This window comes from Lathyrus oleraceus, chromosome 2 (genome assembly GCF_024323335.1).
Source record: "Lathyrus oleraceus cultivar Zhongwan6 chromosome 2, CAAS_Psat_ZW6_1.0, whole genome shotgun sequence".
Taxonomy (NCBI): Eukaryota; Viridiplantae; Streptophyta; class Magnoliopsida; order Fabales; family Fabaceae; genus Lathyrus; species Lathyrus oleraceus.
The window spans coordinates 2,566,271-2,638,359 of NC_066580.1; the positions used below are offsets into that span (position 1 = coordinate 2,566,271).

Below are 72,089 nucleotides of genomic sequence, written 5' to 3' on the forward strand. Positions count from 1 at the left end.
CATATTACTTGGTTTCTCTTCTGACGTTCGCTATTGTTCATTTTTGGTTTCATTTTTCTTGGTTCATACATTTATTGAGTATTCTCAACAATAATTATTGTGTTGCAATGCTAGCAATGGAGACTAGGCATTATGGGTTAAAAGTTTCACAGAGTTATTAGCCCTTTTGAAAGATATGCTTCCTGAGGATAATGTTCTTCCCAATCGAACATATGAGACCAAAAAGATGTTGTGCTCTATTGGCATGAGCTATGATAAGATACATGCATGTCCAAACGATTGCGTTTTGTTTCGAAATGAGTATGCATCGTTAAATGAGTGTCCTAAATGCGGTGTCTCGCGATATAAGAACAAGTTGTCTCCAGCAAAAGTCTTGTGGTATTTTCCTGTTATTCCGAGATTTAGACGCATGTTTCGAGTGATGTAGCAACATTTGGAGTCGGTGTTGTTCAGGTTCGACCGAAAGGAAACTAAATTTGTAACGTTCCAAATTTATCAGACCATAATCTGAACAATATTTACATGTCATTTAGGTTCTTGCTACGATTTTAACTTTGTGGTTAGCTGACAAATCTGGTCGCCGGCTTTTACTTATTGTGAGTCTGAGCTTTTTCGATAATTTTTGCATTCACATTACTATTTGTTTAGAGGGTAATAAGAGATTAATCAAAATCTCCTATTGCAGGTTTCTTCATCTGCAATGGCTTTGAGTCTTTTGGTTGTTTCAATATCATTCTACTTGAAGGTAATAATAATTTTTTTGTTTGTTATATTTTTTGAACATTTTTTTTGTTTATTTTTATATATACATAATACATTAACTAGATATTACACATGCATTCATGCATAAATGTTCAGAAATTTGTAACACAGATTCACAAGATTATATATCAGTAAATTCTTCTTTATATTTTTGGTTTTTTATATGGATAATATATTTTATGTTGAATTTGCTCTCAGGAATATATATCACCAAATTCTGATTTATATGCGACATTGAGCCTCGTATCGGTGGCTGGAGTTGTGGTGTGTAAATACAACTTTATTACACAAATGATGGTTTCTATTGTTTGTTTCCCTAAATTCATTATTATAAACTTCCAATTTCTTTCAGGTCATGGTTATTGCATTCTCTCTGGGATTAGGAGCAATACCATGGATTATAATGTCTGAGGTACAATTTTCTTCAATAATAATATGCATGACAACCCTATATGAATAAACCTTTGTTGTAATATAATGTGATAGTTGATGTGTTGAATATATTTTACATAATAGATTCTTCCGATTAACATCAAAGGCCTAGCTGGAAGTTTTGCAACACTTGCCAATTGGTTCTTTTCCTGGTTGGTTACATTAACAGCAAATTTGCTCTTGGATTGGAGTTCGGGAGGTTTGTGTGCATTGCCTATGTTAATTTTCTATAAATATCTATTGTTTCTAACCAGAAGCTTCCTATGTTTTTATCAGGAACCTTCACAATATATACCGCAGTGTGTGTTTTCACAGCAAGATTTGTTGCCATTTGGGTCCCCGAGACAAAGGGAAAAACTCTTGAAGAAATACAACAGTTTTTCAGATGAAGTTTCCTTTCGAGTAGCACTTCAGCTAGTGTTCACTCATGTATTCACATTCATATTTTTTTTCTGAATCAACTCAATTCATTTTTGTGCTCTTTGGTCTTGTTAAATATGAAAAATACCAAAACAGTGTGATTTTCTAATCTAGCAGCATACTTGCATTTTTGTTGTAATTGATTGATTATAAACAAATAAATGAAAGAGAGTGGTTATTATACATTTCAATTAGAGTAGCAGTGGTTTCGGTTCATGACATTTCAAATAGCAAGAGGATCATATAAACAATAAGCATATATCAGTATTTGTATTTTAATATTATAAAAGCATAAAAAGAACCTTTAGTTGCTCTTGTGAATTATAACAAGCAGCTGTATGCCATTTTCTTCTGGTTACCTCTTGTGGCTGCAACATAACCTAAAATGAGAATATGGTCACAGAGACATGTGATGCATGTAAATGTTAAATAACCACCCACTTTAGAGGGTGCTTTCCAAAATAAGCGCCCTCTAAACCCTTTAAATTTCCACTTTAGAGGGCGCTTTCCAGTAAAAGCTCCCTCTAAACCCTTAAAGGTTTCCACTTTAGAGGGCGCTTTCCAGTAAAAGCGCCCTCTAAACCCTTAAAAGTTTCCACTTTAGAGGGCGCTTTCTTTAAAAAAGCGTCCTCTAAAGTGGCCCTTAAAGGGCTTAAAGAGCCACTTTAGAGAGCGCTTTCACCAGGAAAAAAAGCGCTGTCTTTACCTATGCCAGCGCCAGATTAGAGAGCGCTTTAAAGCGCTGTTATAGGCCAAAAAAAAGCGCCCTCTTTTCCCTTATTTGGCGTAGTGATGAATGTAAAATAAACTCTTTGTGGGGAGATATTTCCAGAAAGGAAAAGAAATCAGAGGGACTGAAGATCCGCAGGAGTATAATGCATTTCGTAAGGAAAACTCACTAGGGAGACAGAGATTCTGAGGGGGTAAAAAAGGTTATGCGTAGGCCAGGCTACGACTTAAAACTGCTGGGAGACTAGAGGAATTCCATAAAAAATGGAAAGACTCAGCCGGGGAAACAAAAACATCTGCAGGGGAAACGAGTAGATCAGGATAAAACTGACGTACTCGAATTGTGCAGAAAAAGCGAGTTCACTAAAGAAATACGCACTCAACTCAACTGGGGAAGAAATAAACTTCAACCCAAGAGGAGCAGAAATCTATTATCTACCACCTGTTACTGGGTAAGGAGATAATAAAGATTTGACAGAGAGGACATCCGTCATCTATTAGGATGAACATATCAAGGATGAGTCACTGGGAATCTCCAGGCGGGTGTATTCATTACCATTACTGGGTAGAAATAGCCTTGTTGGGGAAAGCTGCAGAAATGGGATTTACAACTACCGGTTACTGGGTAGAAGACCAAAGATGAGAATATTCGTCATCGATTAGGATGAACATATCAAGGATAGACTCAAAGGAAAGAAAATCTGTCATCGGTTAAGATAAACATATCAAGGATAAACTTGCCTGGGGATGTCAAGGAGGATATCTGTCATCGGTTAGGATGAACATATCAAGGATAAACCAACTGAACAAAAAGTAGGAATTACATCTATCGAATGTTGAATAAAGTACCATCAAAGAGAAAATTTGTCACCGATTAGGATGAACATATCAAGGATAGACTCTGTGAGGAAGAGATAGGAATTACATCTATCAGTTACTGTATAGAATACCATCAAAGAGAATATACGTCACCGGTTAGGATGAACATATCAAGGATATACTCTGCAAGGGGAACGAAAAGCAGGATTTACAACTACCGGTTACTGGGCAGAAGATCGTAAAGAGAAGAAAACCAGTCATCGGTTATGTTAATACCTCAGGATTGGCATTAATTTTAGAAAACAAATAATGTAATCACCTCTGTTGTTTTAATATGTTGGGTTGAAGAAATTCAACATCTGGACCAACATGTCATGTACGATGTCACGACGTCAGGTCTGTGACATCGCACATGTGTAGGAAACTGAATTAATAAATTCAGTATATGTCATGGGATCAGCAAGGATATCTGGTGAATATCCTAACTCCCTTGTGAAGGCCTTGAAGACTAATTCAGAATATATATAGGCTCTAAATATGGAGATATATATGGAGAGAGATTAGGAACTTGAAGACCTTGTTTGTAGCAGAATTTTTCTGCTGAAGTTGCAACAGCAAAGAACAAGTCTGCTGCAACTTTCTGAAGGCCCAAATCCAGTTGGGTGATTAGGTTATAAATAGCTGATTGTAATCTAGTTTTTGTAAGCCTCTTAGAATGAATTTTTAGGGGTGTGTGTAAGGTAAACCTCCCAATCTGTGGGAAGGTTACCATGTGTTTCTCAGTGGTAAACCTGAGAGTGTTTGTTACTCAAAGCCTGTAGGCAAGAGTAATTATGTTCTTGAATGAAGCTGTGAAGCAAGTTCAAGGTGTTTGCACATTACATTGTATTTGTAGTGATAGGAATGGAAACTGGAGGTTTCTATCTAGGAGTTCCTAGGTATAGATTGCATTGGGTAGGGATTAAGTGATGAGTTGTAAATGGGGGAGTTTAACTCTGAATTGATACTACTAATAGTGGATCTTCTTCCTGGCTTGGTAGCCCCCAGATGTAGGTCATGTTGGACTGAACTGGGTTAACAATTTCCTGTGTTTGTTTTCTTCTGTATGATATAATCATGTCTGCCAAACTGAGCATGTAATTCAGTCTGTTCAGCAAGATAAAAGCAGACCTGATACATAGCCTTCTGTTGGAATGTCAAGCAGAATGTTTTGACATTCATCAACAACAGCACATACTGTATAATAAGCTGAGGATCTCAGTTCAGTATGTTGTGAAGTCTGGATTTCAAAATCATCACAGACCTGGCCAAAAGATCATTGTGAAACTGTCAAACTGGGTGTCTTGACAGTTCGTCCAGTAAGCTGATACTGAAGTAAAGACTGGTTGGTCTTTTACAGTACAGCTAATTTAGCACAGTCTGTTTTCAGGAACCAAACAGACTTAGCATATGGTTCTGGACTTGGATGTCAAACGGAATGTTGTGACATTCACTCCTGACAGTATAGGCTAAATTGTTGGATGGTAAGTTTTTCTGTTTCAGGATTTTTCTCAGGCTATTCTTAAGGAATCCACCTGCTGATCTAAAATCTAGGAAACTAACAACTAAGCTACAATTAATGAACCTGGCAAATAATCTATTTATTAGCTCCTTAATAAGTGGAGATTAGTTTAACTTGTTACTACCTTTAATTTAGGAAATACAAGTACATGACCAACAAACTGGAACAATGTAACAGATGATGTTCAAAACAGGATTGAGACATCGTGCTGATATCTGTGTAGGAAAACAACAGAAGAGAAGGTTATGGTGCATATAACTAAGTGTTCCTCCTTCCTAGGATGACATAGAAGGAGAGGTCGTGACACTGTGAAAAGGTTCTCATTAGTACAGAGTGTAATAACTGTCTTGCTGTAATAAGTACAATGTTAGATCAGATGTCATGACTTGGAGTAGAACATCTGAATACTGACTACGCCAGAATTTCAGGTTAAGATGAACATATCAAGGATTAACTCTCTGGGGAGCGAAATAGGGATTACAACTACCTTTTTACTGGGTAGAATACCAAAGATGAGAGTATCTGTCATCGGTTAGGATGAACATATCAAGGATAAACTCAAAACAGGGGAAGGAAATATCCGTCATCGGTTAGGATGAACATATCAAGGATATACTTCCTAGGGAAACATGAAAATGAACCCGCTGTGGAGAAAAGGGTTGCTTTTTGCCGGGTATTTGGCAAGAAGTAACAAACTGCAAACTAAGAAGAACATTACCAGTTACTGGGTAATAAACTCTTAGGGGACCCAAAGCATCTATCTAGGTAAGGTCTAGAAAGAAACGGTCAACCAAGACTCAACCCAATGAGGATATAACTCAAGGGGAGTGGTTCCATCCAGAGAATCAACTAGGGAGGAAGCTAAAATAATCATCATCCACGAGGAAATAACTCAGTGGGGAAAAGAGAAAGGTTAAAGTCTTTCTGCTTAAGGGGCTGACACTCTACAATTGAGGGAGGACAAACAACCAGCTCATATGGGGATAAAGTACCACCATAACAGCGAATTAAAATTACAGGAATGAATCAACAAATGCGATGATGCAATAATGAAATTATATGAGTGTATATATGTATATGTATACGTATATATGATGATTATGCTGACAAAACGATCGCAAAGGATACAAAGGTGTCGCAGATTTGAATCATTGATACAATTCTCGGTCAATCCACAAAAGAGGGAGACAGCTGTTGGAGAAAGGACAGAGATCAACATCCCAAAAGGCTCAAACCTAGCTGGGGAAAGAGGAGATCTGCTGAGCAAAATCGTTATCGCGCCTGCGGGGAATTTTAGGTCAACACCATGTCGAATGGGAGACAACCATGCAGGGGATAAACACAAATAGTTGCTCAGAAACTAGGAGGAAACTCTGACTGGGAGAGAATCTGATGGCGATTGGTGGGGAAACTGAAGTTCTACCGTAACCACGCGAACTGCTGAGGAAACCTGTTCTCATTCCGCTAGAGACCATAATCGGCTGGGGAATGAACACTAAACTTTGCAAAGGACTAATCAATCAACTCAGCTGGCTACTTACTGGGGATATGGTGAACAAGATTGACAAACACCGAATGCTGAATAATGTTGTTGGGGATGAAAGATAAATGCACCTACTGCTTGGGGAGAACCAAAAATGCTCCACACTTAGGGCTTACTGCTTTCGAACCATTGTCGATATGAAATCGATTGCTTAAAATTCATGCTTTTATATGTTTAAGGAAAATGATTTTGATTTAAAAATTTTAATTTCATAAATGATCATAATAAAATTTAAATCTATTGGCTGAAGTAAATAAGAGTAGAAACAATTGGATAAAAGTTCAACTTTATTTAATAGAATGGTAGTCTGTAAATGACAAGACTCCATAGATCTTTACAAAGTTGAAAATGGTAATTTACATGGCAAAAGGGTACATTGAATACAATGATCACTAATCCTTCCACCAACTCTTGATATCCACTGTGCTCTTGACTGCTGCTGGGCATCACGAATCGACATCGACCGTTATGCTCAAAATGTCTTCAATCACTGAAGATCGGCAGGGTGCAGTTACTTGCCATAATCCCTAATTTTTGCATAAATTGCCCCAAGGTGGGGTACTCAATTTATAGGGATAATTCTTTTCTATTTTATGTCTCTAACTTTTGCCTGGATCGCCCTTTCGGGTTTTCAATCCATCGAGACGCTCTTTTTTGCCTAAGCCGCCCTTTCAGGTTTTCAACTTAGCGAGTTGTTCTTTTCTTTTTTTAGGCGAAGTATTTCTTGACTGCATCTGCGTTCACAGGACGAGTGAACTCTTCACCATCCATAGTTGTAAGAATCAAGCATCGCCCGAAAAGGCTCTCTTAACAACATATGGGCCTTCATAATTAGGAGTCCATTTGCCCCTAGAATCTGGTTTGAAAGATAGGATCTTCTTGAGCACAAGGTCACCTTCTCTAAACACACGAGGTCTGACCTTCTTATCAAAAGCTTTCTTCATTCTCTGCTGGTATAACTGTCCATGACACATGGCAGTCAACCTCTTTTCTTCAATCAAATTTAACTGATCATACCTGCTCTGACACTATTCAGCCTCAGTCAACTTGGCTTCCATGAGCACATGCAGTGAAGGGATCTCAACCTCTACGGGGAGCACAACTTCCATACCATATACAAGAGAGAAAGGGGTTGCCCCTTTTGAAGTGCGAATGGATGTACGATACCCGTGCAAAGCAAATGGAAGCATCTCATGCCAATTCTTATACGTTACAACCATCTTCTGAATAATCTTCTTGATGTTCTTGTTTGCAGCTTCAACAACCTCATTCATCTTGGGTCTGTAGGGAGAAGAATTATGATGCGCAATCTTGAAATCTTTGCAAAGAGCTTCTACCATATTATTATTCAAGTTCGATCCACTATCAGTAATGTTCTTACTTGGCACACCATAACAACATATAATCTGGTTCTTGATAAACCTTACAACAACTTGCTTGGTTACATTTTCATATGATGCCGCGTCAACCCATTTCGTGAAGTAATCAATTGCCATTAAAATGAAACGATGTTCGTTCGAAGATTTGGGCTCAATCATGCCAATCATATCGATTCCCCACATGGAGAAGGGCCATGGAGAGGAAATGACATTCAATAGTGTCGGAGGAACATGAATCTTATCTGCATAAACTTGACACTTGTGGCATTTCTTCACAAACTTGCAATAGTCATATTCCATTATCAGCCAATAGTAACTTGTTTGCAACATCTTCTTTTCCATTGCATGTCCATTGGAATGAGTACCAAAGGAACCTTCATGAACTTCAACCATCAATAGGTCTGCTTCGTGTCTATCCATGCATCTAAGCAGAACCATATTGAAGTTTCTCTTATACAGCACATCACCATTCAGGTAGAAGTTGCCGGCTAATCTTCTCAAAGTCTTCTTATCTTTCAAAGATTCCCCAGACGGGTATATCTGACTTTGGAGGAAACACTTGATGTCATAATACCACAACTTCTCGTCTTTGATCTCTTCAACAGCAAACACATGAGTTGGCATATCAAGACGGATCACAGTTAGATTAGGAACCTCATTCTAATACTTTACTACTACCATTTATGCCAACATTGCAAGAGCATCTGCCATCCGATTTTCGTCTCGAGGGATATGATGAAACTCAACCTTCGTAAAGAAAGTTGAAATCCTCCTCGCATAATCTCTATATGGTATCAAACTAGGTTGATTCGTCTCCCATTCACCTTTGATCTGATTCACAACCAAAGCTGAATCTCCAAAGACATCTAAATGCTTGATTTTGAGATCAACGGCCTCTTCGAGCCCCATAATGCAAGCTTCATATTCTGCCATATTATTTGTACACTTGAAAGTCAATCTAGCTGTAAACGGAAAATGTGTTCCTTGAGGAGTAATGATTACTACCCCAATGCCATTGCCATACTGATTAACAGCTCCATCAAATACCATGCCCCAACGGGAACCAGGTTCTGGCCCTTCTGCAAGCAAAGGTTCATCACAATCTTTCATTTTCAAGTATAAGATCTCTTCATCAGGAAAATCATACTGCACTGACTGGTAGTCTTCAATCGGTTAGTGACCCAAATGGTTAGCCAAGATACTACCTTTGATCGCTTTCTGAAATTGGTATTCAATATCATACTCTGATAACAACATCTGCCAATGGGAAATCCTCCTAGTTAAACCAGGCTTCTCAAATATATACTCGATTGGATCCATTTTAGATATCAACCAAGTGGTATGATTCAACATATACTGAAGCAAACGCTTAGCAGCCCAAGCCAATGCGCAACAAGTCTTCTCTAGCATAGAATACTGAGTCTCACAGTTGGTGAATTTCTTTGATACTGTCAAAAGCTTTTTGGAAATCTTTGGTCCAATCACAAGACTGCTCTTTCTGAAGAAGCTTGAATATAGGTGCGCATGTGGCAGTCATGTGTGAAATGAATCTTGAGATATAATTCAAGCGACCGAGAAAACCCCTGACTTGCTTCTCAGTTTTGGGCGCAGGCATCTCTTGTATTACTTTGACCTTGGAAGGATCAACTTCAATACCCTTCTGGCTGACAATAAAGCCCAACAACTTACCAGAATGAACACCAAAAGTACATTTATTGGGATTCAAGCGGAATTTGTACTTCCTCAAACGCTGGAATAACTTCAACAAATGCTCAACATGTTCCTCTTCATCAATAGATTTAGCAATCATATCATCAACATAGACTTCAATCTCTTTATGCATCATATCATGAAAAAGAGTAGTCATTGCTCTTTGGTAAGTTGCACCAGCATTCTTCAAACCGAAAGGCATCACTCTATAATAGAATCTTCCCCGAGGTGTAATGAATATGGTCTTCTCCATATCCTTGGGTTCCACCTTGATCTGATTATATCTGGAAAATCCGTCCATAAACGAAAAGACTTTGAATTTAGATGTATTATCTACCAACATATCAATGTGTGGCAGAGGGAAATCATCTTTCGTACTGGCTTTATTCAAATCTCTATAATCAACACACATGCGGACTTTTCCATCCTTCTTCGGAATAGGCACAATATTGGCCACCCACTGCGGATACTCGGTCACAAGGAAACCAGCATCAATATGCTTTTTCACTTCTTCTTTGATCTTTACTGTCATATCAGGATGCGTTCTTCTCAACTTCTACTTGACTGGCGGGCATTCTGGCTTCAATGGCAATCTATGCTCCACTATCTCAGAATCCAAACCAGGCATGTCTTGATAAGACTAGGCAAACACATCTGAATACTCTCGGAGAAGATCAATCAACCCCTTCTTAACATCTGGACACAGTCGAGACCCAATCTTGACTTCCTTCACATCATCCTCGGAACCCAAGTTGACTAACTCAATTTGCTCTTCGAATGACTGAATGGCTTTTCCTTCATGCTCAAGAAGATGAGACAATTCATCACTCACTTCTTCATCACTTTCCTCCTCAGCCTCAAACACAGGGAATTCAAATTTTGGAGAAGGAGAAGGATCATTGTACTCAATGGGGTTAGAAACCAACCTGCATAACAATTTGATATTTTGATTTTAGAGAAGTGAATTTGTGACCAAATATTATGCAGATGGACAATTATATTGTTTATTTATGTTTTTTGTGATTACCATTTTCAGAATAAAGAAAAAAGTAAAAACAAAACATCATAGATGTGGATGAATAGAATTATACTTTATTAATGATCAATTTTGAAATACCCAAACAATGTTCACTTCTCCCTTAGGCATGGGAGAAGGATTTCTTTAAAAACAAAAAAAAAGCAATTACTTAGATCGATGCAAAATAACAAGAATATCAACGACAGTCCAATTGTTGCAAGTCTTTCCATGCGTCACAAAATTGGTGCAGTCTTCCTCTTCCTCATCCTCTAGCACAGCAGCTAAGTGTTGTTCATTGCCATGAATGAACCCTCCGCTATGGAAGCTGAGTTGCATATCCTCTGATCTAACAGCTGACGGACCTTGCTGAAAACCCAGACCGGTTCTATTCTTGTTATCGGAGACCTCTACCATTCGTCCCCACTGATCAACAATCCATTCTGCAACAATCTTCCTTGCATCTTTCAACGAGGACATAAGTGCCCCAACTCTCTTCTCAGCAGCAATAGGCAAGGCTTGGAACGGAGTTCCAACCTCATCCTCAGCTTCAACATAAGAGAAAGATGACAAGTGGCTAACTAACAGTGTCTTTTCTCCGCCAACAATGACTAACTTCCCATTCTTGACAAACTTGAGCTTCTGATGCAATGTGGAGGTAACAGCTCCCGCCTCGTGGATCAATGGCCTTCCCAACAGACAACTGTAGGCCGAGTGGATATCCATTACTTGAAAAGTAATCTGGAAGTCACTCAGACCTATCTTCACTGGGAGGTCCACTTCATCAATCACCGTCTTGCGCGAACCATCAAAAGCTTTGACGATTACACCATTATATCTCATAGGCGCTCCTTGGTATGACAGCTTTGACAATGCTGACTTCAGCAGCACATTCAACGAGGATCCAATGTCAACTAGTACATTGGATAAAGCGTCATCTTTGCAGTTCATGAAGATATGCAAAGCCAAGTTATGATTCCTACCCTCCTCAGGGAGTTCCTCATCACAAAAACTGAGATTATTACAGGAAGTGATGTTAGCTACAATATGATCAATCTGATCCACCGTAACATCATGTTCCACGAAAGCTTGCTCTAGAACTCTTTGCAGTGCTTCTCTGTGCGCTTCCGAATTCATTAGCAGAGACAATACTGGAATTTTTTGAGGGGGTTTGGAGCAGCTGCTCCACCATATTGAACTCACTTCTCTTTATCAACCGAAGTACCTCATCATCATCGTTAGTCTTCAAATTGCTGGACTCACCAGACTGACGCTTTGGAGTACTAACTAGATCTACTGCAGGCACTTCCACTTTCTTACCAACTGAATAATCTTCTACATCTTTTGAGAACACCGGCCCAAACACTCGACCACTGCGGGTCACCTTAGTGACATCAGCAATGCTTACGACAGAACTGGTTGTAGGTAATGGGACCTCTTGACCATCTTTCAATGTAGTTGCACTGTACTAATAAGGAACAACTTTATCGGATGCGTACGGGACTGGACCTGCCAACCGTATGACTAACGGTGATACCGATCTCTTACTGATACTGTTACTACTGCTGCTATCAAATGAAATCACCACTCTCTCTGGTGTCTTGAATACTGGCACTATCACATTAACATCATCATCTATGTGACATGATTGAACAATCTGTATCAAGCCTTCATCCATCAACCACTGGATGTCCCTCTTCACAATCATACAACCTCTAGGATTAATACTGCAGATAGCACAACCATCATGGTCATGCTCACAATTGCTCACCAAGCAAATATCCTTGTGCATCGTCACCAAGGACCTTCTAATGAAGCGTACATCGAATACCTTGAACTCCCCTGGACAACCGTCCATCATATTAACAGATGAATTTCCATGGGCAGGTAGTGGGTTAGCTTTCACATTGGGTGCACGGTCCTCAAAGGATACCATTCTATTCTTTACCAGCTTCTGAACTTCATATTTGAGAGGATAACAGTTCTCTAGGTCGTGGTCAGGAGCTCCTTGATGGAAAGCACAATGGAGTTCCGATTTGTACCACTAGGGAAATGGTTCGGGGATTTGCGGAGGATTTCTTGATTGTAGCAGGTTCTTGAGAACCAATGATGGATATAGTTTTGCATATGTCATCGGAATAGGGTCAAAAGAGACCTTCTTCCTCTCAAAATTCTGTTGCTGATGATTGTTGGTATTGTTGTTGTTGTAGGTGTTTGTTCGTTGTTGTGGTTGTTGTTATTGACGTTGTTGTTGAATTGGTGCTGATTGGTTTGCTGAAAACATAGGAATTATGGAAGATACTTGATGATGATGTTCACGGGGTGGTTGACTTCTTCTTATCTGAGGCTTCCTCTGCCTCCCACTTGAAACTGCATTGGCTTCACTGTCCTTCTTCTTACCAAAATTGTCGTCGTATCTCTTGTTGGACGATACCTCCTCTCTAGACAACCGTCCTTCTCGGACACCTTCTTCTAGCCTCATCCCCGTGTTTACCATTTCGGTAAAATCACCGGGGGCACTGGCAATCATCCTCTCATAATAAAATGAGCTAAGGGTCTTCAGAAATTTTTTGTTCATCTCCTTCTCCTCTAAAGGAGGGGTAATCTGAGCAGCAAGCTCCCTCCATCTCTAAGCATACTCCTTAAATGTCTCCTTGTCTTTTTTTGAGACTGTGATCTCAACTGATCCCTATCGGGAGCCATATTAACATTATACTTATACTGCTTCATAAATGCTTCGCCCAAATCGTTGAAAGTGCGGATGCTCGCACTATCCAACCCCATGTACCACCTCAGAGCAGCACCGGTCAGACTGTCTTGAAAGTAATGGATCAACAGCTGATCATTGTCTGTTTGCGTAGACATCTTGCAGGCATACATCACCAAATGATTGAGTGGACATGTGTTCCCTTTGTATTTTTCAAAGTTAGGCACTTTGAACTTCACTGGAATCTTCACATTCGACACTAGACACAACTCAGCAACACTCTTCCCAAATAGGTCATTTCCTCTCAAAGTTTTCAACTCCTTGCGCAGCTCAAGAAATTGATCTTTTATTTCATCTATCTTCTCATACACATCCGGGCCCTCACACGGCTCAGAATGACAAATGGTGTCTTCCACACGGGGCAAGGTATGCACGATAGGCAGTGGCACAGACATGACCAGGTTAGATGCCGGCATGGAAGCAAATGTAGGTGCAAAGCCTTCAGGCACGAAGTTCGGCGGAAATCCCCACGGGAATCCGGCAGGCATGTTGGATGCGAAATGAGCAGCAGTTGCAGGAACAGTAGATGTAGCCACCTCTGAGATGACAGTCCTCTGAGGAGGAGGAGTTGCGGGCATTGGAGAAGACTGGCTCTATGCAACTAGAACTGACTCCATCATGGCAGTCAGGCGGGCGATCTCCTCTTTCAAGTCTCTATTCTCTTGCTCAAGATGTTCCATAATTCTGGAATGATTGGCGCGAGTATTGTATCGATGAGTCAGCTTGGCTGAAGCACAGAAGAAACACCAATGGGATATCTGGCGAAAGAGAAATCTGCTTATACAAATGATGCATGAAAATGTAATGCTTGATTATTTATTTTCAAGGAACTTACTATGTTATTTGCATATATATATATATATATATATATATATATATATATATATATATATATATATATATATATATATATATATATATATATATATATATATATATATATATATATATATATATATAATTGCAACAACTTGATATGACCATAAAATCTCTTTTATTTATATAATTGGAAGGATTATACTGAGTACAATTTCAGAAACCAAATTAAAAATACAAGAGAAAAGGAGACTAGCCATCCTAAGGATCCCTAACAACACCGTCAGAAGATATGGTTGTAGGCGCATACTTCCTTCGAATGCGTCGGATCTCGGTCTCAAAAGAAGCCTTCATCTGAGTCTTCTCGAGGACAAGCTGATCAACAATCTTCTTCCAAGCAACGGAAGACTGAGGCATACTAGAGGAAGATGAAACCTCCGGCTCTCTCTGTCTCTTTGTCACTCGGTCTTAAAGTTGCTCAATAAGTGCATTTTTGTCCTTAGACTCAAGCTGCAACTCCTCATGCTTTTTGCTCAAAGCATGGAAACGCTCTTCCCATATATCCTTCTCTCGCTTCATCTTGGCGAGTACGTCTTCCAACTCCTCTACATCTTGATTAGGGAGAGTTAATGGCTCAACCACAACCATAGACATAGGTCTTTCACAAGGATAAGGCATCTTTAATTCCATAGCTCTCTTCTTCAACCAAAGAGTGTAAGCTTCCAAAGGTACACAATTGCACGGACCAAACTCGGATCTTCCTTTCCTATGCACATTATGCCAAGCATGCATAATCTTCTGCTTCAAATGTTGGGGATCTTTACCTTCTTGATAGAAAAGACCTTCTAATAAAGTATTATTAGGTTTGTCTCTCAAGGGGAACCCAAGTTGACGACGTGCCAAAGCAGGGTTGTAGTTGATTCCTCCTTGTGTACCAATGAGAGGCACATTAGAGAATTCACCACAACTATCAATAATCTCCAAAATGCTCAAAGAAGGATCATACCAAACTATATCATCATTAGTGAGAAACATAAGTCTCTGAGACCACCGTAGACATTGTTTGTTCTCCACAAAAGTAGGCGTCTGAGGCAAGTGCGAAATAAACCACTTGTACAGAAGAGGGATGCAACAGACAATCATTCCACCACCCTTAGAATTCCTTAGATGCAAAGAGAAGTACATATCACCTAACAGAGTAGGCACAGGGTTCCCAATCAAGAAAATTCTAATGGCGTTAACATCAACGAAATCGTCAATGTTAGGGAACAAAGCTAAACCATAGATGAGCAACACAAAGATAGCTTCAAAAGCATCCAGACTACCGGCTTGAGCAAAGGAAATAGCTTCCTTGATGAGGAAATCAGATGGCAATCCAAACAATCCTCCTTTCTTCACCCAATGAGCCTCTATTTCAGACTTCTTCAAGTGAAGAGCTTCAGCAATAAGATGAGATATGGGAATCTCTTCCAATCCACTAAAAGGCACTTTGTTAGAAACAGGTATTCCCAAGAGATGGGCATACTCTTCCAACATAGGCACTACTGATAATCGGGAAAAGTGAAGAAACGGTAGAGATGATCATAGAACTGTACTAATACACTCAAAAGTCCTTCAACTACATCAGCAGACAAGATGGAGAGAAACTTCCCATGGCGTTGTTTAAAATCCAAGGGATCTAATACAAAAGATGCTAGCTTCCTTAACTCTTTCAAGTCGGGACATCTGAAACTGTACTTCTTAGTGTTCCTTCGTCCATAATCCATGGTCTGAAAATATTTGCAAATAATACCTCAGCTCCATGAACATTTCGTGTGATGAATGTTATGATGCACATGAATGCATGAATGCAACAATCACAAATAAGGGACCACACACAAGGCAAACAAACAAAGGTAAAGGGATGAATCAAGTCATTGTCAAGATCAATCATCCATTTTGGTGGATTATGGCTTTCACCTTATCAACACCCAAGTTCCATTGATATTGACAAGACTTGATTGGATCGACCAAGAATCAATGGTTTGTTGTGAGTCACGAGCATGGAGTCTGGGTAAGAACCATCCCAAAGGAGTGAACTAAGGATAAAAACCTGTAGATCATGTTCTAAAAAGTTTCTAGAGTCTTAATTCCATCTATCGGATATTACAGGTTAGGATGACTGACTCATCAACCCATAATATTCTCAAGAGAAACTCGTCTGAGTATAGTATCGCGTAACAACTGTGATCAAGTCTACACTTGGACAGTCTCCGCACTACGTCCTAAATAGGCCAAGAGGGGTTAAATGTTCTACGGTCCCCAGCTTCTCGGACCCCAAATCAGAGATAATAATGCCTAACCACAAATACTTGTGTGACATTTCCAAATCCAAAAGGGTCTCCACTGAGTAGATGGATCTCAAGCCAACTTGTTAAGGACTACTCCACACAAGTCGAACATGACTATACCATCCTCCTATCTTAATTGCACTCAAGTTCGGGTTAGAACTTATCTCACCATTCAGAGATCACCAAGCACAACAAGCAGATTATATCACACAAACAAATATACATACATCAAATACACAATTATATACACACAAAAAAGTAGGCTAAACCCACTGGAGACTACTCCCCAGCAGAGTCGCCACTTAATTTCTGTAGCGGTAAATTCATGATCATCAAGCTATGGATAAGCAAGATATCAAATAACAAGAGTCGCCACCGCGCTTTTATTGTTTCCAAGGGAAAAGGGAAAAGTACGAACAAAACCCAAAAATAAGAATTTTTCAAATCAAAACTAATAAAATGCCAGAGATTACAAGTAAGGGGGTTGGTTACACAGAGGGAAGGTTTTAGCACCCAAAGTGTCCTAGGTACTCCTAGGGAGCCCTTTCTTGTGTGCATATGTGTTTTTGTACAAATGATGTTAGCAAGCAAATAGAATGGGGGGATGAGAAAAGAATTCATTAATTATATTTTTGTGTTTGACAATACCTTCGGACTTGTGCCTACGTACCAACATAAAGATGAGGGATCAAAACCTCGTAGTTCGTGGTATAAATTTCAAAGTGGATGCATTGCTTTTAACAAAAATTTAAGTTTGAAAGGCACAAAGGCCTAAAAATGGTTTGAATTAGTTAGTTCTTTTTGGCTTTTGAAAATTTTAAGTCAAGTATAATTAAGTATATTTACAAGTTTGATTAAGAAAATGAGTTTAAAAATGCAATGGCATAAGGCCAAAGTTTCTAATTTGCAAAATGGTCTAAGTTTAGAAAACAAGCACAAGCAAAGAAGTTTTTTTTAAAAGGAGGGAGAGAATTTGAAATTAAAGAAATGGGGAGGAGGTGGAGAGACTAATCCTAAGCATAAATTTAAAAGTTGAGAGTTGAAATGATATGACCAATGGGCTGCAATCCAATAGACAAAAATGTCATATAGAAACCCAAATTCCCTTGGACATTAGAATCAAGCAACAAAAAATGCACAAAATATCAACTTGAAGAGCAAGGCATCAAATAAAGATAGCCACATCCAAGCTTAGCAACTCCATGATCTTTCTTCAAATTTGCCCATGTAGCAGATGAATTTCATAATGCATAAGTCGCAGGTTCAAAATAACAGCCTCACAATGATCATGTTGCAGATGAACCCAAATGGATTTCCAATGATGTATCAGATGAAGTTTCAAATCATAAGCACTTGGTTACATGAAAGTTGGTATTGGCCAAGTCCTTTGCATAGGGAGTGTTACCTAAATTCTAAGTTCAAAAGTCTCAGATCAAACCAACAGTCCACACAAGATATTTTTTAGGGTTTTTTGTTCTTATTATGTACATTAATGGTCAAAGACCACACAAACAAACACAATATAAACAAGGTATATCACAAAATATGGTCCAAGTGGACAAAGTGAAAATGACATTAACATAAACAATTAGAATGGTATGAATAATGGCAAATGAATAAGACTTAAAAAATAAAGTGCATTAGAAGTAAATGACTTGAAATTAAATGTTAGTTGTTAATAAGTTAGAAGTTAGTATTGCTTTTACTTTTACTTTTTTGTTTAAGTCATTCTTTGGAGAACACTCAACCCACTTATCACAAGCATGGATCATTGAACCAAGACATCTCCTAAAGGAAGGAAAAAAGGCCAAGTTTCCACACAATACCATGAAAGGGGGGAGACTTACAATCTCACTAACTAGAATGCTATGCCTTTTGTGTCAAAATTTAGCACTATGTTAAGCAATCGTAATTGGACTTATGTAGAAGTCACAACTATTTGAGGTCGGGCAATAGAATTTTGGTGTTAATGCATGTGAGAGACATAGTATGATAAACTATGCTCATGAAACATACGACACACAAAAAGAATATACAAAAGTGGTGGCCTAATCTCATCCATACTTATGTTGATTTTGCAATCACTTAGCCTTAGGATATAGAGATATCATAGGTTTATGACATGAATGGATAAAGAAGGGGAATGAGATGAAGAGGGAGGGGAAATGGATAAAACTCAAATTGGACAAAGGAGGACTTTTACCAAATTAAGATCATTCATTCATTTTGGGAGATGGAATATACATTCCATCAATCCCCTAAATCCAATGATTTTAACTTAACAAAGTCGAATCAACCTTGACCAAGGCCCAACAACACAAGTCAAACTTCCAAAATCAATCAAAATGGCTCTACACAATTTGTTTGGCATTTATTCAATTAAAAATACTAAAAATAATACATTAAATTAAATATGGTTGGTCAATTTCCTAAAACCTCATCAAAACACCAAAGAAATGGCCATGAGATTTATCGTAGGTCAAACAAGGTCAAAGGACCTTGAAGAAAAAATTTCAGAATTTTTGGAAACTTAAAAGTATTTTTAAACAATTAAAAAATATTCACAAAATCAATTAAATCATGAAAAATATTAATAATGATCCAAAAAATAATTTTAATTCAAAATATGAAAGAGGATTTTATTTAAAATTTTTTTGGAGAAACTCTCATATTTTTTGGATCAATGTTAAAATTAATATGAATTAAAGAAAATCAAAGGAATAAAAATTAAAATCAAAAAATCAAAAAAATGTGGACCACTTGATCTCACTCATTAATTGAGGTGGCAGATCAAGTGGTCTGAAATGCGCGTTCCACCAAACACACGAGTCAGCATGATGTACCAATGGTAATCACAATGGATGCTCAGGATTAAAACATTTCAAACTCATCTAATGGCTCTGAACGCTTCCAGCTCATCGCCGGAGCCAAATGCCGGTCATCTTCTCCGATGACTCTGGCCGGACTGGTTCAGTCATCACCACATCATAAATGAAAAAAGAGGACATGATCTGAAAGATAAAATGGCGTAGATCATGAATATCACCTCAATTTTAACTAACTCCAAATATATAGAGAGATATGTGGAGTTGAATTTTGAGGTGTGTCAACTGAGTTGCTTCGATTTGACCTCAAAGAAACTCAATCTTCTTGCCTACATTGGCAGGACTTCAGACAACCAAAGATCCAAGAGAATTGATGAGAATTGAGTGAGAATCGAAGAGAAGAAAAAATCTAGAAAATACCTTCAATATTGTGCAGAACTTGATCTTTCTTGCTTCAATTCGTGTTTGATCTTGCTCAAGTAGCTTGCAGAAGTGGCTTAGGATTTGTACAAAGCTTTGGACCCTGAAGTTTTTGAATCTCCAAACAGTGAGATTCAAACTTAATTTTCAAATGAAAATTCTCAGGTTTTCCTTTCAAATGTGAGGGTTTGAAGTGTGGAGGAAAAGCTGACGCACAAAGGGTCTCTATTTATAGCAAAATGGAATGTTATTTGCACACTTGAAAATTTGTCCAATTTTAGCAATGTCATGTTCATGCTTGCATGGGCGTGTACAGGCCCATGAAGCAACTCAATTAAGTCCAAAACCAACTATGTTGAGGTCTGAATGAAGCTTGAATGACAAGGCAAAGTTAAATGATCATTTGAAGTTTGAATCTTGCCAACTGATACAGCTGTGTTTACACCATGCACAGGCCCCTCAAACTTCATCCAAAATGAATGAATTAGGACTATTTGGAAAGCTTAGATCAAGAGTAACAACTCTTATGTTTAACACTTTTCCATTTGGAACTTGTATCATGGTGAATTTTGAGGTGGAAGTTTGGAAATTTCAACATGTTGAAATTTTTTCTAAGTGTCAAGTCATATACTTCATTATTCCATCTTGCTTAACTTTTTATGTGAGCTCCAAATGAGAAAAGTGTATTCATCAAAGTTGTATCCCTTTAAAAGACTTTCAAAATAGTCACCAATTTGACATCATTTGGATTTAGAATGAGTGAGTTATGCATTTTTGAAGTTGAGGAAAATCACTTGTTATGAGATATCCATATCTCTCAGGTAGGTGACGTATCCTGCCTGACCTATGTTGGTCTTGTTCTACTTGAGCAAGTTGCTCTTCCACAACCATTTGTGTTTCCTGCTCTAATTCCTCCATAGGTGTATCAATGCTTTGTGATTCTTGAATTTCTTCAAGCTCTACTTTCCTCCCACTGGTTCCTTTGGAAATAAAATCCTTTTCTAGGAAAACTCCAGTTCGAGCGACAAACACTTTGCCCTCAGAAGGATTGTAGAAGTAATATCCTCTTGTTTCTTTAGGATACCCCACAAATAAGCATTGGTCAGATTTGGGCTCAAGCTTAGTTGAAATTTGTCGTTTCACATAAACTTCGCAACCCCAAATCTTCATGTAAGACATATGTGGTCTCTTACCACTCCATATCTCATATGGTGTCTTATCAACCTTTTTGGATGGAACACGGTTAAGTGTGTAAGCTACGGTCAACAGCGCATGTCCCCAAAAGGAGTTTGGAAGATCGGCTTGACTCATCATGGATCAGACCATGTCTAACAGGGTTCGATTTCTTCTCTCAGACACACCATTCCATTGGGATGTTCCAAGAGGAGTGAGTTGGGATAGGATCCCACACTCTTTCAGATGGTCATCAAACTCTAGGCTTAAATATTCACCACCTCGATCTGATCGAAGAGCTTTAATATTCTTACCTAGTTGGTTTTGTACTTCATTCTTGAATTCTTTGGACTTTTCAAAGGACTCTGATTTGTGTTTCATTAAATACACATAACCATATCTACTGAAATCATTAGTGAATGTGATGAAGTACTGAAAACCTCCTCTGGCTGATATGTTCAGTGGACCACATACATCAGTATGTATGAGGGCCAAAAGATCATTAGCTCTTTCACCTTTTCCTGTGAATGGAGACTTTGTCATCTTTCCAATTAAACAAGATCTGCATGTCTCATATGATTCATAATCAAAAGAGTCTAACAGTCCATCTTTATGGAGTTTGGAAATGTGTTTCTCATTTATGTGGCCTAATCGACAATGCCAAAGGTAAGTTGGATTTAACTCATTAGGTTTCATCCTTTTAGTATTATTGTTATAAATAGGCATTTCAAGATCAATGACATATAGTCCATTGTTCATTTGTGCAGTTGCATAGAATATATCATTCAAATAAATTGAACAACAATTGTTCTTTATTATGAATGAAAAACCGAACTTGTCCAAACAAGAAACGGAAATAATATTCCTGCTAATTGCTGGTACATAATAACAGTTCTCTAACTGAATTATTAAACCACTAGGTAAAGTCAATTCATAAGTTCCTACGGCTAAGGCAGCAACCTTTGCTCCATTACCAACTCGTAGGTCGACTTCACCTTTTGCCAATTTTCTACTCCTTTTTAGTTCTTGCACATTTGTACAAATGTGAGAACCGCATCCAGTATCTAATACCCATGATGCAGAAGTAGATAAATTAATTTCAATAACAAAAATACCTGAAGTTGGAGTCTCTACTCCATTCTTCCTATCTTCCAGGTACTTTGGGCAGTTCTTCTTCCAGTGTGTGGTCTTACCGCAATGGAAGCAGGTGCCTTCCTTTTCTATGCTTCCACTAGGCTTCAAAGCAGCACTAGTGGGTTTGGGTTTGGCAACTTCCTTGCCTTTCCCTTTATTATGTTTGAGGACAATCCTCATGTCTCGGTACCAATCCAGAAAATTTGTCCCAGACAATTTTTCCTTGTTAAGGTTTGATCGCAATATGTTGTTAGAGGTGTTTGTTGTCATGGTAATCTACACAAGGATTAATGAAAATATAAGTATCATTGACATATTTAATTAGGCCTTTAATTAAACATGCTCCTACTATTTTATTCAAAACAAATGACCCTCATCATTTGATTCGGAAAATCCCGTTGGAAGATTTTCTAGTGGGTCGAGATCCATATTTCACTTCGTTCTAAGTCCGCGTAGGCGGATTACACAAAACTAGGTTATTTTAGGTAGGAACTCCTTCCAATTGTATCTCATACAACTCTCGAAAATTTCAGTTTGGTGAATAACTCCTTATTCTAATCCATCATATGGATTATTCCCAACTCTTGCTTCTAAACATATATATAATCTTATTATAATTTGTTTAGTTAAGTTTGACCCATTGTTTTAACAGTTGGATATTACAATTATCCCATCGCACCTTACTAATATATAGATCATGCACCTCGCGTAGGCGAAACCTACATTATCCATTACTAGTCTTGATGAGTGTTAAAACTTGGAAAGCATAAACTTAATATTTATTTTGAGGGAATTGCAATTTTTCTGATCTCACCGGCTTGTTTATCATATAAACCGTCTCTCACATGCATCAACATACATTCACATGCATCAACATACATACATACAAAATTGAAACAGTTATGGCCCCTAGCGCAATTGTTCTCCCAAGCCAATGAGAGAACCTAAGCTAACCTACAACGATCTAAGCTTCTCCAAGCAAGATCTTCAAGGTTGTCCTCCTTTGGCACTGACTTCTTTGCTTTCTTCATATCATTACATTACATGAAAGAAACTCGTTTTACATACGAGGGAGTGAGATGAGAAAAGAAGTTACATTTGGGAGATTAAGAGAGAGGCACGACACGCAGGTCGTATTTTAAAACCCAAAGCAGAATAAAGGAAAACTAAGGCCATAACCGATCACCACAAGACAATAATAAACACTTTATTATTATTAATTCCTTTAATTAATTAAAATCAAATTAAATCTCGACAACCGATCACCACATTTTAATGAACAATTCATTTAAAATCAATGTCGCTTTTCGCATCAACACTTGATACTTTTAAAGCACTGAGTTAGCCGAACGGGTGAATTTTGCCTTGCGTTAACCGGTTAACCATATGTGTTAACCGGTTAACACTGTTTGAAATCTGTCAAAAAATTGTTTTCTGCCTTGCGTTAACCGGTTAACCAAATGCGTTAACCGGTTAACACTGTTTGAAAATGTCTTGGAAAACTGAGTTGCTTCGATTTGACCTCAAAGCAACTCAATCTTCTTGCCTACATTGGCAGGACTTCAGACAACCAAAGATCCAAGAGAATTGATGAGAATTGAGTGAGAATCGAAGAGAAGAAAAAATCTAGAAAATACCTTCAATATTGTGCAGAACTTGATCTTTCTTGCTTCAATTCGTGTTTGATCTTGCTCAAGTAGCTTGCAGAAGTGGCTTAGGATTTGTACAAAGCTTTGGACCCTGAAGTTTTTGAATCTCCAAACAGTGAGATTCAAACTTAATTTTCAAATGAAAATTCTCAGGTTTTCCTTTCAAATGTGAGGGTTTGAAGTGTGGAGGCAAAGCTGGCGCACAAAGGTCCCTTGAAATGAGCATAAAGGGTCTCTATTTATAGCAAAATGGAATGTTATTTACACACTTGAAAATTTGTCCAATTTTAGCAATGTCATGTTCATGCTTGCATGGGCGTGTACATGCCCATGAAGCAACTCAATTAAGTCTAAAACCAACTATGTTGAGGTCTGAATGAAGCTTGAATGACAAGGCAAAGTTAAATGATCATTTGAAGTTTGAATCTTGCCAATTGATACAGTTGTGTTTACACCATGCACAGGCCCCTCAAACTTCATCCAAAATGAATGAATTAGGATTATTTGGAAGGCTTAGATCAAGAGTAACAACTCTTATGTTTAACACTTTTCCATTTGGAACTTGTATCATGGTGAATTTTGAGGTGGAAGTTTGGAAATTTCAACATGTTAAAATTTTTTCTAAGTGTCAAGTCATATACTTCATTATTCCATCTTGCTTAACTTTTTATGTGAGCTCCAAATGAGAAAAGTGTATTCATCAAAGTTGTATCCCTTTAAAAGACTTTAAAAATAGTCACCAATTTGACATCATTTGGATTTAGAATGAGTGAGTTATGCATTTTTGAAGTTGAGGAAAATCACTTGTTCAATGGTATTGGTCCAAAATGACCTATAATGTATCCTCATATCACATGCTCATAAAAGTTGAACTAGCTCTCACTCCAAGCATAAACGTTGAAGTAGACATCTTGAATTTGATTGTGAAACTTGGAAATCTTTCATCTCATAAAAATTGAGAAAGTTATGGTCATGGGAAGTTGACTTTCAAATTAGGGTTTAGACAAAACGACCTATAATGTTTCAACATAGAAAATGACTTTCCAAGCAAAGTTAGCTCTAGACCTCAACATGAAAGTTGCTTGGAATGTCATTTAGAGTAACGCTTCTTTTGGAGTCATTTCCATATGATGAAAATTGTAGGAGATAGGGTCTAGGGAGACCCAGTTTTGATCAGATGAATTCATCTGGCCAACCACCATCAACCAACTTGCTAGCTTGCAATTATCTTAACTTTTTAGGCTCATGGTAGATCATATATGCATAAGATGATGGAATTTTTAAGTGTCCCTTGAGAATTTTGATCAATTGGTGAGGAAGCTTGTTGAAGAAGTTACTCAAGATACCCAGACAAACTAGGGTTTCCAAGGCAAACCAACTCCAAACTCTTGAAGAAATCTTGATCAAAATAACATGTAAAGATCATTCAGACTCATATATGATCTCTCCCAAAACAACCCCAATGAAAGAGGGGTAAGGAGGATGCCAAGGTATGATCCCAATGCTTATGCATATGATGAAATTGCATGAGGGATCTTAGGGTCAAAATTGGGGTCTTACATAAGGGTATAATCACCTATAGAACGAGGTTCTAAAAAATTCCCAGTCATGATTCCATCTTTTGGATATTATCAGCTTAAACGACTACTCGTCAACCAATAATATTCTCAAGAAAAACTCATCCAAGTGTAGTATCACATAACAACTAATTCAAGTATACACCTGAATAGCCACCACACTATATCCTAAAAGGCAAAGATGGATTAAGGGTTCTAAGATCCTCAGCTTCTCGAGTTCCCAGGTAGGAAAAAGTAATGCCAACTACGACTACTCGTGTGACATCAGTAATCCCAAAGGGGCATACACTGCGTGGGGGATCTCAAGTCAGCTTATTAAGGATTAACTCCACGTAGGCCAAACAAGACTATACCACACTCATATCATAAGAACACTCAAGTTCGGGAATAGGACTTATCTTACCACACAAAGATCACCAAGCACCAGGAAAAACAAACAATAACAAATAATAACACGCATAATATATACACATAAACAAAGATATGATAAACCCACTGAGGACTACTCCCCAGCAGAGTCGCCATTTTTCCATAGCGGTAAAAGTTTTAAGGTTAAGTTATTGATTAACTTAACACATAAAGCAAGAGTTTACACCCCACTTTTATTATTTCCAAAGGAAAAGGGAAAAAGTATAAACAAAACCCAAAGAAGTTTTTTAAAACAACACTAATAAAAAGAGATAAGGGTTTAGGGGTTAGTTATGCAAAGGGTGAAGGAGAATTGCCATCCAAGGCGCAGCGGAATTTAAAAATTTCTCCATTTAGTGATCCTTACGAATGGGCATGATCAGTGATAGAATCGTTACCTCTTGTGGCGATTCAAACCTTTGGTGCATATCTCTGATAATGATCAAAACCTTTGATACAGATCCACGGGGCGATCACGAACGTTGAACAATGACAACGTCTCTACTCAGTCCACACGAACGGATTCCTTCAATCGCAGTGCTAGCTGTTATGAATGAAGGCTTTGAGTGAGAGAGAGATACGAAATTCCAACTCTTCAGTTGTGTTGTCTGTCTCAGTGAGTTACTGTGGAGTGACAATGCTTCTACCCAAGGGGTTCTATTTATAGAACCACTTGTATGGGCTTCAAGCCAAAAAGCCCACTTAAGTGCATTTTGGCCCATATCTCATAAAATGCCAAAATCACTTAAGTATTTGGTACCTTACCATATTTCGTATTCTACTTAAGTACACCGTACCTTACGATGTTCCTTAATTATTCTATCTCTCATCAATCCGTCCTTTGTGTGTGACCCTATAGGTTTTCGCGGCATTGGCAATTATATTAAATCACACATTTAACATAATAAACAGTGAGCGGTATCTAGCAACACATCACTGCTACCCAAGTCACGAAAATGTCATGTGATCTGACAAAACCTCCTGTGATAATAGTTATGTGTATAATTACCCCTTTGCCCTTATGTCTATATTGAACACAAGGTATATACGTGTCACCCTTGTCCAGTTCAATATTTGGCCCATAGACATTTATCCTGTTACGTAGGATTGGCAAATTCCATCTAGGACACTCATGTCCCTCAGCATGCTTCGTGGAGTACCCATCAACTGTCTTTATGGTTATCCAGTTACGGACAACGTTGGATCAGCAATAAAGCACTCGACTCTACATCTAGGATCCATAGTGGTTTCAGGTCGAAGAGTGGTATACACTATTATCACCATGAGAATAACTTATGACACTTTGCATAACTTTCTATATAGTATTCTCATAGCGGGTCAATCCGGTATAAATATTACTCCTACTATTCATACCTATGTTTAAGACTTGATAACTCTTTATCCATGATCCATGAGATGTGATCATCAGTCTACAAACATAATAGTCTTAATGCTTTAATGTTATCCCACTTCACATTAAAGCTCGACTACGGATACTTTAAGAACAGTGCCCTTATGTTTAATGTGTTCTCATGATTAAGTCACACTTAATACATTAAACGGACTATCTATTCTAGGGACTTTATTAATCAACCATAATAAAGAAAATGCCTTTTATTATTAATAAATAATTCGATACAAGTACCAAAAGTATTGGCCTCTAGGGCTTACACCAAGAAAGGGAAGGTATTATCACTCTAAACATCCATGGTACTCCATGGGAACCTCTTTTAAAATATGTACATTTTAGTTTGAAAAAAAAAGGTGTTGTTTGCAAAAGATTGGAGAGATCGGAAAATAAATATTTTCTTTAATTTTTGTGTTTGCGAAGACTTTTGAAGTCTCATGCCTACGTACCAACAAAGTATAATGGAGGATCAAAACCTTGTAGTTAGTGGTAGAAATATAAAAAAATGTTAGTTTTGATTCATTTTTAATGAAAATGAATTTTGTCATTTTAAAGAGAATACTCAACTAGTCACCAACAAGTATGAGAACTTTGCATCATCATGAGAAGGGCTCCAACTCGGATAAAAATTCCCAAGTATGCCACTAGCTCTCTTAGATGGAAAAGAATTATCATTAGTATTATGAGGGTATGAGAATCATATCTCAACTATTAAAATGAGTCATGTCTAAACCCGAGAAAAGTTTTAAAAGGAAAAAGTAAACAAAGAGGCACAAAATGATTTGAGTGAGTTATGCATTTTTAAGTCTTTTGAAATTGGTCTGAATGTGTTTAAGATGAATTAGCATTTATTAGATTTTTTTTTTAAATCACTTGACAAAATTCAAGGTTTATTGAGAAAGTGGTCCAAGTTAAAAATAAGAAGGTTTTAAAAAAAGAGGGAAGATTTCGAAGATTAAAGGAGATGAGAAGAAGAGACTATCCTAGAGCATAAAGTAAAAGCTAAGGAGGAAGGATCTGACCAAAAGATAACGAGCTTTATGACATAAGTCAAGCAAGAATTACCTCCTTTGGATTAAGCCTCAAGCCAAATAATCAAAGAATATTCATGTATCAGATGAAGTCAAAGTAACCAACCCATGTCTTCAAAGAGAATTCTAAAGTCAAAGGTATCAGATGAATCTGAAGGTCTCAAATCACAATCTCCCAAAGCAAATGTCAAAGTTCTAACTCTAAGTCCATAACTCCATAATAATGCTAAGGATAGTAACCTTTAGTCCATAGAATCAAGAGAACCAAAATTTTTAGGGGTATTTCTTTATTAATGTCTTTTACAAGAGATGAAAGTCCAAATGGACAAAGGAAAAAGAACATAAACATAAACAAAGGTCCAAGTGGAAAAAGGGAAAATATGATACGAGGTTTTAAAATAAAAGCATAAAGTAAATTGCAAGAAATAAAGATCATAAGATAAATAACATTAAAGTAAAGTTAATATGTTAGTAAATCATGTTAGTAATAAAAAAAAGGAATGACAATTTGTCATTTTTTGCAGAACACTCAACTATTCACTCATAAGCATGAAAAATATGGACCTTTACATCATATATGAGAAGAGCTCTAACTTGGATAAAATCAACAAGTATGCCACTAGCTCTCATAAATGAAAAAGGAGTAATATTTTCACACAATACCATAGGGAGTAGGATACTTACAATCTCACTTACGAAAATGACTTATTTTTGGGACGAATTTAGGACTATGTTAAGCAATCGTAATTGAACTTATGTAGAAGTCACAACTATCTGAGGTCGGTTAATAATAATAGTTGTGTTAATACATGCTAGAGAAATGATATGTAAATTATTCTCCTAAATCCATGTCACACAAAAAAGAAAAAAAGAAATGATCAAGCACAAAGGCTAGGAGGAGGATGGTCCATTACTTCAATTCATACTTCATAGTGCTTAGGACAAACTTATGCATCAATCCAAAGTACCTTAGATGATCCATGATCAATTAGGAGGTAGATTTGAATTGATTAAGGTTCATCAAGTACCAATCCATACATCATGAACAAGATGGACAAGTCATCCATTTGAGCAAGGGAAAAGAAAGAGATGAAGAAGAAGGGGACAAGAGAGATCACACACAAATTGGATCAAGATTTGATCAAGTCATTATCAAAATCAATCATCCATTTTGGTGGATTAGGATTTTCACTCCACCAATACCCAAGATCTATTGAGTTTGATGAGACTCATGGTCAAAATCATCATTATCCAAGGCCAACAGAAGTCAACAAAGGTCAAACAAATATAAAATGAAATTAAATGAAATAAAAATGCACCAAAAGTATTTTTAAAATGAATTTTAAAATAGAAATAAAGTGAAATATCAATTAAGTCCTTCAAAACACCAAATAAATGGTCAAGAAAATTATGGAAGGGTGGAAATAAAATAAGAAGCATATAATAAAATTTTCAAAATTTTAAAATGCAGAAAAGTATTTTTAAACCAATTAAAACAAAAGAGAAAAGAGAAATTCCATAAAAAATAGAAAATCAATAAAATAAAATATGGATAAATAAAAATCAGATGGTGAAAAATAAAAGAGAATTTTAGAAATGATTTTGGGATTTTTTGGATGTTAAATGAATTTTCTATGAATTTTAAAAGAAAATGCAATTAAAAATGAAAATAGAAAAAGAAATAAAATCAGAAAAAACACGGGGTGTTGGATCAAGTCTCATAAATTGACATGGCAGATCTAACACTCCTCAAGCTAAGGCGCACATTGGGATTTAGCTAAAATTAAACACGATATTGCATTTAAATTGAACCAATCATAATATTTCATTTATTCAGCGTGTCTCCAAACTCAGATGACCTGAGATAAACTATGATCGTCTTCTCCGATGGTCCTCCACCAGAGTTTCATCGTTTGGTAAATTCAGAACATGAGACTACCACCAATGTGATCGACTCCTCATCACGAATTCAACCCCATGCTCCAAATTCATTTATCTAAACTGAGCACATGGAATTTTAGAGAAGTTTCAGAAGTAAGCAAGCCACAAAAAAAAATTAAATGATGAACATAATCAATCAAAACTAGATAAGTTAGGGGAAAATATCAGAGAGTGAAAGACTACATTGTGGTAACTTGTTTGAGTTTAAATGGTGCTCAGAACAACCTTGTCCAAATGGTATTCAGAAGTTGATGAAGCTCGATCAAGTTAGAGCACTTTTGGAGGTCTTAGAGCTTGGAATTGTTGCAAAAGCTTCACAGGATGTCGAAGATGCTAATGGAATCAAGAAATTGGATTGAAATAAACTGGAGTTCAAAACACGATAGTTGAATTTTTCTGGAAAACTTTAGATTGCAGCAGGGGTTTCTTGGCTCTCAAAAACTTAGAAATAAATGCAGTAGCTTCCTCTATTTGTAGGGAATGTGTTTGGATCCAAATACGTGTGGAATCAAGCTTAATTCGTGCAAAACGAACTTGATCATAATGTGAGAAAAGTGTGACTTGCAATCCATCAAAACTCAGCCAAATGATGCGTTTCAAGGGTCAATTAACTTCTGGAGACTTGGTTAGACGTGTTTTGGTACAAAACACATGCTAATTTAGCTTGGAATTGAGATTAGTGAAGTTCAAATTTCGGGCAATGGTGATTTCTTCAGTTTCTAGTCACCGTGTTCAACTCAATGGGGCATCCTGCTCAGGAGGCTTTTTGGTCCCATTCTTTTAGCAACGTGTTGACATCATAACAGATTATAATGTGCCAAGAAAGGTTGCATTTGGATGCTTGAACACAAAGTTATGGCGTGTTGAAATTGGCAAGAAAAACTGGTCACATAACTTAGAAAAATATAAGTCCCAAATGCCTGAAAATGACCTGTAATGTTTCAATGAATTCCATGGTCTTCCAAGCATAATTTAACCTTGATCATTGAATCAAACTTGTAGAGGGTATCACAAATGATATTTTTCAAAATTAATCAGCCTCAAATTTTGAAAATTGAAGAAGTTGTAGTCCTTGAAAGTTGAGAAAAACTTACTTAAAAATAAGTCAAATTTCACTAAGTCCACAAATGACCTATAATGTTTTCATACTTTTGATGATCCTCTAAGAAAAAATGGATCTTTTCATGTAAAGAGAAGTTATATAGGATATTTAGAAGAAACATATTCAAAAATTAGCATTTTAAAATGTTGAGAATTGAAGGAGTTGTGATCCTTGGAACTTCTACCTCAAATATTGACTTTTTGGTCAAACCACTTGGAACAAACTTGTGTACTTGGACTTTCCTTGCATTTCAAAGCATGTGGATGATGATATGAACTCAAAATAAGGTATCCTTGAATGTATCTTGATTAGATTGCTCAAATCTTGAGGTAAGTTGTTGAAGAAGGCATGGAAATAAACACATGAACCTTTGACTTTCTTTGAGAAGTAAGCAACAAAACTTTGAGATACTCTTCATCAAAATGATATTGAAAGATGCTTGAGAACCTTGAAGATCATGTATTGAAATATATCCCTTTGATAGTCAATGGTTGTCCATACTTTAACTTGAGGAATCAACACAAACCCTGGCTGAGGAGCCATGCTTGATACTCTTGATGACAAGCCCTACCTTGCACAATAAACTTAAGGAAACAAGACATATTTTTGCTATTTTTATTAGTGGTTAGATGAGTAATTAACATGTAAACATACAGGTAAAACACCAACAAAGAGGTGCTTGATGATCCTTGCAAGAAGCAAAACCTAAAGATGAGAGGGAAATAACCAAGATGTGACCTTGTTTGTATGCAAGGATGCAAATGATATGTGGGATCTTAGGGTTAAAAATTAGTGTATGACAATAAGCAATCTTAATGGCCAGGATACCATCTTCAATCGGGTTCCAAATGCAAGCATATTCCTCTTCCTCAATAGGAATGTGAATTTTAGAAAGAAGATTAGAAATGGAAGGAAAACTCATAACAATACTCTAAGGAAAACTCCATTCTAGATTTGAAATGTAATATGAAACTTTGTCATTAATGAAAACCTCATTGCGATCATTCAAGCCTAAAGTGTTCACTGCCAAGAGACATTCCAATTATCCATCCATAAGTTTATACTTCTGCCATTTCCAAAAAGCCAAGTCGAATTCTCTTTTTAATCTCCAAAGGATCCTTTCATGCTACTCCACAAAGAAGAATAGATATGGTAGTTGATGTGCTTGCAGTCCCTCATTACTCTTTTTCTAATTAATGCCGCCCATTGATCCTTCAAGTTTATCAGGTCCCAACATTGCTTTAAATTTGAAGCTTCATTCAAAGTTGACAAATACCTAATCCCCAATCCTCTTTCATCAAAAGAACAAAAACATTTATGCCAAGCAAATGTGACCATTTTCCTTTAATCGATCTCACCTCCCCAAATAAAGTTATATATCTAACGCTCAATAGTTTTTAGGATAGAAACAGGCCAAGAATAAATCAACAATGTGTAAAGAAGCATACTTTGGATAATCGATTTTACCAAAACCAGTCTGCCCGCAATGGATAAAAGGTTGGCTTTTCAGGTTGCTAACTTCAGTCGAACCTTGTCAACTATAAACTGAAAGTGGATTGGCTTCGACTTCCCTCAAAAAATCGGAGCTCCAAGGTAGATGAAAGGGGTCGTACCAACAGAGAAACCTAGGAGTTGTGCAATTATCAACTTCCTAATATTCAACATTAACCCGACATAAACAATAGATTTAGAATGATTGGTGTGTTGGCCATACAACATTACATACTAGTATATGATTAGTATTGGTACTACTAGATTAGTATGCGAGTAATTTTTCATTTTCTGATGCTTTAGCCCTCTTGTGTGACAAATAATAATAATAATAATAATAATAATAATAATAATAATAATTGCACACTATTTATATTGCCTTCTCATTTCAATTAATTACATGTCAAAAAGGTCAAATTCGCATTGGACAAATGGCCAAAAAATGTCAAATTTGTATTTGATGCCCTTCCATTTTGAATTAATTATGTATCAAAAAGGTCAAATTTGTAATTGAAAATTGACAATTGACAAAAAAAATGTTAAATTCCTATTTGATAAGGTTTTATTATTAAGAGACTAAAGCGGAATATTAAATTAAGTTAAAGGACTAAAACATGTATTAATATATATATATATATATATATATATATATATATATATATATATATATATATATATATAATTCGATAAAAATGTATGTTTAGAGGGTTATACGTGTTGTTTTAGAATTGTTGTTGGTATTAAAGCAAGATCACATATAATGGTACGAAGCTCTGTATTTATAGAAGTATATTGGATATAGATTCTTGGACCCAAGAAATGGTTATTCCTCCCTCTAAAGAGTGTGGAAATCGTTATTCTCTTGTTCTTTTGGAGAATATTTTATCCTATTTTGATTGAGCTTCAATACTGTTAGTGCTTAAGGAAACATCAATCCCCATGTTAGATAAGTGAGTGATTTATGGTTTAATTTAAGCCCAAAAGAGAGTAAGTGATGAGACCAATGAGCGAGTATTACAATCCGTGGGTGTGTGTTGGGATCAACGGGAGACTAGAAACCCCACTTCGGGTGGTGTGTGGTAATTGTCTACCTTCAATGAGATTTTTGTTGCCTTCTTTGGGCCTTTTCTTCCAAGCTTGCTAAACTTATCTTTTCATAGAACCAATACAATTATACTGGTACAAATTCCCTCGAGCTTTGGGGCTTGTAAAATAAAAAGTAATTTAGTTCGATCGCCTTTAATCTTCAAGTTTGGGCGAGTCTTGCAAGCGTCAATAGATGTGAGCCCTCAAACGTCACTTGAGGTGATTTCTCAAACGTCATTTGAGGTCAGCGCATACACAACATTAAATGTGATTAATGATATGTTTATTTTGGGAAGCCAAATCGGTATGGGTTCCTTACATGTGTTTGAGACGTAAGGAATCTTTTTGCAATTTTTGATGTACCTAGTTAGAGACTACTTACCCCAATGACTAGCTTTCTAGTTCCTATAAAAATGGGTTCAACCCTCATTATCCACCTTTTCAGATACCTTCTTCTCCAAAGCTTTCAACTAAACTCCATCAAACTCCATAAAGTGCATAGTGTATTTTCCTTCTAATTTTTACCAAGTCGAACTCTCAATTTCGTGTTTGCAGGTACATGTCTTTACTCTTTTTTTTTCTTTTCATTTTCCCTTTTAGTGGTGATTATAGTATGGATTTATATGAGAGAGGTGGGGTGATATAGCCTTTGAACATTATAAAATGGTCTGAAATTATTTGTGTTGCGCGATGAATTCTCAATGGGTGGATGGTTCAATTTACTATAGGCTCTTAGATGTAGGCGTATTTGGGAGTTACGAGAGCAGTTGTTTTTCTACAGTGATAATTACTCTTTTTATTCATGTTATTTCCTAGGAAATTTAAAACAATTGATAAAGGCTACAAATGTTAAATATATAAGCATTAAAGATTTTGAAACCATGTACACCATCGAGGAAAGGGTTTCCTCCTTCGACGATAACTATACTTTTGCACCACTAGCCACGAGGAAAATGTTATTGTCGAGGTGTTTGTTGGCTAAGAAAGGGTTAACACGGATGTCCTAGCTAACTCACCATGTCCCTACTTCATGGTGAGTCATCTAGGGCATTATAGGGAAATGGAGGTTATACTGGCTTCTAATGTTGCTCCTTCTTAGGTTTTGCCCAATTGCTAGGGTATTATTAGGGAATTTGAGGTATATGTTAGTTGTTGAAAGTTGGGCCTATTTTAGGAATGATATTTTATTGTTATTATACCAAGATTGGTACCAAAAGTAGTTGGGTGACTTTGAGTTCCCTATTTGGAAGAACCTTACCGTATTTGGAAATACATATTCGCGAGTTAGGGGCAGGATGGTGCCTCCCTGGCCACTACTAGGAAGAATGGTGTAACACCCTAAATCCCAAGTCATTATTTTATAAAATAATTAAATTTAATTTACTCAAATAGGGCATTACACATTCTTCACCAAACATTTTATTTGACAATATGTCACATTTATTAAAGTAGAGGAATAAAAATATCATTTGACATAAAAAGCCTCAACATCAAACAGATAATGAGGTAATTCAAAGCATCTATGAGAAAAACATAAGATGTAATAAACATCTCATCTCTAGTGTTGCACATCATAACGACTCCAAATCTAAAAGACTAAAAAGCAATTAGAAACACAAAGAGGCATCAAAGCCATCCTCCAGCTCAAATAGCAACTACTCCTCTACCTGATTATCTATATTCCAAAGGAGTATAGAACACCACAACAAAACAAATAGGGGTAAGAATACGCTTAAAATATGTTAACGGTGCATAAGTAATAAAGGGTAGTACACATTAAGCATTAACACAATCATGTCATTCATAACTCTCACCAATCATATGCATATATAAAACAATCACGATCATCATTAATCATCAGTACAGATTTTTATGCAGTGTACTCATCTCCTCGTCACCAAATACATGTGATACCATCCTACTCACCAATTAGAAGTCACAGTTATGTTACTGAACAATCTCATCACCAATATTTAGACATCAGAGTTATATTACTGATTTAGTCTCATCACCAATCTCTACCTCTGATATAGGTGGTGCGTGAAAATGCTATAGAAATGTAATATGAAAATCATCACCAATAGGTCATAATTATATTCATCAGCATATAATTATACCAATAGTCCACAACCCATACACATAATTATAGTTCATAACATATAATTATGTAAAAAATCTCAAATATTACTAAACTCATCATAGTATTTTATCTCAACATAAAAATCAAGGTCAATTAATCTCTCATAATTAATCATCTCAACATTAACATTAACATCCCTCCTAATGGGTAATCAACAGTTCAATAATCACAACAATCAAAACAAAATGTTTTCATCATCGTTAACCATTAATTAGTGTTAAACAATAAGTAACACCATATAATCACATACTCAAGTACACTATTAACCTCTTAGGACCTTACCATGAGGTATAATACGCGTTAGGTTTCCAACGCTTTAAACAGCTCCTCAAACGGTGTCATAAACTCAACTTACGCATAAAATAACACATTTGGTACAAAATCTAGGGAGCTGCTACGACCGCCCGTTGAAGCTTCTGCGGCCCGTAGCACTCGCCAGGCCAAAATCCCCTTTCAGTACGCCCCTGGTACAAAAAACTAGAGGTCTGCTATGGCCACCCATAGCAGTTATTGCAACCCGTAATAGTGCCCACAAAACCCCAATTAGCTTACGGTTTTGTGTGGTATCTCTTGTTTTTCAGCCTTGCATCAGTCCCCAAACCCCAAGTTTGAACCTCTAATAACTCCAAAAACACATTGTATCATAAGGTACTTGAATCGAAGGGAAATAAACACATCACAACATCAAAATCAACATCATCGTTGTTGGTGTAAGCCCTAGAGGCCAATACTTTTGGTACTTGTATCGAATTATTTATTAATAATAAAAGGTTTTTTCTTTATTATGTTTGTCTAATAAAGTCCCTAGAATAGATAGTCCGTTTAATGTATCAAGTGCGACTTAATCATGAGATCACATTAAACATAAGGACACTATTCTTAAAGTATCCATAGTCGAGCTTTATTGTGAAGTGGGATAACATTAAAGCATTAAGACTATTATGTATATAGACTGATGATCATATCTCATGGATCATGGATAAGGAGTTATCAAGTCTTAAACATAGGTATGAATATTAAGAGTAATATTTATACTGGATTGACCCGCTATGAGAATACTATATAGAATGTTATGCAAAGTGTCATAAGTTATTCTCATGGTGATAATGGTGTATACCACCCTTCGACCTGAAACCACTATGGACCCTAGATGTAGAGTCGAGTGCCTTATTGTTGATCAAACATTGTCCGTAACTGGATGACCATAAAGACAGCTGATGGGTACTCCACGAAGCATGCTAAGGGACATGAGTGACCTAGATGGAATTTGCCTATCCTGTGTAACAGGATAAATGTCTATGGGCCTAATATTAAACTGGACAAGGATGACACAGTCTATGCCTTGTGTTCAATATAGACATAAGGGCAAAAGGGTAATTATACACATAAGTATTATCACAGAAGGATTTGTTAGATCACATGACATTTTCGTGTCTTGGGTAGCAGTGATGTGTTGCTAGATACCGCTCACTATTTATTATGTTAAATACGTAATTTAATATAATTGTCAATGCCACGAAAACCTACAAGGTCACACACAAAAGGACAGATTGATGAGAGATAGAGTAACTAAGGAATACCGTAATGTACGGTACACTTAAGTGAATTGTAGAACATCGTAAGGTACGGTGTACTTAAGTAGAATACGAAATAACGTAAGGTACCACGCGCTTAAGTGATTTTGGCATATTATAAGATATGGGCCACATACACTTGAGTGGGCTTTTTAGCTTGCAGCCCACACAAGTGGTTCTATAAATAGAACCCTTGTGTAGAAGCATTTGTGCAGTTGCAATTTCGTTTCTCTCTCTCTCTCACTCAAAGCCTTCATTCGTAGCAGCTAACACTGAGATTGGAGGAATCCGTTCGTGTGGACTGAGTAGAGGTGTTGTCATCGTTCAACGTTCGTGATCGCTCCGTAGATCTGCATCAAAAGTTACAATCGCCACAAGAGGTAATGATTTTATCACTGATCATGCCTATTCGTAAGGATCACTAAAGGAGACATTTTAAATTCCGCTGTGTTTTGGATCGCTCTTCTCCTTCAGTGGTATCAGAGCCAATTACGAAACCATGCATATGATAGTTGTTTATTTTCTCTATTTTCTATATTAATACGATTAAAAGGCAGAATGAATCAAAGAATAAACGAGTAATTAAGTTTGGCATCATGTGTGTACGATTTGGATGATTGATGTTGACTATGCTTCGGAATCCGACATTAGTATGGTGAAGCAGCGATACATCGATCGTCCATAGGTTATGCAGTTGAGATCGATCAAGTTATATATATGATATAAGTAATCCTGATGCAAACTACGGTATATATGATATATTGTTTCTGTTTCGTTCATTCAAACACTTAATGGTTGTTTTCCTTTGAGCGATCAATGGTCGTTTGCTTCTTGATCCGACATTAGTATGGTGAAGCAATGACGTGTTGATCAATCATACTGAATCAACAATCGAGATGTGTTTGGCGGTCTAAAATTGGTGCATTAGGGTTAATGGCGGCACAAGGGTTGTGTTGTCAAAGAGTTATGCGATTAGGGTTGTGACTGCGCAAGAGTTGTGCTTTAAAGTATCAAGTGTTGATGCGAAAAACGACGTCTATTTCAAATGAATTGTTCATTAAAAATTTCTGCGTAGTGTGATCGGTCGCCGAAATTTAATTTGGTTTTAATTAATTAAAAGAATTAAAATTAATAATAATAATGTGTTTATTATTATTGTCTTGTGGTGATCGGTTATGGCCTTAGTTTTCCTTTTTTTTTTGTTTTGGGTTTTTAAAATATGACCTGCATGTCGTGCCTCTCTTTTAATCTCTTAATGTAACTTCTTTTCTCATCTCACTCCCTTGTATGTAAAACAAGTTTCTTTTATGCAATGTAATGTTATGAAGAAAGAGAAGAATTCAATATCAAAGAAGGACAACCTTTAAGATCTTGCTTGGAGAAGCTTAGATCGTTATTAGGTTAGCTTAGGTTCTCTCATTGGCTTGGGAGAACAATTACGCTAGGGGCCATAACTGTTTCATTATGTATGTTGATGCATGTGAATGTATGTTGATGCATGTGAGAGACGATTTATATGATAAATAAGCCGGTGAGATCAGAATAATTGCAAATTCCCTCAAATTAAATATTAAGTTTATACTTTCCAAGTTTTAGCACTCATCAAGACTAGTATCGGATAATGTAGGTTTCGCCTACGCGGGGTGCATGTTCTATATTAGTGAGGTGTGATGGGATAATTGTAATATCCAATTGCTAAAATAATGGGTCAAACTTAACTAAACAAATTATAATAAGATTATATATGTTTAGAAGCAAGAGTTGGAAATGATCCATGTGATGGATTGGAATAAGGAGTTATTCACCCAACTAAAATATTCGAGAGTTGTATTAGATACAATTGGAAGGAGTTCCTACCTAAATAACCTAGTTTTGTGTAATCCGCCTACGTGGACTTAAAACAAAGTGAAATGTGGATCTCGACCCACTAGAAAATCTTCCAATGGGATTTTCCGAATCAAATGGTGAGGGTCATTTGTTTTGAGTAAAATAGTGGGAGCATATTTAATTAAAGGCCTAATTAAATATGTTATTGATACTTATATTTTCATTATTTTCATGTAGATTACCATGACAACAAACACCTCTAAAGACATTTTGCGATCAATCCTTGACAAGGAAAAATTGTTTGGGACAAATTTTCTGGATTGACACCAAAATCTGAGGATTGTCCTCAAACATGATAGAAAGTTGTATGTCTTGGAGAAACCTATTCCTGAAGAGGAACCTCCTAGTTCTGCACCTAAGGCAGAAAGACATGCTTATAAGAAGCATGTTGATGATGCCAATGAAACTGCTTGTCTCATGCTAGCTACCATGAACTCAGAGTTGCAAAAGCAACATGAGAACATGGCAGCGTTCGATATGATTGAACACCTGAAGATGCTCTATCAAGAGCAAACAAGGCATAAAAAGTTTGAAGTTTCAAAAGCCCTTTTTCAAGGCAAGTTGTTGAGGGAGCCCCTGTAGGTCCCCATGTGCTCAAGATGATTGGGTATGTGGAAAACCTTGAGAGGTTGGGTTTTCCCCTCGGAAAGGAACTTGCGACTGATTTGATCTTGCAATCGTTGCCAGATAGATTCAGTCAATTTGTCCTAAATTTCAATATGAATGATATGGACGAATCTCTTCTTGAACTGCTAGCCATGTTAAGAACTGCTGAGCAGAATCTGAAGTCAAAAGGGAAGTCCATTCTGATGATCGGAAATGGAAAGAGACAAAACAAAAGACCCGCCAAGCAGGGTGATAAAGGGAAAGGCAAGGAAGTTGCCAAACCCAAACCCACTGTTGCTACTTTGAAGCCTAGTGGAGGCATAGCAAAGGAAGGCACTTGCTTCCATTGCGGTAAGACCGGACACTAGAAGAGAAACTGCCCAAAGTACCTAGAAGATAAGAAGAATGGAGTAGAGACTTCAACTTCAGGTATTTTTGTTATTGAAATTAATTTATCTACTTCTGCATCATGGGTATTAGATACTGGATGCGGTTCTCACATTTTCACCAATGTGCAGGGGCTAAAAAGGAGTAGAGATTTGGCAAAAGGTGAAGTTGACCTACGAGTTGGCAATGGAGCAAAGGTTGTTGCTTTAGCCGTAGGAACTTATGTATTGACTTTACCTAGTGGTTTAATAATTCAGTTAGAGAATTGTTATTATGTACCTGCAATTAGCAGGAATATTATTTCCGTTTCTTGTTTGGACAAGTTTGGTTTTTCATTTATAATAAAGAACAATTATTGCTCAATTTATTTGAATGATATATTCTATGCTACTGCACAAATGAACAATCGACTATATGTCCTTGATATTGAAATGCCTATTTATAACATTAATACTAAAAGGATGAAACCTAATTAGTTAAATCCAACTTACCTTTGGCATTGTCGATTAAGCCACATAAATGAGAAACTCATTTCCAAACTCCATAAAGATGGACTCTTGGACTCTTTTGATTATGAATCATATGAGACATGCAAATCTTGTTTAATTGGAAAGATGACAAAGTCTCCATTCACAGGAAAAGGTGAAAGAGCTAATGATCTTTTGGCCCTCATACATACTGATGTATGTGGACCACTGAACATACCATCCAGAGGAGGTTTTCAGTACTTCATCACATTTACTGATGATTTCAGTAGATATGGTTATGTGTATTTAATGAAACACAAATCAGAGTCCTTTGAAAAGTTCAAGGAATTCAAGAATGAAGTACAAAACCAACTAGGTAAGAATATTAAAACTCTTCGATCAGATCGAGGTGGTGAGTATTTAAGCCTAGAGTTTGATGACCATCTGAAAGAGTGTGGGATCCTATCCCAACTTACTCCTCCTGGAACACCCCAATGGAATGGTGTATCTGAGAGAAGAAATCGAACCCTGTTAGACATGGTCCGATCCATGATGAGTCACGTCGATCTTCCAAACTCCTTTTGGGGACATGCACTATTGACAGCAGCTTACACACTTAACCGTGTTCCATCCAAAAAGGTTGAGAAGACACCATATGAGATATGGAGTGGTAAGAAACCACATATGAGATATGGAGTGGTAAGAATTCACATATGTATTACATGAAGATTTGGGGTTGCGAAGTTTATGTGAAACGACAAATTTCAACTAAGCTTGAGCCCAAATCTGACAAATGCTTATTTGTGGGGTATCCTAAAGAAACAAGAGGGTATTACTTCTACGATCCTTCTGAGGGAAAAGTGTTTGTCGCTCGAACTGGAGTTTTCCTAGAAAAGGATTTTATTTCTAAAGGAATCAGTGGGAGGAAAGTAGAGCTTGAAGAAATTCAAGAATCATAAAGCATTAATACACCTATGGAGGAATTAGAGCAGGAAACACAAGTAGTTGTGGAAGAGCAACCTGCTCAAGTAGAACAAGACCAGCGTAGGTCAAGCAGGATACGTCACCTACCTGAGAGATATGGATATCTCATAACTGATCAAGGTGATGTATTACTCATGGATCAAGATGAGCATGTGACCTACCAATAGGCCATTACTGGTCCCGAGCCTGAGAAGTGGCTAGAAGCCATGAAATCTGAAATGCATTCCATGTACACAAACCATGTTTGGACCTTGGTAGAGCCTCCTGTAGGAGTTAACCCTATAGGATGCAAGTGGGTCTTCAAAAAGAAGACTGGCATGGATGGTAAGGTACATACCTATAAGGCAAGACTGGTTGCAAAAGGATATAAACAAATTCATGGGGTTGACTATGATGAAACCTTTTCACCAGTTGCAATGCTTAAATCTGTTCGGATTTTACTTGCTATCGCTGCATATCATGATTATGAAATATGGCAGATGGATGTCAAAACTACTTTCCTTAATGGGAATCTTCTTGAGGATGTGTACATGACACAGCCTGAAGGATTTGACATACCAGAAGAAGCCCAAAAGATATGTAAGTTACAAAGATCAATCTATGGATTGAAGCAAGCTTCCAGAAGCTGGAATCTTCGTTTTGATGAAACAGTAAAACAATATGGATTCATCAAGAACGAAGATGAGCCTTGTGTCCACAAGAAGGTTAGTGGGAGCATGATCGTTTTCCTGGTATTATATGTAGATGACATATTACTAATTGGAAACGATGTCCCTACCCTGCAACAAGTAAACACTTGGTTGGGGAAATGCTTTTCTATGAAGGACCTAGGTGAAGCAGCCTATATATTAGGAATCAGAATCTATAGAGATAGATCACAAAAACTGCTTGGCCTAAGTCAGAGTACGTACATAGACAAAGTGCTGAGACGCTTTAATATGCATGATTCCAAGAAAGGATTCATACCTATGTAACATGGCATGTGTCTATCAAAAACACAATCCCCTTCAACTAAGGAAGAAAAGGATCACATGAATAAGATTCCATATGCATCTGCAATAGGATCTATCATGTATGCCATGTTATGTACTCGACCAGATGTCTCATATGCTTTAAGTGCAACGAGTAGGTACCAATATGATCCTGGTGATGCTCATTGGGTAGCTATCAAGAATATCCTTAAGTATTTGAGAAGGACTAAGGACACATTCTTGATATATGGAGGTCAGGAAGGGCTGGCTGTAATTGGATACACCGATGCTAGCTTCCAGACAAATAAGGATGACTTTAGATCGCAATCTGGTTATGTGTTTTGCTTAAATGGTGGCGCTGTGAGTTGGAAAAGTTCAAAGCAAGATACAGTTGTTGATTCTACAACCGAGGCCGAGTATATTGCTGCCTCAAGTGCAGCAAAGGAAGCTGTTTGGATCAAAAAGTTCATTAGTGAACTTGGCATAGTTCCTAGCATTGTGGATCCCATTGGTCTCTATTGTGATAACAATGGTGCTATCGCACAAGCTAAGGAACCTAGATCTCACCAACGATCCAAACACATACTTAGGCGTTATCACCTCATTCGAGAGATAATAGATAGAGGAGATGTGAAAATATGCAGAGTACCTACACTTGACAATATTGCTGACCCACTGACAAAGCCTCTTGCGCGGCAGAAGCATGATGGCCATACTAGATCTATGGGCATTATGGGTATGCCTGATTGGCTCTAGTGCTAGTGGGAGATTGTTGGTGTAAGCCCTAGAGGCCAATACTTTTGGTACTTGTATCGAATTATTTATTAATAATAAAAGGCTTTTTCTTTATTATGTTTGTCTAATAAAGTCCCTAGAATAGATAGTACGTTTAATGTATCAAGTGTGACTTAATCATGAGATCACATTAAACATAAGGACAATTTTCTTAAAGTATCCATAGTCGAGCTTTATTGTGAAGTGGGATAACATTAAAGCATTAAGACTATTATGTATATAGACTGATGATCACATCTCATGGATCATGGATAAGGAGTTATCAAGTCTTAAACATATGTATGAATATTAAGAGTAATATTTATACTGGATTGACCAGCCATGAGAATACTATATAGAATGTTATGCAAAGTGTCATAAGTTATTCTCATGGTGATAATGGTGTATACCACCCTTCGACCTGAAACCACTATGGACCCTAGATGTAGAGTCGAGTGCCTTATTGCTGATCAAACATTGTTCGTAACTGGATGACCATAAAGACAGTTGATGGATACTCCACGAAGCATGCTAAGGGACATGAGTGACCTAGATGGAATTTGCCCATCCGGCATAATAGGATAAATGTCTATAGGCCCAATATTGAACTGGACAAGGATGACATGGTCTATGTCTTATGTTCAATATAGACATAAGGGCAAAAGGGTAATTATATACATAAGTATTATCACAGAAGGATTTGTCAGATCACATGACATTTTTGTGTCTTGGGTAGCAGTGATGTGTTGCTAGATACCGCTCACTGTTTATTATGTTAAATACGTGATTTAATATAATTGCCAATGCCGCGAAAACCTACAGGGTCACACACAAAAGGACGGATTGATGAGAGATAGAGTAACTAAGGAATACCGTAATGTACGGTGCACTTAAGTGAATTGTAGAACATCGTAAGGTACAGTGTACTTAAGTAGAATACGAAATATGGTAAGGTACCACGCGCTTAAGTGATTTTGGCATATTATAAGATATGGGCCACATACACTTGAGTGGGCTTTTTAGCTTGCAGCCCACACAAGTGGTTCTATAAATAGAATCCTTGTGTAGAAGTATTTGTGCAGTTGCAATTTCGTTTCTCTCTCTCTCTCTCTCTCACTCAAAGCCTTCATTCGTAGCAGCTAGCACTGAGATTGAAGGAATCCATTCGTGTGGACTGAGTAGAGGCGTTGTCATCGTTCAACGTTCATGATCGCTCCGTAGATCTGCATCAAAGGTTACAATCGCCACAAAAGGTAGTGATTCTATCACTGATCATGCCCATTTGTAAGGATCACTAAAGGAGAAATTTTAAATTCCGCTGCGTTATGGATCGCTCTTCTCCTTCAATCGCATCATATCATCATGCTCTTCATTGATACATAACACCAATATATGAAAACATGAACAACAACCCAATAAAATTATACATACACAAGCATATGAAAATCAACATCAAAATCAGCACACGAACTCATGTTCATCATAACATATGAATTAAGTTCCATACAAATCACCCCCTAACATGTCAAACATCAACAATTGTAGAAAGGATGAAAACTTAGAGGAAGGTGAGGATCCTGATCTACGCTTCATGAGTAATTTCTCCCTTATATTAATTTCCAGTAGAAATTCAAAGTTTTTGTTATGACTTTTTTCCTCTTTTTCCCTCTCTTTAGGTTTTTCTTGCCTTTTCTTCTCTTTTTGCCTCTTTCCCCCAAAAGTCACGCATTGACTTTTTAGCTTTCCCCACTTTTCTATTTAAGTGATAATAACCTAATTCCTATTTGTTTTTATTTAATCCCACTAATTACCATCAACTCTTGTTAATTCTCCCTTCACCCTATTATTTTCATTAAACTATATTTTCTCCCAAGTCTCAATTATCTTATTATTTTCTACTATTTTTAATTAACTATAATAATTTTACAAAAATCTCAATAACTCCCAACAACACCAAAAACACGCACCACCCATCGATAAAATCATTTAGACGCATAAAACATAAATAAATTAATTTAAAAACCAGGTGTCGCACCACGAAAACTTCTTAAGCGCGTCGCACACTCAAAAATACAACAGAGTCGCCACAAAACTTTATTTATCTCCGAAGGAAAGGGAAAATATCGATAAAATTCAGGGGAAAAGAAAAAGGGTGAGGAAGTCAGTTATGCAAGGGGGAGGTATTAGCACCCATCACATCTGTTGTACTTAACGGGAACCATTTTGTTTGTTCTTTGCGTGAATGGGTGTTATTATCTAAAGGTTACTTGTGAATTCTAAAAGGGGAAAAAAGAAGTTTATTAATTAGTGTGCTCACCAAGGATTCGAACCCTCGTGTATATGTATTCTCATATTGCAATGAGAAAATCATAGCTTTGTAGTTCGTGGTAGCAAATACGGATATGTTGGTTGATTTTAAGGAACAGTTATAATCGTATCCTATAAATGTGTAGATGTTAGCTGATTCTGGTCCTTGTTCGGATGCTCTAAGCTTTTAGTCTGACTTCTAAAGAACATATTATAACATTTCTTTTATGAAAAGAAAGAAAATTATTTTGAAAAAGAGTTTGTGTGATAAAAGAAAGAAAGAGTTGATTGAATTGGATTAAAAAGGAATTGCATGAAATGTAGAAGAGTTATGAAATGAAGAGAGTGTTGTTGAGGTGTGGTGAAAGTATTAATTGGGCCAAGATTGTGTTATTTGAAACTATAGGTAGGCGTGTCTAAACCAAAGGGTGTGTGACGTTAACCAATAGATGGTGTGGCCAATGCAAAATTGTAGGATTTTGCCTAGATCCAGGGATCAAGACCTACAAAGGGGGGGGGGGTCTCCTATGAACGAGTTCTGACATGGAAAACAAGAAAGGGAAGGGTTTGTCTAAGCAATGGATCTAACAAGACAAACATGCATGAATAGGGGTTTGTCTAAGCACGAGGTATGACAAGGTAAATAAGAAAGATAAGAGTTAGTCTAAGCATTGGGCCTGGCAAGACAAACATGCATGAATATGGGGTTTTCCTAAAAACGAGGTCTGACAAGGCAAACATGCATGAGAAGGGTTTGTCTAAGCACTGGTTCTGATAAGATAAACATGCATGAAGAGGGGGTTTACCTAAGCACGAGGTCTAACAAGGAAAGCATGCACGATAAAGGATTTTGGTTCAAAGATGGGTGTTTATCCATGAGGTTATTAACCCAAAGAATGTATGGTGTCGAAGAGAATGTTATGTTTGATCCAAAGAGGGAAGTGTAAGAGACAAGTGCAATGGATGTTGATTATTGTAGTGTTGTATGTGGGGAAGAAGACTTGACAGTTATTTGATTTAAATTGCATTAAAGTCTATGAATAGAGGTGAATACTTTGAAAATTTGGGCCAGGCATCCCATATCCAAAGATATTCAAAAGGAGGATAGGAATACTCCCTCTCATCCCTTCTTTATTACTTAAGGCTCGTGGCACACAATTCGCATCACAACTGACAAGTGTTGAAGAAGAATCTTTTTGTTGTACTTGATGTCCAGAGTCTTTAGAGTCTTTCATGATGCAGTCTTGAGTTGAAGTGAGACTTGAGATCCAGTATAGTGCAAGTATAGATATGTAATCCCATATGTAGCACCTCAAATTTGCCCCTCATTCATGCATTCATTTTTAGGTCATTTAACATTTCATATTGCATTTCATCATGTCAATCCGAATTAGATCCAAGAAGCTTGAATATCATCCAAGACACTTTGTGGGTTTTATCAGAGTGATCAGTCAACACAAGGGAATGACTTGAGTTACTTCCAACATGTTCAAATGGGGCCTATTCATCATTCAAAACGCTAATCTTGAAGGAGGAAAAGTCTGTGCCTGAGCTGCCATACTCGCTAGGCGAGCAGCGTGGTTCGCTTAGCGAATCTGAACTGTCACGCTCGCTAGGCGAGCAAATTCTTCGCTAGGCGAAGCGCACGCGTTTTCAAAATATAACAGAAAATCTTGGGCTTGGACCTCTCTCATTTTGAGCCCACAAAGCCACGAAAATCAGGTTATAAATTCTAGACTTCCATCTCCCAAAAAACCCTGGAAGAAAATAGTGAGAGAAGAGCTAACAGAATTCAGAGTAGCCTCCAGAGACTGAAGGGAACTCATCTGCAAAGAACCAATTCCCTCTCATATAAACCCTAAGATTGTTCTACAAACCCAAGCAGGCAATTCAATCTCATTCGATCTCTCCAATCGGGTTTGCCTTATTCCCATTACTTTACGCTTTCAATTTGAATTTTCTGAACGTATGAGGTATTATGGGTGAACTTGGGGGAGTGGATATCGTTAGGTTTTGCATGTGGGTTTAGATGTGCATGAACGTGTAGAACAATACCTTGAATGTTTGATCACGTAACTTCTGAAATCATACTGTTATCAGAGAAGAATCCAGAACCCGCAGGCATTCGCTAGCACCTCGCTAAGCGAACCTGTAGCGAAGCTTCGCTAAGCCTTCGCTAGGCGAAGCAGTAGCGATCGCGACAGTAGCTGATTTTTTTCTGTTTGCTTTCCAATCTGTTTCATGCTTTGTTATGACATGTTTTCTATTGCCTCCGGGCACCTGTTTTAGTATGTATGTCATGTCTTGAGGTGTGGATCCTTGCCCCTGATTTTGAGTTTTGATACCCTTTTGATGCATTTGTTTGACAAGAGGCTTAGGCCTCCTATCCTTGGGTGTTTTTGGGAACTTTTATTTGTGAACTTTAATGGCATGATTCATGTGGTTACATTTTGATTTGGTGCAACTCTTGATTGCATCCCATCTTGTTTTTTCTAACCTGTTTGTTGAGTTTTTGTGAGGGCTCACATGACTCTTGCAGGGATAGCTTGCTTGGTGTTCCACTTTATTTGTGGGATACCATTTGGAGATTTATTCCGATTACCTTGCTGATTTGCTTTCTTTGATGATGTTAACTTGAAAGACCTCTGGGTTTCTTATCTCTTGAGTTGTTGTTACTTCGGATCTTTATTCGTGTGGTAGATCTCTTGATCCCTTTTACATCTTTTCAGCATTTTACTGCTTTCTTAGTTGGAAGACCTCAATAGGAGGCAATGTTTTTGTATGTTTACTTTTGTGCTAAAGACCTCCATAAAGAGGCAATTGACGGATAAAAGGGATTAGTAGTCAATCCCCCGTTATTCAGTGTGTCGTTCTTTAAGCTCACACTACGTGTCGATGCTTCAGAACAGAAGCCCAAGATCTTTTGTCCGGTCAGTCAGTGGAGAGGGTTCCACCTTTCTGAATCCCCACTTTTTGTCATGAGCTCACCCTGTCCAGGGTTAAGAGCTATGAGGTCTTATCCTCATTACCCTTTTGATTTGCTCACCCTGACGTTCAATGTCAGTGGTTAAGAGCCCGTTTGATTACCCTTCCATGGCTTGTTTGTCGAGGTTGATATGACCCCTCTTGACTAAAGCCCTACCCATGTATGTTTGAGCCCCGTCGTTGGTGTGTTTACTTTATGCATGTTTGTTTTGTATGGTGTGATTGTCTCCCCATAGGATTGCTAGGCTTCGTATAGTCTCTCGTTTACATGTCAATTAAGGTAGCACTGTTCCTTCGTCTAGGACTTCCTTTTTGCATGAGCATTCCTAAAACACGAACAAACTCATTGATTTTTCTTCTCCTAAGAACACGTTAACTCCTTCTACTACAGGCGAGTAAGTCTCCAAAGGTCGAGCATCCGGTAGACTGCGTAGTAACGTCGTTCACCTAAAAACCCCAAACCCGTAGGTAGCCGAACTACGGTTTGCTCTGATTCTCATTCCAGATGAGATACGTAGGCATAAGACGCGATGTCTTAGCGAGCACACTCCTCCTTAACCCAATAGGTCAGCCGAGCTACGAAGACTCTGATTCTCATATTCAGATGAGATACGTATGCAGTGGATGCGACATCCGTGCGAGTCATTTTCTTTTGACCCCTCTTTTAGTAAATAGTACATTAGATAAACCCACACCCTTTAGACAAGAACAACAAGAGTGGATCCCGTAGAGTACTACGGATGCGTAGGGGTGCTAATACCTTCCCTTCGCATAATCGACTCCCGAACCCAAGATTTGGTTGCGAGACCTTGTCTTTTCCTTTCCTTTTTCCAGGTTTACTTTGAGCGTTTTCTTTCCCTCCTTTGGGATAAATAACGCACGGTGGTGACTCTTCTGTCATTTTCTTTTTCGCCGGTTGTTTTTTCGCAGGTTGCGACACCATCAAGCGATCAAGGGACTTATGATCACTTGACTGGATAGGGGAATCAGATAAATGTGAAGTGATTAATTGATCCAATATGAATTTGATCAATTAATCAATCAGAGACATGATCAAGATATAAATCACAAGCACATAGATTTTAATTGAGCATAAATTCTAATTCTAAAGAAATTAATGGAATTCAATTGAATTAATTATAAAACTAAAACTACTTAAATTTTGATTGAAATCTAAGTATTAACATTTTTATTTCCAAAATGCTTTATTAAAAAAATGTATTTCTATGTATTAAAAATATATTGCAAAAAAATTAAGATGTGTGAAAAAAGATTAAAATAAACTAAAATGTGTCAAAATGTATTAAAAAAACCAAAAATAATATAAAATGAGTGATTAAGGCCCTGAATAGGAGTATGGCCTGGAAATGGGAGCAGGGGCCCAATCATAGTTGAGGCCCAAAGAGTATTGTATGGTGTTGTGTTCATAGGGTGTGTAGTAAGGATAACAGGGTGTGTTTGAGCAAAATCTATGGGCCTGAACACGAAACGCCCATTGATGGTGAAGAGCAATCATTGTCTCAATCCACATTTTCAAGTTTCAAAAGTTCCTTACGTGTTGGGCTTATTCTTCGGTGAGGGATTTCAGAGGGAGCGACTGACCTATAAGGCGGAGAGTGCCTTGGTGTTTGTTGAATCTTAGGCCAGTGCAAAATAGTGCAAGAAAATACCAGAGAAATCCTTTCAATATCTATTTCTCAATTGCTAAAATGATCCTCTTTTTCTTCTTCTAAAAAATTAGAATGAGTTAATTATAGTCAAACTAATATGAAAAGTGAAGTTAGTGAAATTAGAATGAGTCAGTTAGTTGTATTGGTTTTTAAGGTTAAATGTTATTGAAAGTTAGTTAATGAGTGGAAGTTAGTTTAAGTTGTTAGAAAAATAGTTAGATTAGTTATTGGTATTAATGAAATGTTATAGAGTTAGTTGAATTAGAGTTGTTAATGAAAATTTTGTTTTGTTAGTTGGGACTGTTAGTGGCTAAAGTTTTAGAATCAGTTAATTGGTTTTGAATTTCAATGATTTTGATTTGGTTTCTTGTGTTCTATAACAACTTCTACTTCAATTCCTTCTGCAGGCTCACTGATGTCACTTGCAATTTTATCAGAGCCATTTCTTCATCAGACTTGAAGAGGACTGGTCTTTCCAAACTTCTGCACTTGATGCTTCTGTTAAGTTTTCTTCATTCTCATGCCCTGGCGATGAACTAGTTGTGTCAGTATTGCTAATTGTTAGTTGTGTTGAATTAGAGCATGTAGTTGATTGTTGAACTTCATGTAAATTGATGTTGTTAATTACTAAATGGTATTAATATAGTTAATGTTTTGGTTGTGTTGTGGTTATTGATTTTGAATTGAAAATAAATTGGATAGTAAGTTAGAATGAGCTAAAATATGTTAGTTGAACTATAATAGTTAGTGATATGAGATTTAGGAAATTAGTGAGGAAAGTTAGTATACTATTATGGTTAGTTTGAAAATGTCAATTTCAAATACTAGTTAGTTAAATCAAAAAATTTAGAATTAGGATTAGTTATTAGATGCAATTAGTTCATTAAAGTGTGGTTAATTAGTATGAATGAGTTAGTATGGAATTGATGTGTTAGTTTTGTGTGGTTAATGAATGTGACACAATGCTTGAGTTATCCATTGGAATGTTATGGAAAGAGTTTGGTTTCCATCGGTGTTGCTAGGTTTTACAGGTGTAACCGGTTAACCATTTTGGTTAATGTAGGTGCTTAATTGGCTGCATTATATGGTAAAACACTAGCTGGTTACTAATGTCTTGACTGATGTCATGACATGTATGTGTGACTACATTATAGTTACTGCAGGACTAGCTAACACAGGAATTATTGAATGTCAAACTGGATGCTGTGACATTCATACCTGTCAACAAATACTAAGGAATAGAACTTAGTATTTATTTCCAGTCTGGTTATCAAGGAAAGACCAGACCTGACATAAGGCCTACTGACTGAATGTCAAATTGGATGTTATGACATTCATCATTAACAGCAGCTACTGAACATTAGACAGAGTGGTGTTCTGCTATACTTCAGCATGTAACTTAGTTTGTTCTTCGAGAGAATAACAGAACTAACTTAAGGCCAAATGTGTAAATGTTAAGTTGGACACTTTAACATTTATTAATGTAAGCTGTTACTGTAGTATGGTCATTTTGATCATGTACAGGTCAGCAAAATTGTACAGTCTGTTTTCTGAAAGAAAAAAAAACAGACTCAGCATATGGACCTTGATGTCAAGTTGAATGTCGTGACATTCATTCCTGACAGCATATGCTATATTGTAGGTTGTTCAGTTTTCTGTTTCAGCTTTTCTTGGGCTATTCTTCAGGAAGTCAACAGCTTAGAGAAAATCCAGGAAATCAACAACCAAGTTACATTTAATGAACCTAACAAATAGCCTATTTGTTAGTAACCTAAATGTTGAATTTATGGGAACTCGTGTGACCTTAAATTCAGGAGAATACAGATGCAAAAGCCCAGGTACTGCAATATAAAAAGGAAGGCGTTCCTTCATTCAGTTTCGGGGATTTTGAGGCGTGAAGATTAAGTGTGTCCATCATACTTCACTGCTGTATTTTTGTGAGTCTTGTATTAGACATATCTTGTAAGCCAAGCCATTATCACGTTGATGATTGTTTTGGTATAGGGTGTTCATTGAGTTGTAAGTGTTGTGTCACTCAAAGCTTTTAAGCGTGAGTGCTGTGTATCTTGATTAAAGCTGTGAAGCACAATCAAGAGTTTTTGAAGGGTGACTTCAACTTGTCTTTAATAGTGTTTAAAGATAGTAATCACTGAGGTGATTGAGGGGGAGTGAGTAGGAACTCTGATCTTAGGTTAAGATTGAAATTGCATTGGGTAGGGATTAAGTGATAAGTTGTAAACGGGTGAGTTTAGCTTTGAATTGATACTACTAATAGTGGATTTCCTCCCTGGCTTGGTAGCCCCCAGATGTAGGTCATGTTGGACTGAACTGGGTAAACAATTACTTGTGTTATTTACTGCACTTACATTTAAGTTCTGCATAATTCCTGTCTGTGCAGAATTGGATGTCATAACAACTCGTGTGACATCTAAAGTCTGATAACTAGAATTTCAATTGGCATTAGAGCAGGCACCCTGCCTGTGAATTTCTGGGTGAGATCTAGGGAAGTTACTTTCTAGTACCATGGACAAGGATATAGGACACTCAAATAGACCACCCATGTTGGATGGCTCTAATTATGATGACTGGAAGCCGCGTATGATAGCCTTCTTAAGGTCTCTAGATAGCAAAGTCTGGAGAGCTGTCAACAAAGGATGGGAACATCCAATGAGGACAGGTGAAGATGGAGGCAGTGAGCAGATTCCTGAAGAAGAGTGGGACAAGGAGCAAGAGGCACTAGCTCTTGGAAATTCCAAGGCCTTGAATGCATTGTTCAATGGAATCAGTAAGAACATCTTCAGGCTGGTGCACCACTGTGAACTAGCTAAGGAAGTTTGGGATACCCTCAAGGTAACTCATGAAGGTACTTCCAAGGTGAAGATGTCCAAACTTCAGATGCTGACCACCAAGTTTGAAAATCTGAGGATGAAAGAGGATGAGACTATTCATGACTTTCACATGAATATTCTTGAAATTGCAAACACCTCTGGTGGACTAGGTGAGAAAATGGCTGAAGAGAAACTTGTAAGAAAGATTCTCAGGTCCTTGCCTAAAAGGTTTGCTATGAAGGTCACAGCCATAGAGGAGGCACAGGACATATGCAATATGAAGGTAGATGAGCTCATTGGTTCTCTCCAAACCTTTGAAATGGGCTTGTGTGAGAATACTGAAAAGAAGAACAAAAGCGTAGCTTTTGTGTCTAATGCTGAAGAAGAGTCAGAAGCAGAATATACTGAAGGTGATGACAGTATATCAGAAGCCTTAGCCATGCTTGGAAGGCAGTTCAACAAGTTCGTGAAGAAGATTAATCAAAGAGGGAGACCTAATGTCAAGAACATCCCGTCTGACATCAGGAAAAGATCAACTTCTGATGAAAAGTTCAACCAAGGCAAGGGAATCCAGTGTCATGGTTGTGAAGGGTATGGACACGTCAGAGCTGAATGTCCTACCTATCTCAAGATGCAAAAGAAGGGGCTAACTATCACATGGTCTGAAGGAGATTCTGAGAGTGAATCTGAAGGAGAATCTGCCAAACATGTCACTGCACTAACCAGTGTTTGTGCATCTGATGATGACTCAAGTGCAGATGAACTGACCTTTGATGAACTTGATGCAGCCTATAAGAAGCTGTGTACCACCAGTGCAGAAGTGCGTGCACAAGGAGAAAAGCAGAAGAAACTCATCAAGGAACTGGAAGATGAGAGACAGAAGCAACTGTCTTTCATAGAAGGTCTAAATGGTGAGATAGCATTGCTGACTTCAAAGCTGAATCAGATGACTAAGTCCATCAGAATGATGAATAAGGGAACTGACACCTTGGAAGAGATTCTAAAGGTGGGACAGCAGTCTGGAACCAAATCTGGCCTAGGATTTGGGAAAAGATCCTCAGCTGAACACAAACGCCCAAAGGCTAAAGTTCAGAAGGTCAAGCGGAAGTCAAAGCCAATGTCTCAACATCGAGGAACTAGGATGAATGATCATCAGAAGAGGAAATACCAGGCGTGGAGGTGTCACCACTGTGGTAGACTTGGTCATATAAAAGCCTTTTGCTACTGGATTCAAGGTTTCCCTAACCAAGCCTCGCATGTCAGGCCTAAGCATAAACCATATAAGCACTATGTTCCCATCAAGAAGCAACAATGGTATGCTAGGATAGCACACACTGCTCTAAGGGCCTCTACCAGAGAAGACTGGTACTTTGACAGTGGATGCTCAAGACATATGACTGGTATGGAAAATCTACTGGTAGATATTCAACCTCACAATACCAGCTATGTGACCTTTGGTGATGGTGCCAAAGGAAAAATAAAAGGTGTGGGTAAGCTGGACTGCTCTGGAGTTCCAAAACTGAATAATGTGTTGTTAGTAAGAGGACTAACTGCAAACCTCATCAGCATAAGCCAGTTGTGTGATCAAGGGTTCCATGTTCAGTTCACTAAGGAGCTATGCATTATGACAAATGGTGACAATCAGGAAGTTATGAGAGGAACCAGGTCCAAAGATAACTGTTATCTGTGGGAACCTCAAGTCTCTAACTTTTCCACAATGTGCTCCTCAGCCAAGGAAGAACAAGAGGAGAAGTTGTGGCATAGACGACTTGGACATCTCCACTTACGGGGAATGAAGAAGATTATATCCAAGGAAGCAGTCAGAGGGATCCCAAAGCTGCTTATTGACGAAGGAAGAGTCTGTGGAGAATGCCAGGTGGGCAAGCAAACCAAGATGTCACATCCGAAGCTGGGACATTCTACAACTTCCAGAGTTCTGGAACTGTTGCATATGGACTTAATGGGACCTATGCAGGTTGAAAGCCTTGGTGGAAAGAGATATGCCTACGTGGTGGTTGATGACCATTCCAGATACACGTGGATAAGCTTCATCAGAGAGAAGTCAGATACATTTGATGTCTTCAAAGATCTGTGCATAAGACTTCAAAGGGAAAAGGCCAGTTGTGTGGTCAGGATTAGAAGTGATCATGGTACGGAGTTCAAGAATTCCAAGTTTGATGAGTTTTGCTCATCTGAAGGAATAAGTCATGAGTTCTCCTCCCCTATAACCCCTCAGCAGAATGGTATAGTTGAAAGAAAAAATAGAACTATTCAAGAATCTGCCAGGGCAATGATTCATGCAAAGAAGCTCCCCATGCACTTTTGGGCTGAAGCAATGAATACCGCGTGCTATGTTCACAACAGAGTCACCTTGAGAAAAGGAACCTCCTCCACTCTGTATGAAATATGGAAAGGCAGAAAACCCACTGTGAAGTACTTTCACATCTTTGGAAGTAAATGCTACATCCTCACAGATCGTGAACAGAGAAGGAAGCTGGATCCCAAAAGTGATGAGGGTATATTTCTAGGATACTCCACCAACAGCAGAGCCTACAGAGTGTTCAACTACAGGACCAATGTCCTGATGGAATCCATAAATGTTATTGTGGATGATAAAGAGGAAGGGATCGATGTCATAGAGGATGTTGAAACATTCCTTGACAGTTCAACTGACATTCAAGTCAAGTATGAAGAAGTACAGGAACCTCCTCCTGAATGTGAAGTAGATGCAACCACCAAAATGCCATCTATCAGAATTCAGAAAGACCACCCTAAGGATCTTATCATAGGGGATCCTAACAGTGGTGTGACTACCAGGTCACGGGGAATAAGCTCAAATTCCTGCTTTGTATCCAAGGTTGAACCAAAGAATGTGAAAGAAGCCCTGACTGACGAGTACTGGATCAATGCCATGCAAGAGGAACTTGAGCAGTTCAAAAGGAATGAAGTATGGGAGCTAGTTCCAAGACCTGAAGGGACCAACATCATTGGTACCAAGTGGATCTACAAAAACAAATCTGATGAGAAAGGAGTAATTACTAGGAATAAAGCAAGACTGGTAGCTCAAGGATACACTCAAGTTGAAGGGGTAGATTTTGATGAAACATTTGCTCCTGTGGCTAGGCTTGAGTCCATCAGATTGCTGTTAGGGGTATCATGCATCCTGAAGTTTAAGCTATTCCAAATGGATGTGAAGAGTGCATTCCTGAATGGCTACTTGAATGAAGAAGTATTTGTGGAACAACCTAAAGGGTTCTGTGATCCTAACCAACCTAAGCATGTATACAGGCTGAGGAAAGCCTTGTATGGGTTGAAACAAGCACCTAAAGCATGGTATGAAAGGTTGACCGAATTTCTAACCTCAAATGGATACAGAAAAGGTGGAATAGATAAAACCTTATTTGTGAAGGATGAAGACGGCAAAATCATGATAGCTCAAATCTATGTGGATGATATAGTCTTTGGTGGAATGTCAGAACAAATGGTTCAAAAATTTGTTCACCAGATGCAATCCGAGTTTGAAATGAGTTTAGTTGGAGAACTGACCTATTTCCTTGGAATGCAAGTAAACCAAATGGAAGACTCTATGTTTCTCTCCCAAAGCAAGTATGCCAAGAACATAGTTAAGAAGTTTGGTATGGATAATGCTAGGCACAAGAGGACTCCTGCGCCTACTCATCTGAAGTTAACCAAAGACGAAGGAGGCCCTGGTGTTGATCAATGCTTGTATAGAAGCATGATAGGAAGCCTACTTTACCTAACTGCAAGTAGACCTGACATTTCTTATGCAGTTGGAGTATGTGCTAGATACCAAGCAGAGCCTAAGGTGAGCCACTTGAATCAAGTCAAAAGGATTCTCAAGTACATCAATGGGACGTGTGACTATGGGATGCTGTATTCACATGGTTCTGAGCCTGTTCTATCTGGGTACTGTGATGCTGACTGGGCTGGGTGTGCTGATGACAGAAAAAGCACATCAGGTGGATGTTTCTTCTTAGGAGACAACCTCATATCGTGGTTCAGCAAGAAGCAGAATTGTGTCTCTCTGTCCATTGCAGAGGCTGAATACATAGCTGCTGGTAGTAGTTGTTCCCAACTGGTTTGGATGAAACAGATGCTCACTGAGTATAATGTCACTCAAAATGTCATGACATTGTTCTGTGATAATCTCAGTGCCATCAATATCTCCAAGAATCCCATCCAACACAGTCGGACCAAACATATTGACATTAGGCACCACTTCATCAGAGATCTGGTGGAAGACAAGGTGATCACTTTGGAACATGTAGCCACGGACCTTCAACTGGCTGACATATTTACAAAGGCTCTGGATGCTACTCAGTTTGAAAACTTAAGGAGCAAACTGGGAATATGTCTCTCTGAGACCTTATAGCAACCACTGATGTTTGGGATAAATTGTTTAATATCTCTGCCTATTAAACAATTTGTACTAGGCTATGATTGGTCAACAGATCATAGCTATACTACTTGCAACAAGGGTGGATACAAGAGGGTAAGGAGACACCCTACTGTGAGAAGGCCAATGTACCTGCAGGAGTTCAAGGATGCTGTCCATGCAGGAGTGGTTCTGGATGTCAGAAACAAAATCATGGCATCTGATATGGTGGTACCTACTGTGAAGCAAAAGTGGGTGATTACTTGATCAAAGCTGTGAAGCAAGATCAAGTGGATGCTAAACTTGGTTGAAACTGCGAAGTAAAACCAAGTCTGTAACTCTGTCATTATTCTCTGGTTATGTTGTTGGCTTTGGCAACATTTTTGACAAAAAGGGGGAGTAATAAACCCCTGACAAACAGAGTGGGTCTCTACAACAGACTCTCATGACAGATTCCCTCCCCTGCAGCTGCTGTGTGTTGAAGTTTAGATGTAACTTCTGTATGTGTGCTGCTGTGTGAAGTTTTTATTTAACTTCCATGTGTGTGAGTGTGCTGCCACTCTGAGTGTATTAGCTAGGCTTATTTCCTGCTAGGTGTGTGATTCCGCTGCTATGAACTCTGGTATGGGGATCAAAGTGTTTTAGCCAAAAATTTGCCAAAGGGGGAGTTTGTAGGTGCTTAATTGGCTGCATTATATGGTAAAACACTAGCTGGTTACTAATGTCTTGACTGATGTCATGACATGTATGTGTGACTACATTATAGTTACTGCAGGACTAGCTAACACAGAAATTATTGAATGTCAAACTGGATGATGTGACATTCATACCTGTCAACAAATACTAAGGAATAGAACTTAGTATTTATTTCCAGTCTGGTTATCAAGGAAAGACCAGACCTGGCATAAGGCCTACTGACTGAATGTCAAATTGGATGTTATGACATTCATCATTAACAGCAGCTACTGAACATTAGACAGAGTGGTGTTCTGCTATACTTCAGCATGTAACTTAGTTTGTTCTTCGAGAGAATAACATAACTAACTTAAGGCCAAATGTGTAAATGTTAAGTTGGACACTTTAACATTTATTAATGTAAGCTGTTACTGTAGTATGGTCATTTTGATCATGTACAGGTCAGCAAAATTGTACAGTCTGTTTTCTGAAGAAAAAAAAACAGACTCAGCATATGGACCTTGATGTCAAGTTGAATGTCGTGACATTCATTCCTGACAGCATATGCTATATTGTAGGTTGTTCAGTTTTCTGTTTCAGCTTTTCTTGGGCTATTCTTCAGGAAGTCAACAGCTTAGAGAAAATCCAGGAAATCAACAACCAAGTTACATTTAATGAACCTAACAAATAGCCTATTTGTTAGTAACCTAAATGTTGAATTTATGGGAACTCGTGTGACCTTAAATTCAGGAAAATACAGGTGCAAAAGCCCAGGTACTGCAATATAAAAAGGAAGGCGTTCCTTCATTCAGTTTCGGGGATTTTGAGGCGTGAAGATTAAGTGTGTCCATCATACTTCACTGCTGTATTTTTGTGAGTCTTGTATTAGACATATCTTGTAAGCCAAGCCATTATCACGTTGATGATTGTTTTGGTATAGGGTGTTCATTGAGTTGTAAGTGTTGTGTCACTCAAAGCTTTTAAGCGTGAGTGCTGTGTATCTTGATTAAAGATGTGAAGCACAATCAAGAGTTTTTGAAGGGTGACTTCAACTTGTCTTTAATAGTGTTTAAAGATAGTAATCACTGAGGTGATTGAGGGGGAGTGAGTAGGAACTCTGATCTTAGGTTAAGATTGAAATTGCATTGGGTAGGGATTAAGTGATAAGTTGTAAACGGGTGAGTTTAGCTTTGAATTGATACTACTAATAGTGGATTTCCTCCCTGGCTTGGTAGCCCCCAGATGTAGGTCATGTTGGACTGAACTGGGTAAACAATTACTTGTGTTCTTTACTGCACTTACATTTAAGTTCTGCATAATTCCTGTCTGTGCAGAATTGGATGTCATAACAACCCGTGTGACATCTAAAGTCTGATAACTAGAATTTCAGTTAACCGATTACCAACACGAATTTTGGCAAGTTATGTTAGGAGTTGTTTGCATATGCTGAACTATTTTAGCTTACCTGAATGTTAAATGATGATTGAGATATGTCAATCCTTATGTGCAAACTTGGTATTTTTTCTGTTGGTAGTTTGAATTAAATTTGACACCTGGCTAATTGTTTGATGTTAGTATGAACTTCTATAGAGTTGTGGTATCAATTTATTAACTGTATCTCTTTTTGATTTACTAGTGCAAATTCGAACTTGTGATTGTTGGCCTCTAGGTTAGTGCTTCCAATTTGGTATGTCATCCCTCAAATTGATAGATGAAGATATTGGATGCTAGGCTAGTTCTAACTATTGGTGTAATATGTGAGTGAAGTCTGAATGAGTTTGCTAAGTTGTTGTGACCTTGAACTGAGTTAGAAGTTTTGAAAAAAGAATTGAATTTGTTAGTGAAACTAGTTATTCTGGAATGGAATTGCAGGGAGATTAATTTTGTTTTAGGTCTATCCACAAGGTGGCTCTTGTTAGTGTTGTTAGATTGTGAAAAGACCAAGTACCATCATATGATAAACCAATTTGAATTGATTATTAGCATGGCTATTATGGTTATTTTGTAATCAGGTTTTTGCTGCACTAGATGCTTAGAATGATAGCTTGTGTTCGGGTATGTTTGTTGTGGGTATTGCATGAATGTGCATATGTCATGTTTGGTTTTTGAGTTATAATTGTATTGTTGGTGTTATATTTTTATTGTTTATGCAGGGTCGGAATACACACCTTGTGAGAGTGAACTAAGCATGGAAAAATGCATGGAGACATGGAAAGGGCATGACACATGGAGACACCATCAAGAATTGTGAAGAATATTGAACAAAAGTGGGATACCTTATGGATGAAAATGAAGTAGGATTAGGGTCTATGGATTAGGATTAGGTAGTTGACTTTGGTCAACTGTTTGACCAAAAAGTCAACAGTTGACCAAAAGTCAAAAGTAGGTCAAAAATTGTAAATTTTTGTGGACTTCTTGTACTTTAGATTTGTGATATGATTTGAATGCTTTTGTAATAAGAAAGGATTCCTTTTGAAATGAATTATGAAACTTGCATAATAAGTAACATGCTTTTCCCTCCAAAATTGCACTCTTGAATATTTTAATTCAAATTGAACCTTTATGGAATTTGAGCATGAATCTTGACTTGCCACTTACTACTTGAATGAGATATCATGCCATAAATGAAAAAAATTCAATGATGATCACTAAGTAGGCTTTATATAGAAAATGATCACTAAAAACCAATCTTGACAATGACCTAAAAAATCAACTGTCTCATAATGCATCCAAAGACCATGGTCTAAGAATTAGGCTTTCACAAGAGTTGATCCATAAAGAATGAATCAAACACCATTGTTGTGCCAAAATAGTCAAGACATATCGTAAGCTTGATCCGTCAGCTTTATATCTTAAGTAGCAAATGTTAGAATAATATTTGGTTTTACATATATACCTTGAGTTTTGATGATAACAATGTTGTATTTATGTGAGAATTTTTTTTGTACCATAATGGTTTGTTATTGTGTAGCTTTAACAACCAGTTCTGATTCTGAGTATATGACGTGCAACGTCATCAGTTTCGGAACAATTGTGTTCCAAATTCCGCTTATGCGTTAATCATGAGAAATTCTGAAAGATATCAAGTCAATGATACAATGTTCTTTATGCTTCTGTGCTGATTCACTCCTGAGAAGTTTCTGAAGAGACGCTAGGTTGTTGCTGCAACGTTCTCTCCACTTCTGCTTCTAGACGTGACTCTGATTATCAAGCTTTTGAAGAATTACAAGCTTCTGAAGTTTTATTACTTAGTTGAAGATTCTAAAGATATCAAGCCAGACATTTAGGTTATCAAGATTCTGGATGTAGATTCTAAAGACTCTAAATATACTGAAGATCTCAAGCCAGACTACTGACGATGTCAAGGCTCTGGCCGAAGACTCTGAAGTTTTTGAATCGAGCTTTATATTTCTTCATTTCATGCTTCATCAACTTTCATCAAAAGCCAATGAAATTAAAGATAAGATCAAATGGGTACATGATCAAATAGTACATAGTACAAATCAAATATTCTTTCCACTACCTGATATCATGAGCAAGGACAATATTATACATCACACCTGGGTACATGATCAAATAGTACATAGTACAAATCAAATATTCTTTCCACTACCTGATATCATGAGCAAGAACAGTATTATACATCACACCTGTCACTGAATTTGTGGGTGAAGGAGAGTACACAATATCACTCCTTTCACCATCCAATAGTGAACAACCGCTTTATTTGGTTTCCCCATTTTGCCCTCCAACAGTTTTCTTCTTATGTTATATAAGTAGGACTTGGAGACTTGAAGAAATAAAGAGAATTCTACTGAAGCGCTACAACTTTTGACAAGTATATTTTCTTTATGAAAAGCTATCAATTTTTGTACATAGTTTTTCTTTAAGTGTTTGTATTTCATTTGTGTAAAATCTGCTTGTGTAAAAGCGTCTTGTAAACACACAAACTTTTATTCAAACTGTTTGTTTGATTTTCCTTAAGGAGACTAGGATATAATTGGATCCTTAAGAAGACAAAGAAGGGTATTCTTTGTGATTATTGTAATCAGTTGATTATATTGGATGAAGTCCTTGTGTATAAGGTAAAATAACCTTGGCGGGTGGACTGGAGTAGCTTTGAGTTTCAAGTAAATCAGGATAAAAATAGTTGTGTTTTTATCTCTTTGTTGATTGACACTTGAGTGGTGTTCTTGAGTTGAGTAAAAACTTTTGTTTTTAAAACCCAATTCAACCCCTCCCCCCCATTTCTTGTGTTTTTCACACCTTCAATTGGTATCAGAGCTCCGATTCTGATTGTGATAAAAGATCTATCAACACTTCACCGTGTTTAGTACCGATCTAGTTAAGTGTGAAAAACTAACGCTGCCAACATTATTAACAACAATGAGAGAGATCACTACAGTGAAAAACCACCAATCTTTGACGGTGGATCTCACCTACGATCCAAACACATACTTAGGTGTTATCACCTCATTCGAGAGATAATAGATAGAGGATATGTGAAAATATGCAGAGTACCTACACTTGACAATATTGTTGACCCACTGACAAAGCCTCTTGCGCAACAGAAGCATGATGGCCATACTAGATCTATGGGCATTAGGGGTATGCCTGATTGGCTCTAGTGCTAGTGGGAGATTGTGTAAGCCCTAGAGGCTAATACTTTTGGTACTTGTATCGAATTATTTATTAATAATAAAAGGCTTTTTCTTTATTATGTTTGTTTAATAAAGTCCCTAGAATAGCTAGTCCGTTTAATGTATCAAGTGTGACTTAATCATGAGATCACATTAAACATAAGGACACTATTCTTAAAGTATTTATAGTCGAGCTTTATTGTGAAGTGGGATAACATTAAAGCATTAAGACTATTATGTATATAGACTGATGATCATATCTCATGGATCATGGATAAGGAGTTATCAAGTCTTAAACATAGGTATGAATATTAAGAGTAATATTTATACTGGATTGACCCGCTATGAGAATACTATATAGAATGTTATGCAAAGTGTCATAAGTTATTCTCATGGTGATAATGGTGTATACCACCCTTCGACCTGAAACCACTATGGACCCTAGATGTAGAGTCGAGTGCCTTATTGTTGATCAAACATTGTCCGTAACTGGATGACTATAAAGACAGTTGATGGGTACTCCACGAAGCATGCTGATGGACATGAGTGACCTAGATGGAATTTGCCTATCTTGCGTAATAGGATAAATGTCTATGGGCCTAATATTGAACTGGACAAGGATGACACGGTTTATGCCTTGTGTTCAATATAGACATAAGGGTAAAAGAGTAATTGTATACATAAGTATTATCACAAAAGGATTTGTCAGATCACATGACATTTTCGTGTCTTGGGTAGCAGTGATGTGTTGCTAGATACCGCTCACTATTTATTATGTTAAATACGTGATTTAATATAATTGCTAATGTCGCGAAAACCTACAGGGTCACACACAAAAGGACGGATTGATGAGAGATAGAGTAACTAAGAAACACCGTAAGGTACGGTGCATTTAAGTGAATTGTAGAACATCGTAAGGTACGGTGTACTTAAGTAGAATATGAAATATGGTAAGGTACCACACACTTAAGTGATTTTGGCATATTATAAGATATGGACCACATACACTTAAGTGGGCTTTTTAGCCTGCAACCCACACAAGTGGTTCTATAAATAGAACCCTTGTGTAGAAGCATTTGTGGAGTTGTAATTTCATTTCTCTCTCTCTCACTCAATGTCTTCATTCGTAGCAGCTAGCACTGAGATTGAAGAAATTCGTTCGTGTGGACTGAGTAGAGGCGTTGTCACCATTCAACGTTCGTGATCGCTCCCTAGATCTACATCAAAGGTTTCAATCGCCACAAGAGGTAACGATTATATCACTGATCATGCCCAATTCGTAAGGATCACTAAAGGAGAATTTTAAATTCCAATGCGTTTTGGATCGCTCTTCTCCTTCAATTCGACCATCCAGGTTTAAGCTGATTAAATAGGGGCAACTGTCGTACCCCAAAATTTATCCTCCCCTTTTCATTTTTCATCCAACCTTGGACCTAAGATCCATCTATATTCATTCATGCTTCATTCACATGCATTAGGTATCCATGTTAATACAAGCATCAATAGATTCAAAGTTGCTGGTTTTTGCAAATTAGGGTTTTTGTTTGAGTATTGAAGTGTGGTTAATCACATGGAATGCAAACTATAATTTCATGCCCTCTAGAGTCTTGATTCAAGAAGTTCATATCATGACATTCATTTATATATTCAAAACCCTGATCCCTGATGTTATGGCATGGAAATGGCATCATGTGATTCACCTATGCACAAAGCCCTAACTTCTTGGTTCATGTCATTTATGAATTGTTTGCTTTGGAAGCTCATTGTTGGTTTGTGACCTCAATGTGTGTGGCTTGCACCTTGGTCTTAGAATCAAGCCATGAGAACCCTAATCAAGTGCTTGTTCATGTGATTTGAAAACCCTAATTCATACATTGTGATATTTAGTCCTTGTAGCGTAGTACTTGATCCTTAGAGCATTAGATACCAAGCATTGTCATATTCATGGTTCCATTTGAACATGCATTTTTAATTAGAGGGGTCAATTTCATCACCTTTTTGCATCAGTTGACTTTTTGGTCAACCACTTGACCAAAGTCAACTTACCATGCTTTCATCCTTCAATCACCATGGTCTTGTTTGTGATTACCATCACCCACCTAAGATCCAAGTCCACATAATCCATGACCATTTCAACTTTGTTGATTTCGAATCTAGTTCATGTTCTAATCCATAATCCATGTCCATTTACAAACCATTTCCATTTAAGCTCCCATGAATAATTTTCAATTATTTGCATTCAATCATTGATTTTAATTCATTTCTACATTCCAATCACAAATACATTCATCATCCTTCTTTTCTTGACTATTTTCAAATTTTATCCATTTTTCTATTTTAGACCATTCTAAACCAATCTCATTCCAATTTCCATTCTTTTTCATTATGATCATATATTCATCATACCACCTTCATTCAAATCCAACTACAAAGACCATAAATCTTCAAATTTCAATCCATTGCATTACAAGTCCAATTCACATCTTCAAATCCAACTTCAAACATAAACCAAACAATTTCATTAATAAACCATTGATTACAATGTCCAAGCAGATTACAAATCAACCAATGCAATTTATTTTTCAACCATAAGCCAACCTTCAAAATTCAATACAATTCAATAATCCAATTTATTCTAATTTCCTATCATAATCCTATTTCCATTAACCAAGTACATGCATCAAATTACAATATGACATTATCCAAAATCACCAATCCAAAGCCAAATCCCAAGCAATCCATCGCATAATCCATCATTCAACCATAGGCCAAAAACCGAGTTTCCTGCATAATAAAACCCAATTCCATGACAATCCAAAATGACCTGTATAATTGAAGTAGAGAACCAATGTTAACACCATGCAAGTGGAAAAATCGAATTCTAACAAGCATTCCAATAACAGCTCACAACTTAACCACAAGTGAAAAAAATCGAAACTCTAATCAGCATTCATTTCACTGCAATTTCAAAACAGGATAAGTTCATTTCATTATAATTTCATTTCAATTGGAATCTCCAACTAACTATTTTCAGTTGTAACTAACAAGTGAATTTCCAGAAAATTACAAGACTTCCAAGACTTCCAAAACAGTATAAGGCCCAAACATTTTTGGCTTCATCACGCATACATCCTGACTTCCAAGACTTGTACCCCCCCCCCCCCCTTTCAATTAGCAGCTGCAATGATGGGCCTTAGCTTCATAGGCCCAACCGCATTTCTGTTGTTCCCTATCCATAGGCCCAACCTTCTAGTTGCACCCCATATTTGAGGCTTGTACCCCCCTTGTTTCATTCATTTTATTATTAATCATGATTAGTCATAATTTAAGTTATTAACTCTTGATTATTTCTCTAATTGTCAATGTTTAGATTAGTATATTCTTGAGATGTATATGATTTTGGTCATTAGATTAATTCATTGAATTATGATTAATGTGATTTAATTTGTTATTTAATCGATTAATTGAAATCTTTAGGAATTATAGGTTTAGGTAAATAAACTTAGTTTAATTCTTTTTATCATATATTCATGTCATGTTTTAATTAATTAATTGGTTTTAATTCTGATTATTAAATCAATTTGTACATAATGACCGTTTTGCCCTTAAGACTTAAAATCTTGATTTTTGTACATGTTCCCTTAGCTTAGGGTTTATTAGAATTGTCTGATTTTATTTAGTTGATTAATTCAATAGGTTTATTTTATACCTAGTTTCAACTATCATTTCAATCCCACTGATTAGTGCTGACCAAAGGTCACTTTGGTCAACCAAATCATTTGTATTGTCTTATAATCCCCCAAGCCTATTCAAGTGATCAAAAGATCCTTGATAACTTGATATGGCAAGTCCATTATGCTCATGCTATTAGATATGCTTAATCTTAGGAGCTCAAGACCTCAAGGTTCAAATGCAAGATAAAGACTTCAAAGTCGACATCAATCAAGCATAGCCAACAAAGTGGATTATTTCTCAAGCATAACAAAGGTATAAACACTTGGCAAGTGTGATTCAAATTATAAGCCATGAACCTTAAATAATAAGTAATGATGAGACGGAGTTTCTCCTACCCTTGTCTAGAGTGACTTTGCATACGGGACGTAGGCCCTAGTTATTCAAACCATTCATCCTTGTTCATAGACTTTAGCATAATTCAAATCAAATAATTGTCAAGTATTCTCAACACAAGAAAGAACATGGCATCATCAAGATCAATAATCAGAATCCCCTAACAACACTTGCCAATCATGATAAGGGTTACACGCTATGAGCCTTAAGTAATGAGTAATGATGAGACATAGTTTCTCTAACCCTTGTCTAGAGTGACTTTGCATACGGGACGTAGGCCCTATCTATTCAAAGAATTCGTCCTTGTTCATAGATTTTAGTGCAATTTGAATCATACAATTGACAAGTCTTCTTCAAGCAAGCATCAATCATTTAACATTTCAACAATAAAGCATCATTGCACATCAATCCTCCTTCAATAGTGATGCATTATTACTCTCTTCTTGGATTCAGTACTAGAATCTCTTCCTCGATGTCCATACATCTTTTGGAATTATCTTAAGGTTACATACCCAATTCTCAATCAATTGTTTCATGCATTGCCTATCAGTTCAAACTATGGTATACTTTGTTCTTTGCCCATAAGCTGCAGACCTTGGCGTTCAGCCCATGGAGTACAGACTCTGGCTTTGTTCCTTGCCTATAAGGTACAGACCTGAGCATCTCGCCCACACAATTCAGACTGTGGCATCCTTTAGTCTTTGCCTATAAGGTACAGACCTTGACATTCTTACCATATTGAGTTCAGACTCTAGCAACCCTTGATTATGCCCATACAGTTCAGACTATGGTATCTTTATTCTCTTCCTATAAGGTATAAACCTTGACACTCAACCTATAAAGTACAAACTCTGGCTTTGTTTCTTTCCCGTAAGGTGCAAACCTTGGCAACTTCTTTCATCTTATACAGTACAGACTCTGGCTTTATTTTTTGCTTATAAGGTACAAACCTTGGCATCCTTTCCCCATTGAGTTTAGACTCTGGCCACCGTGATTTTGTATATATAGTTACATACTTTGACATATTATTTTGCCTTACAGTTCAGACTTTGGCATTCACCATCTAGCCCATGGAGTTTGTACTCTGGTTACCTTTTTCATTGCCTTACGGTTCAGACTATGTCATCATACTCTTTTGCCCTCATTGAGTTCATACTCTAGAATTCAGATCATTCCTTTTCCTTATATATTTCATACTATGGCACATTTATACATCTTTCCCGTGGACTGTAGACTCTAACAACCTGTGATATTAATTTGAAGTTCAGACTTTGGCATCTTATTCCTTTTCCCTTATTGAGTGCAAACTCTGGAAATCTGTTTCTTGCCCTTATATTTAGTTTAGACTATGGCACATCTTTATGCTCATACCCCCATGTCATTCATCTATCTAGCCCTATGGAGTTCAGTCTGGCTATATCTTATTCTGCCTTGCAGGGTGCAGACCCTGGCAATATTTTTTCCTACCCCAGGGAGTCTCAAGCTCTGGCAGCATCTTTGGTTCATACCATGCCTTCATTAATACCATGTGGTTGATTACCATTATCGGTTAGTACCACATCCTTATTTTCTAAGCAATTTGCCTTGCCTCTTGGCTACCCAATCAATCTATCTTTCTTTGTTTTCATGGTTCCACGAACTACGAATGCTCTGACTTTCTCATTGCACAATGAGAATACGTAAGCACGAGAGTTCGAATCCTCTACGGGCATATTTATTTATTTTTCTCCATCCATCTCTATGATGCATTCATATTCTATCTTCATTCACTTCATGTGATATACTGCTATCTCTGAGCCAAATACACAATCTCTTTGACCTCCATCTTGTGTCACCTTGTGAACCAAGAGTTGTTTGTGCTATGAAACCGAAAACTTAATTCTCCTTGTTTTCGGCTATACCATATCAAGACAGACACTTTCGGCTAGTCCACATATTGGTCAACGCCAATTTTACTCATGAGTTCATATTTCTTCCCTTTTTGGAGTTCAAATCATATAATACTTTGGTTTAGACCATACCTTTATCACAATCTTTTTTCACTTCCTACCACTAGTTCTATGAACTACGAAGCTCTGAATTCCTTATTGCACTATAAGGATACGTAGGCATGAGGGCCTCAATCCTCACCGAGCACTTTATCTATCCTCTTCATTTCCCTTATTCTTTTATGAGTAACCTCAGATATAACACTCATTCGAGCTAGAACAATCAAAACGGTTCCCGTTGAGTATAACGGATGTTAAGGGTGTTAATACCTTTCCTTTGCATAACCGACTTCCTTACCCAATATATCTCTTTCCCCGGATTTTATCGATGTTTTCCCTTTCCTTCGGGAATAAAAAAAGTCTGATGACGACTCTGTTGTATGTTCGAACGTGTGATACGTTCGGGTATATTTCCGTTAGCTTCAGACATCATGTATCAATACTCTCAACAACTTCTTGACATTATTAAACTCGTGGTTTTTGTTAATTTAACAAGTCGATAAGTTAAAGGCTAAAGGGGGGAAATTATAGTGACAATTCGATCACTTGTTCAATTCAAAGAGTTCAATGGATATAAGGTCAAAAAAGCATTGTTATTCAGAGTGAGTTAATCATTGTGAATTTGGAATCTTCACAAGTTTAGTTAGTTCCTAAACATAAGGTACCTTTAATTTCTGTAAGTTCTCAGCCTAGTACTTTGGTCACAAACCCCAAGGGCCACCCATTGATGAATGGTGTTTTTAATTTGGCTAATCTTTAAATTGTATAACTACATATGACAAGAAGGTCGCTTGAAGCAATTGGACAAATTTATATGACGCAAGTTTCGTCTTACATAAACACTCTGCAAGCAAACAATATGTCATATGTGGGAAGACAAGCCTTTCTTCAAGTAAAAGGAACATAGAGTTTATAAACGAATGGTTTATTAACAACTAAGTTATAATGAGGTTATTTCCACATATCACAACTAATCTTATAACACGCCTGTCAAGATATGATCGACTAGTTTCAACCCCAATGGGTTTGGCAAAATAAGATCAGTTGGTAATTATATTGGTCAACAACAATGAGTTTCTAGTCCAATTTACCAATATAATGTGTCATAACTATCAAGAACCTTATAAGAACCAATATGGAGTTGATTCAAGCGTAGTCATGGAGAATCCTTCATCCTAGACTCAAATCCAAAAGGTTTCTAGAACACTCTAGAGAATATGGCGCTAACCAATTGTAATTGATGAAAATTTCTAAGACAAGAAAAATTGTTGGACTGCAACTTCATAATTGATACAATCAAGAGATACTTTAGAATACAACTTAAACCCATAAATTAAAGTGTGTATAGTAAGCCTTATCTTCAGTGGATGGACAAATTAATGCCTTATTCTAATGGAAAATCGACTATAAAGCATATCATAAGGTTTAATGTATAGCATGGTGAGGGAAGCCATAACGAATTTTATAAAATTGAGTTGCTTATTTTATTTTTTATAGGAATAACATATATATGTGGTATTACTTTCTTCCACCAAAATCAATACAAACCTGGGCAGACACAAACATGTGTTTTCATGACATATTTATGACTGCATATTAAAGTTACAATAGTTGATTTGATGATCTTGAAATGAAAAACTAATGAATTAACTACATACTTCATAAAAAGAATATTAAAGAAAGTTGGAAAATGTTTGGTCTAATTATGTGCATCTCCATCTAAAAGAGAAACTGATGTTGGACAAGTGACTTCAAACATAATAGGAGGGTGAATTATTTAGTTTGAAAAAAAAATTGTCCGATTATGAAAATTTGTATTATTGAGAATTTTGGATTAATTTTATCATCAAAAAGAGTTCGAGCTATGGAATAGAAAATATATAGAAATAAGAGAAAAAGATAAAGTGTAAATAAAATAAAACAATAGAGAGTAGAGAGATAAGGGAAAAAGAGCATCCACTATAGTTTTTTTTAAAGTTCGGTCTACCACTTGACTTGCTCATGTCTCCAAGAATATCTTTTTGAGAGTTTCCAATAAATGCGATGTGAGCTTTTCACAGATTACACTCACGAATCTTCTTACAATCAACCGAGATATTTTACACTTAGTAATCCCAAAACAAAAACAAAAAAAAGAGATTTTATATCGGGCTGAATAGAGCTTTTACACATGGCTAAGCTCAATAACCAAACAAAGATTTTACTTGGCTAATCTCAATAACCAACAAAGAGCTTTTCACATGATGAGCTTAGAACTAAACAAACAAAGACTTTCAATAATACTACAAAAGAGATGATTTCCTCTTTAGTAAATTACAGTTATTTCACATCATCAAATTCTCACAGATATATTTTACTCTCAAAGTACTAAGGAAATTTTATGAAAAAATATAAATAGATGAAGTAAGAGATAGTAGAAATGAGAAAGAATATTTATAGATTTAATTCAAGTGTGTAGAAAAAATGAAGAAAATCCCTCTATTTGTAGGAGAAATTTGTGGTTATAAAAGGAAAAAGATTCATGGTTCTTTTAATGATTTGATCGATTTAACACTGTGGTTATTTGATTAAGAGGTTCAAAATGGTGACAACCCTCTCAAAATGGAATCCTACAATGATTATGTGTCTGAATCAGTTAGGAGTATTTCTAATCGATTAAGAAGTCTTTTATATTGCTCTAATCGATTAGGCTAAGTCTCTAATTGGATATGCAATGTACAATTGTTTCATAAGTGATTAGGATCACTTTTGCTCAATTCCACATGCACCTTGTTCTTCCATAGATTTTAAGGTGTTTTAGCAGAATCAAAGAGATTTAAGAACATTTTTAGGCGAGTGTGTGAGTTGTTCTAGTAATTTGAGAATTAATCTTATATCTTTACAATACACTGGTCACTCAAATACGGACCAAGCGAGCTTTCACAATTTCTCTATTTCACAATTTTTAAAGCTTCAAGACCCTTTAATTGATTCAACACTTCATTTGAAACTTGATTCTTTTAATTGACGAGCCTTGATATAACTTTGACATATGCCATCATCAGGGACTTCATCGAACGTATTGATCTTAGAAAATTTTATGAAAAAATATAAATAAATGAAGAGATAGTAGAAATGAGAAATAATATTTATAGATTTAATTTCAAGTGTGTAGAAAAAATGAAGAAAATCCCTCTATTTGTAGGAGAAAATTGTGGTTATAAAAGGAAAAAGA

General features: G+C 37.1%; 1 protein-coding gene across 1 annotated transcript; it reads left to right on the forward strand.

Moving 5' to 3' along the window:
* The first annotated feature begins 409 nt into the window (after nt 1-409).
* On the forward strand, nt 410-30,208 carry LOC127120993 (sugar transporter ERD6-like 6). Its single transcript, XM_051051612.1, has 7 exons — nt 410-418; nt 534-596; nt 686-745; nt 961-1,026; nt 1,115-1,174; nt 1,279-1,393; nt 30,069-30,208. Exons 1-7 carry the CDS (start codon nt 410-412, stop codon nt 30,206-30,208), a joined length of 513 nt encoding a protein of 170 aa, XP_050907569.1.
* The last annotated feature ends 41,881 nt before the right edge of the window (nt 30,209-72,089 follow it).

Excerpts from the sequence above, each read along its gene's own strand:
- LOC127120993 (XM_051051612.1), top strand. Across the intron at positions 597-685 it reads GTCGCCGGCTTTTACTTATT|GTTTCTTCATCTGCAATGGC; the intron begins GTGAGTCTGAGC and ends CTCCTATTGCAG. Across the intron at positions 1,175-1,278 it reads CATGGATTATAATGTCTGAG|ATTCTTCCGATTAACATCAA; the intron begins GTACAATTTTCT and ends TTTACATAATAG.